Here is a 67,250-nt window from a genome sequence, read left to right on the forward strand (position 1 = left end):
GGGAAGGATTTATGATTGCCAAGCCAGGACCAAAGTGGACGAAGGGGTGGGGAACGATGGACATTACCGAACTGGTCAAAGTGTGAGGGTGCTGGGATGGGGGTGGTTGGGGGGGATGATGGGCTGTACCAAACCAGATGAATTGTGGCGATGGTGGAATTATAATAATCATTATTAGCGTCACAAGTAGGCTGACATTAACGCTGCAATGAAGTTACTGTGAAAAGCCCCCAGTCGCCACATTCCGGAGCCTGTCCGGGTCACAGAGGGAGAATTCAGAATGTCCAATTCACCCAACAGCACGTCTTTCGGGACTTGTGGGAGGAAACCGGAGCACCCGGAGGAAACCCACGCAGACACGGGGAGAACGTGCAGACTCCGCACAGACAGTGACCCAAGCCGGGAATCGGACCCGGGACCCTGGCGCTGTGAAGCAGCAGTGCTAACCACTGTGCTACTGTGCCTGATGGGCAGTACATTGTGGTTTGAGGTGTAGGGGACGGGAATGAGCTGGGTGGACCATACAGCATGTCAGCCGTTGAGTAAGAATCTGTTCTCTTCCCCCCCCCCCCCCTAACCTCAGGAACATGGCCCGGGCGCTGCTGGGCCACGTGTGCATCGTGACCGGTGCCTCCCGGGGCATCGGCAAAGGCATCGCGCTGCAGCTGGGGGAGGCCGGAGCCACTGTCTACATCACCGGACGCAACATGGACACGCTGCAGAAAGCGGCCAAGGAGGTGAAGCGGCAGCTGGGGTGCGATGGAGGCAGGGTGGGGCGCCTGCGGGTGGAGAAGCAGAGCGAGCGCCAGCCATGCGCGGCACGAATGATCTGACCAGTGTGAAGCGTTTCACGGCTAGTGGGAGGCCCTTTAGAAACGGTTGCGATGTGGGAAACGCCACAGCCATTTTGCACACAGCAAGATGCCACAATCAGCTGTGCTGTCATCGTATAATGGGCGCAGCACAGACGGGGGCCCATTGTGTTCAGCCCCGGCTCTGCGTAGGAACCATTTAATAATAATCGCTTATTGCCACAATGGCTTCAATGAAGTTACTGTGAGAAGACTCTAGTCGCCACATTCCGGCGCCTGTTCGGGGAGGCCGGTACGGGAATTGAACCTGCGCTGCTGGTCTTGTGCTAAACCAGCCCCATTTACCCCCACCCCATCTTCTCCCTGATAACAATCCAAGTCCCCTCCTGAAAGCCATGATGAAACTCGCCTCTGCCTGCGCTCTTGGGCAGCGCGTTCCCGATCCTAACCACTCGCTCCGAGGTGGGCGTTGCCGACAGGGTCCCGGCATTTGTTGCCCTTCCCTATTTGCCCCTTTGGACTGAACAGGTCTGCTTGGTCATTTTGGAGGGGGGCGGGGAAGTTAAGAGTCAGTCATATTGTTGTGGGGAAGGGAGAGTTAGAGTACCCAATTATTTTTTTTCCAATTAAAGGGGCAATTTAGTGTGGCCAATCCACCTACCCTGCACATCTTTTGGGTTGCGGGGGTGAGACCCACGCAGACACGGGGAGAATGTGCAAACTCCACACGGACCAGTGACCCAGAGCCGGGATCGAACCCGGGTCCTCGGCGCCGTGAGGCAGCAGGGCTGACCACTGTGCCGCCCCAGATGGATCTTTTTTACGGCAATCCATGATGGCTCTCACGGTCACCATTACTTTGGTGATGCAGCGGCTGACATGCACAAGCTTGACGGCCATTTTGTACTGCAGGAAATGTCACGCAGACAAATGTGGTGGCCATTTTGTAGGGCGACGCATTCCATGGAGACAAATACGGTGGCCATTTTACAATGCCCTATTCCTTTGATAAATGGGGAGGCTGGGCAGAAATGCTACAATTGCTGCTGCTGAACAGCCGTGGCTGCCATTTTATGTACAGTAAGATTCCGCGAAGAAAAGCAGTTTAACGCTGCTGTCAGTAGAGTAGGGGAAGGTACACATAGAAACCATACCCTTCTCCCCCAACAGGGTAGGTGGTGGGGCTCTAGGGGCCTGCAGGGAACGCAATGGTGCCTTCATGTAGATGGACTCGGAGAAGAAGGCATGCCCAGGCTGCAGAGGGCACCCAGGACGCAAATTGCCTCACTTTTCCCTTTGTCCTTTTCTTCACAGGTGGAGGCACGGGGAGGGAGCTGCGTGCCCGTGGTGTGCGACTCCTCCAGCGATGACCAGGTCCGCTCACTCTTCAACCAGGTCAAGCAGGAGCAGGAAGGCCGGCTAGACGTTTTGGTCAACAACGCGTATGCTGGAGTCCGGGTAGGGAGATTGCCACCAGCACGTCGGGGAGAAAATCACTGGGTGGGATGGGGGGGGCAGGATCCCTCCCCCATTAAAACCCTCCCGTTACCCCAGCAAAACATTCCGCCACCTCTGTGGTTATCCGCGGTCTTCGCTAGACTAAATTCATTTTTGTGGCGGGGAGTTGGGTTAGGGCTCCCCTAACGGGGGTGCCATTGAATGGTTTCCTCTGCCCTCTCCCTAAAAAAAAAGATTCCGCCCTCCCTGCGTCAAAACAATCCCCCCTCCCCCATCAAAAGAGTCCCCCTCCCCATCAAAACATTCCCCCCTCCCCATCAAAACATTCCCCCCTCCCCCATCAAAAGAGTCCCCCTCCCCCATCAAAACATTCCCCCTCCCCCATCAAAACACTCCCCCTCCCCCATCAAAACATTCCACCCTCCCCCATCAAAACACTCCCCCACCCCATCAAAACATTCCCGCCACCCCCATCAAAACACTCCCCCTCCCCTATCAAAACATTCCTCCCTCCCCCATCAAAACATTCCCCCTCCCATTCAAAACATTGCCCCTCCCATTCAAAACATTGCCCCTCCCATTCAAAACATTGCCCCTCCCAACAAAACATTCACCCCATCCTATCAAAACATTCCCCCCTCCCCCAACAAAACATTCCCCCCATCCCCATCAAAACATTCCCCCTCCCATTCAAAACATTGCCCCTCCCAACAAAACATTCACCCCACCAAAACATCCCCCCCTCCCCATCAAAACATTCCCGCCTCCCCCATCAAAACATTCCCCCTCCCCCATCAAAACATTCCCCCTCCCATTCAAAACATTGCCCCTCCCAACAAAACATTCACCCCACCCCATCAAAACATCCCCCCCTCCCCCATCAAAACATCCCCCCCCTCCCCCATCAAAACATTCCCGCCTCCCAATCAAAACATTTCCCCTCCCCATCAAAACATTCCCCATCCCCCCATCAAAACACTCATCCTCCACTTCAAAACATTCCCCACTCCCCCATCAAAACATTCCCCATCCCCCAACAAAACATTCTCCCCTCCCCCATCAAAACATTCCCCCTCCCCCAACAAAACATTCCCCCTTCACCATCAAAACATTCCCCCTCCCCAACAAAACATTCCCCCTCCCCAACAAAACATTCCCACCTCCCCCATCAAAACATTCCCCCTCCCATTCAAAACATTGCCCCTCCCAACAAAACATTCCCCCCATCCTATCAAAACATTCCCCCTCCACATCAAAACAACCCCACTCCCCATCAAAACATTCCCCCTCCCCATCAAAGCATTCCCCCCTCCCCATAAAAACATTCCCGCCGCCCCCATAAAAACATCCCCCTCCCCATCAAAACACTCCCCCTCCCCATCAAAACATTCCCCCCTCCCCATCAAAACCCTCCCCCTCCCCATCAAAACATTCCCCCCTCCCCATCAAAACATTCCCCCTCCACATCAAAACATTCCCCACTCCCCCATAAAAACATTCCCCCCCCTCCATCAAAACACTCCCCCTCCCCATCAAAACATCCCCCTCCCCCATCAAAACATTCCCCCTCCCCCATCAAAACATTCCCCCAGCCCCAACAAAACATTCCTGCCTCCCCATCATCAAAATATGCCCCCTCCCCCATCAAAACATTCCCACCTGCCCCATCAAAACATTCCCGCCTCCCCCATCAAAACACTCCCCCTCCCCATCAAAACATTCCCCCCTCCCCCATCAAACATTCCCCCCTCCCCCACCAAAACATTCCCCCTCCCCAACAAAACATTCCCACCTCCCCCATCAAAACATTCCCCCTCCCAACAAAACACCCCCTCATACCATCAAACATTCCCCCTCCCCATCAAAACAATCCCCCTCCCGTTCAAAACATTCCCCTCCCCATCAAAACATTCTCCCCTCCCCATCAAAACAATCCACCCTCCCCATCAAAAGATTCCCCCTCCCCATCAAAACATTCCCCCTCCCATTCAAAACATTGCCCCTCCCAACAAAACATTCACCCCACCCCATCAAAACATCCCCCCCTCCCCCATCAAAACATCCCCCCCTCACTCCCATCAAAACATCCCCCCCTCCCCCATCAAAACATCCCCCCCCTCCCCCATCAAAACATTCCCCGCCTCCCCATCAAAACATTTCCCCTCCCCATCAAAACATTCCCCATCCCCCCATCAAAACACTCATCCTCCACTTCAAAACATTCCCCACTCCCCCATCAAAACATTCCCCCTCCCCCAACAAAACATTCTCCCCTCCCCCATCAAAACATTCCCCCTCCCCCAACAAAACATTCCCCCCTTCACCATCAAAACATTCCCCCTCCCCAACAAAACATTCCCACCTCCCCCATCAAAACATTCCCCCTCCCATTCAAAACATTGCCCCTCCCAACAAATATTCCCCCCCATCCTATCAAAACATTCCCCCTCCACATCAAACAACCCCACTCCCATCAAAACATTCCCCCTCCCCATCAAAGCATTCCCCCCCTCTCCCATAAAAACATTCCCCGCCGCCCCCATAAAAACATCCCCCTCCCCATCAAAACACTCCCCCTCCCCATCAAAACATTCCCCCCTCCCATCAAAACCCTCCCCCTCCCATCAAAACATTCCCCCCTCCCCAGCAAAACATTCCCCCTCCACATCAAAACATTCCCCACTCCCCATAAAAACATTCCCCCCCTCACCCATCAAAACATTCCCCCCTCCATCAAAACACTCCCCTCCCCATCAAAACATTCCCCCTCCCCATCAAAACATTCCCCCTCCCCATCAAAACATTCCCCAGCCCCAACAAAACATTCCTGCCTCCCCCATCAAAATATGCCCCCTCCACCATCAAAACATTCCACCTGCCCATCAAAACATTCCCGCCTCCCCCATCAAAACACTCCCCCTCCCCATCAAAAACATTCCCCCCCTCCCCCATCAAAACATTCCCCCCTCCCCCACCAAAACATTCCCCCTCCCCAACAAAACATTCCCACCTCCCCCATCAAAACATTCCCCCTCCAACAAAACACCCCCTCATACCATCAAAACATTCCCCCTCCCCATCAAACAATCCCCCTCCCGTTCAAAACATTCCCCCTCCCCATCAAAACATTCTCCCCTCCCCATCAAAACAATCCCCCTCCCCATCAAAAGATTCCCCCCTCCCCATCAAAACATTCCCCCTCCCCATCAAAACATGCCCCTCCCCCATCAAAACATCCCCCTCCCCCATCAAAACATTCCCCCCTCACCATCAAAACATCCCCCCCCAGCAAAACATTCCCCCCTCCCCCATCAAAACATCCCCCCCATCAAAACATCCCCTCCCCCATCAAAACATTCCCCCTCCCCATCAAAACATTCCCCCTCCCCCATCAAAACATTCCCCCCTCCAATAAAACATTCCCCCTCCCAACAAAACATTCCCCCTCCCCAGCAAAACATTCCCATTCCCAACAAAACATTCCTCCCTCCCCTGTCAAAACATTCTCCCCCATCAAGACATTACCCCTCCCCATCAAAACACTCCCCCTCCCCATCAAAACATTCCCCCTCCCCACCAAAACATTCCCCCCTCCACCCATCAAAACATTCCCCCTTCCCATCAAAACATTCCCCCCGCCCCAACAAAACATTCGCCCCTCCCCCATCAAAACATTCCCCCTCCCCCATCAAAACATTCCCCCTCCCCATCAAAACACTCCCCCTCCCAACAAAACATTCCCCCTCCCCATCAAAACATTCCCACTCCCAACAAAACATTCCTCCCTCCCCTATCAAAACATTCTCCCCCATCAAGACATTACCCCTCCCCATCAAAACATTCCCCCCCATCAAGGCATTACCCCTCCCCATCAAAACATTCCCCCCTCCCCATCAAAACATTCCCCCCTCCCCATCAAAACACTCCCCCTTCCCCATCAAAACATTCCCCCTCCCCATCAAAACATTCCCCCAGCCCCAACAAAACATTCCTGCCTCCCCCATCAAAATATGCCCCCTCCCCCATCAAAACATTCCCACCTGCCCATCAAAACATTCCCACCTGCCCCATCAAAACATTCCCGCCTCCCCATCAAAACACTCCCCCTCCCCATCAAAACATTCCCCCCTCCCCCATCAAAACATTCCCCCCTCCCCCATCAAAACATTCCCCCTCCCCAACAAAACATTCCCACCTCCCCCATCAAAACATTCCCCCTCCCAACAAAACACCCCCTCATCCCATCAAAACATTCCCCCTCCCCATCAAAACAATCCCCCTCCCGTTCAAAACATTCCCCCTCCCCATCAAAACATTCTCCCCTCCCCATCAAAACAATCCCCCTCCCCATCAAAACATTCCCCCTCCCCATCAAAACATGCCCCCCTCCCCCATCAAAACATCCCCCTCCCCCATCAAAACATTCCCCCCTCACCATCAAAACATCCCCCCCTCCCCCATCAAAACATCCCCCCTCCCCATCAAAACAATCCCCCTCCCCATCAAAACATTCCCCCTCCCCATCAAAACATTCCCCCTCCCCATCAAAACATTCCCCCTCCCCATCAAAACATTCCCCCTCCCCCATCAAAACATTCCCCCCTCCCAATAAAACATTCCCCCTCCCAACAAAACATTCCCCCTCCCCAGCAAAACATTCCCATTCCCAACAAAACATTCCTCCCTCCCCTATCAAAACATTCTCCCCCATCAAGACATTACCCCTCCCCATCAAAACACTCCCCCTCCCCATCAAAACATTCCCCCTCCCCACCAAAACATTCCCCCCTCCACCCATCAAAACATTCCCCCTTCCCATCAAAACATTCCCCCCGCCCCAACAAAACATTCGCCCCTCCCCCATCAAAACATCCCCCTCCCCCATCAAAACATTCCACCTCCCCATCAAAACATTCCCCCTCCCCCGTCAAAACATCCCCCCTCCCGATCAAAACATTCCCCCTCCACCCATCAAAACATTCCCCCTTCCCATCAAAACATTCCCTCCGCCCCAACAAAACATTCCCCCTTCCCCCATCAAAACATCCCCCTCCCCATCAAAACATTCCACCTCCCCATCAAAACATTCCCCCTCCCCATCAAAACATTCCCCCTCCCCCATCAAAACACTCCCCCTCCCAACAAAACATTCCCCCTCCCCATCAAAACATTCCCACTCCCAACAAAACATCCTCCCTCCCTATCAAAACATTCTCCCCCATCAAGACATTACCCCTCCCCCATCAAAACATTCCCCCCCATCAAGGCATTACCCCTCCCCCATCAAAACATTCCCCCCTCCCCATCAAAACATTCCCCCCTCCCCATCAAAACACTCCCCCTCCCCCATCAAAACATTCCCCCTCCCCATCAAAACATTCCCCCTCCCCTATCAAAACATTTCCCCTCCCCATCAAAACATTTCCCCTCCCCATCAAAACATTCCCCCCTCCTCATCAAAACATTCCCCACCCCCCCATCGAAACACTTCCCCTCCCCCATCAAAACATTCCCACTCCCAACAAAACATTCCTGCCTCCCCCATCAAAATATGCCCCCTCCCCCATCAAAACATTCCCACCTGCCCCATCAAAACATTCCCGCCTCCCCCATCAAAACACTCCCCCTCCCCATCAAAACATTCCCCCCTCCCCCATCAAAACATTCCCCCCTCCCCCATCAAAACATTCCCCCTCCCCAACAAAACATTCCCACCTCCCCCATCAAAACATTCCCCCTCCCAACAAAACACCCCCTCATCCCATCAAAACATTCCCCCTCCCCATCAAAACAATCCCCCTCCCGTTCAAAACATTCCCCCTCCCCATCAAAACATTCTCCCCTCCCCATCAAAACAATCCCCCTCCCCATCAAAAGATTCCCCCCTCCCCATCAAAACATTCCCCCTCCCCATCAAAACATGCCCCCCTCCCCCATCAAAACATCCCCCTCCCCATCAAAACATTCCCCCCTCACCATCAAAACATCCCCCCCAGCAAAACATTCCCCCCTCCCCCATCAAAACATCCCCCCCCATCAAAACATTCCCCCTCCCCCATCAAAACATTCCCCCTCCCCATCAAAACATTCCCCCTCCCCCATCAAAACATTCCCCCCTCCCAATAAAACATTCCCCCTCCCAACAAAACATTCCCCCTCCCCAGCAAAACATTCCCATTCCCAACAAAACATTCCTCCCTCCCCTATCAAAACATTCTCCCCCATCAAGACATTACCCCTCCCCATCAAAACACTCCCCCTCCCCATCAAAACATTCCCCCTCCCCACCAAAACATTCCCCCCTCCACCCATCAAAACATTCCTCCTTCCCATCAAAACATTCCCCCCGCCCCAACAAAACATTCGCCCCTCCCCATCAAAACATCCCCCTCCCCCATCAAAACATTCCACCTCCCCATCAAAACATTCCCCCTCCCCCGTCAAAACATCCCCCCTCCCCATCAAAACATTCCCCCCTCCACCCATCAAAACATTCCCCCTTCCCATCAAAACATTCCCTCCGCCCCAACAAAACATTCCCCCCTCCCCCATCAAAACATCCCCCTCCCCCATCAAAACATTCCACCTCCCCATCAAAACATTCCCCCTCCCCCATCAAAACATTCCCCCTCCCCCATCAAAACACTCCCCCTCCCAACAAAACATTCCCCCTCCCCATCAAAACATTCCCACTCCCAACATAACATTCCTCCCTCCCCTATCAAAACATTCTCCCCCATCAAGACATTACCCCTCTCCATCAAAACATTCCCCCCCATCAAGGCATTACCCCTCCCCCATCAAAACATTCCCCCCTCCCCATCAAAACATTCCCCCCTCCCCATCAAAACACTCCCCCTCCCCATCAAAACATCCCCCCTCCCCATCAAAACATTCCCCCTCCCCTATCAAAACATTTCCCCTCCCCATCAAAACATTTCCCCTCCCCATCAAAACATTCCCCCCTCCTCATCAAAACATTCCCCACCCCCCCATCAAAACACTTCCCCTCCCCCAACAAAACATTCCCCCTCCCCATCAAAACATTCCCACTCCCAACAAAACATTCCTCCCTCCCCCATCAAAACATTCCCCCCATCAAGACATTACCCCGCCCCCATCAAAACATTCCCCCTCCCCCATCAAAACATTCCCCCTCCCCATCAAGACATTCCCCCTGCCCATCAAAACATTCCCCCTCCCCTATCAAAACATTTCCCCTCCCCCATCAAAGCATTCCCCCCATCTCATCAAAACATTCCCCCTCCCCATCAAAACATTCCCCCTCCACCCATCACAACATTTCCCCCTCCACCCATCAAAACATTCCCCCTTCCCATCAAAACATTCCCCCCGCCCCAACAAAACATTCCCCCCTCCCCCATCAAAACATTCCCCCTCCCCATCAAAACATTTCCCCTCCCCATCAAAACATTCCCCCTCCCCCATCAAAACATTCCCCCTCCCCATCAAAACATTCCCCCCTCCCCATCAAATCATTCCCCCGCCCCATCAAAACATTCCCCCGCCCCCATCAAAACATTCCCCCTCCCCCATCAAAACATTCCCACCTGCCCCATCAAAACATTCCCGCCTCCCCCATCAAAACACTCCCCCTCCCCATCAAAACATTCCCCCCTCCCCCATCAAAACATTCCCCCCTCCCCCACCAAAACATTCCCCCTCCCCAACAAAACATTCCCACCTCCCCCATCAAAACATTCCCCCTCCCAACAAAACACCCCCTCATACCATCAAAACATTCCCCCTCCCCATCAAAACAATCCCCCTCCCGTTCAAAACATTCCCCCTCCCCATCAAAACATTCTCCCCTCCCCATCAAAACAATCCCCCTCCCCATCAAAAGATTCCCCCCTCCCCATCAAAACATTCCCCCTCCCCATCAAAACATGCCCCCTCCCCCATCAAAACATCCCCCTCCCCCATCAAAACATTCCCCCCTCACCATCAAAACATCCCCCCCCAGCAAAACATTCCCCCCTCCCCCATCAAAACATCCCCCCCCATCAAAACATTCCCCCTCCCCCATCAAAACATTCCCCCTCCCCATCAAAACATTCCCCCTCCCCCATCAAAACATTCCCCCCCTCCCAATAAAACATTCCCCCTCCCAACAAAACATTCCCCCTCCCCAGCAAAACATTCCCATTCCCAACAAAACATTCCTCCCTCCCCTGTCAAAACATTCTCCCCCATCAAGACATTACCCCTCCCCATCAAAACACTCCCCCTCCCCATCAAAACATTCCCCCTCCCCACCAAAACATTCCCCCCTCCACCCATCAAAACATTCCCCCCTCCATCAAAACACTCCCCCTCCCCATCAAAACATTCCCCCTCCCCCATCAAAACATTCCCCCTCCCCATCAAAACATTCCCCCAGCCCCAACAAAACATTCCTGCCTCCCCCATCAAAATATGCCCCCTCCCCCATCAAAACATTCCCACCTGCCCCATCAAAACATTCCCGCCTCCCCCATCAAAACACTCCCCCTCCCCATCAAAACATTCCCCCCTCCCCCATCAAAACATTCCCCCCTCCCCCACCAAAACATTCCCCCTCCCCAACAAAACATTCCCACCTCCCCCATCAAAACATTCCCCCTCCCAACAAAACACCCCCTCATACCATCAAAACATTCCCCCTCCCCATCAAAACAATCCCCCTCCCGTTCAAAACATTCCCCCTCCCCATCAAAACATTCTCCCCTCCCCATCAAAACAATCCCCCTCCCCATCAAAAGATTCCCCCCTCCCCATCAAAACATTCCCCCTCCCCATCAAAACATGCCCCCTCCCCCATCAAAACATCCCCCTCCCCCATCAAAACATTCCCCCCTCACCATCAAAACATCCCCCCCCAGCAAAACATTCCCCCCTCCCCCATCAAAACATCCCCCCCCATCAAAACATTCCCCCTCCCCCATCAAAACATTCCCCCTCCCCATCAAAACATTCCCCCTCCCCCATCAAAACATTCCCCCCTCCCAATAAAACATTCCCCCTCCCAACAAAACATTCCCCCTCCCCAGCAAAACATTCCCATTCCCAACAAAACATTCCTCCCTCCCCTGTCAAAACATTCTCCCCCATCAAGACATTACCCCTCCCCATCAAAACACTCCCCCTCCCCATCAAAACATTCCCCCTCCCCACCAAAACATTCCCCCCTCCACCCATCAAAACATTCCCCCTTCCCATCAAAACATTCCCCCCGCCCCAACAAAACATTCGCCCCTCCCCCATCAAAACATTCCCCCTCCCCCATCAAAACATTCCCCCTCCCCATCAAAACACTCCCCCTCCCAACAAAACATTCCCCCTCCCCATCAAAACATTCCCACTCCCAACAAAACATTCCTCCCTCCCCTATCAAAACATTCTCCCCCATCAAGACATTACCCCTCCCCATCAAAACATTCCCCCCCATCAAGGCATTACCCCTCCCCATCAAAACATTCCCCCCTCCCCATCAAAACATTCCCCCCTCCCCATCAAAACACTCCCCCTTCCCCATCAAAACATTCCCCCTCCCCATCAAAACATTCCCCCAGCCCCAACAAAACATTCCTGCCTCCCCCATCAAAATATGCCCCCTCCCCCATCAAAACATTCCCACCTGCCCCATCAAAACATTCCCGCCTCCCCCATCAAAACACTCCCCCTCCCCATCAAAACATTCCCCCCTCCCCCATCAAAACATTCCCCCCTCCCCCATCAAAACATTCCCCCTCCCCAACAAAACATTCCCACCTCCCCCATCAAAACATTCCCCCTCCCAACAAAACACCCCCTCATCCCATCAAAACATTCCCCCTCCCCATCAAAACAATCCCCCTCCCGTTCAAAACATTCCCCCTCCCCATCAAAACATTCTCCCCTCCCCATCAAAACAATCCCCCTCCCCATCAAAACATTCCCCCTCCCCATCAAAACATGCCCCCCTCCCCCATCAAAACATCCCCCTCCCCCATCAAAACATTCCCCCCTCACCATCAAAACATCCCCCCCTCCCCCATCAAAACATCCCCCCTCCCCATCAAAACAATCCCCCTCCCCATCAAAACATTCCCCCTCCCCATCAAAACATTCCCCCTCCCCATCAAAACATTCCCCCTCCCCATCAAAACATTCCCCCTCCCCCATCAAAACATTCCCCCCTCCCAATAAAACATTCCCCCTCCCAACAAAACATTCCCCCTCCCCAGCAAAACATTCCCATTCCCAACAAAACATTCCTCCCTCCCCTATCAAAACATTCTCCCCCCATCAAGACATTACCCCTCCCCATCAAAACACTCCCCCTCCCCATCAAAACATTCCCCCTCCCCACCAAAACATTCCCCCCTCCACCCATCAAAACATTCCCCCTTCCCATCAAAACATTCCCCCCGCCCCAACAAAACATTCGCCCCTCCCCCATCAAAACATCCCCCTCCCCCATCAAAACATTCCACCTCCCCATCAAAACATTCCCCCTCCCCCGTCAAAACATCCCCCCTCCCGATCAAAACATTCCCCCCTCCACCCATCAAAACATTCCCCCTTCCCATCAAAACATTCCCTCCGCCCCAACAAAACATTCCCCCTTCCCCCATCAAAACATCCCCCTCCCCATCAAAACATTCCACCTCCCCATCAAAACATTCCCCCTCCCCATCAAAACATTCCCCCTCCCCCATCAAAACACTCCCCCTCCCAACAAAACATTCCCCCTCCCCATCAAAACATTCCCACTCCCAACAAAACATTCCTCCCTCCCCTATCAAAACATTCTCCCCCATCAAGACATTACCCCTCCCCCATCAAAACATTCCCCCCCATCAAGGCATTACCCCTCCCCCATCAAAACATTCCCCCCTCCCCATCAAAACATTCCCCCTCCCCATCAAAACACTCCCCCTCCCCATCAAAACATTCCCCTCCCCTATCAAAACATTTCCCCTCCCCCATCAAAACATTCCCCCCTCCTCATCAAAACATTCCCCACTCCCCCATCAAAACATTCCCCCTCCCCATCAAAACATTCCCACTCCCAACAAAACATTCCTCCCTCCCCCATCAAAACATTCCCCCCATGAAGACATTACCCCGCCCCATCAAAACATTCCCCCTCCCCATCAAAACATTCCCCCTCCCCTATCAAACATTTCCCCTCCCCCATCAAAACATTCCCCCCTCCTCATCAAAACATTCCCCACTCTCCCATCAAAACACTCCCCCTCCCCATCAAAACATTCCCCCTCCCCATCAAAACATTCCCCACACCCCCATCAAAACATCCCCCCTCCCCATCAAAACATTCCCCCTCCACCCATCAAAACATTCCCCCCTCCACCCATCAAAACATTCCCCCTTCCCATCAAAACATTCCCCCCGCCCCAACAAAACATTCCCCCCTCCCCCATCAAAACATTCCCCCTCCCCATCAAAACATTCCCCCTCCCCCATCAAAACATTCCCCCTCCCATCAAAACATTCCCCCCTCCCCATCAAATCATTCCCCGCCCATCAAAACATTCCCCCTCCCCCATCAAAACATTCCCCTCCCCTATCAAAACACTCCCCCTCCCCCATCAAAACATTCCCCCCCTCCCCATCAAAACAATCCCACTCCCCTCCCCATCAAAACATTCCCCCCTCCCCCATCAAAACAAACAAAGAACAAAGAAATGTACAGCACAGGAACAGGCCCTTCGGCCCTCCAAGCCCGTGCCGACCATGCTGCCCGACTAAACTACAATCTTCTACACTTCCTGGGTCCGTATCCTCTATTCCCATCCTATTCATGTATTTGTCAAGATGCCCTTAAATGTCACTATCGTCCCTGCTTCCACCACCTCCTCCGGTAGCGAGTTCCAGGCACCCACTACCCTCTGCGTAAAAAACTTGCCTCGTACATCTACTCTAAACCTTGCCCCTCTCACCTTAAACCTATGCCCCCTAGTAATTGACCCCTCTACCCTGGGGAAAAGCCTCTGACTATCCACTCTGTCTATGCCCCTCATAATTTTGTATACCTCTATCAGGTCGCCCCTCAACCTCCGTCGTTCCAGTGAGAACAAACCGAGTTTATTCAACCGCTCCTCATAGCTAATGCCCTCCATACCAGGCAACATTCTGGTAAATCTCTTCTGCATCCTCTCTAAAGCCTCCACATCCTTCTGGTAGTGTGGCGACCAGAATTGAACACTATACTCCAAGTGTGGCCTAACTAAGGTTCTATACAGCTGCAACATGACTTGCCAATTCTTATACTCAATGCCCCGGCCAATGAAGGCAAGCATGCCGTATGCCTTCTTGACTACCTTCTCCACCTGTGTTGCCCCTTTCAATGACCTGTGGACCTGTACTCCTAGATCTCTTTGACTTTCAATACTCTTGAGGGTTCTACCATTCACTGTATATTCCCTACCTGCATTAGACCTTCCAAAATGCATTACCTCACATTTGTCCGGATTAAACTCCATCTGCCATCTCTCCGCCCAAGTCTCCAAACAATCTAAATCCTGCTGTATCCTCTGACAGTCCTCATCGCTATCCGCAATTCCACCAACCTTTGTGTCGTCTGCAAACTTACTAATCAGACCAGTTACATTTTCCTCCAAATCATTTATATATACTACAAAGGGCAAAGGTCCCAGCACTGATCCCTGTGGAACACCACTGGTCACAGCCCTCCAATTAGAAAAGCATCCTTCCATTGCTACTCTCTGCCTTCTATGACCTAGCTAGTTCTGTATCCACCTTGCCAGCTCACCCCTGATCCCGTGTGACTTCACCTTTTGTACTAGTCTACCATGAGGGACCTTGTCAAAGGCCTTACTGAAGTCTATATAGACAACATCCACTGCCCTACCTGCATCAATCATCTTAGTGACCTCCTCGAAAAACTCTATCAAGTTAGTGAGACACGACCTCCCTTCACAAAACCATGCTGCCTCTCACTAATACGTCCATTTGCTTCCAAATGGGAATAGATCCTGTCTCGAAGAATTCTCTCCAGTAATTTCCCTACCACTGAAGTAAGGCTCACCGGCCTGTAGTTCCCGGGATTATCCTTGCTACCCTTCTTAAACAGAGGAACAACATTGGCTATTCTCCAGTCCTCCGGGACACCCCCTGAAGACAGTGAGGATCCAAAGATTTCTGTCAAGGCCTCAGCAATTTCCTCTCCAGCCTCCTTCAGTATTCTGGGGTAGATCCCATCAGGCCCTGGGGACGTATCTACCTTAATATTTTTTAAGACACCCAACACCTCGTCTTTTTGGATCACAATGTGACCCAGGCTATCTACACACCCTTCCCCATCAAAACATTCCCCCTCCCCCATCAAAACATTCCGCCCTCCCCATCAAAACATTCCCCCTCCCCCATCAAAACATTCCCCCTCCCTATCAAAACATTCCCCTCCCCATCAAAACATTCCCCTCCCCATCAAAACATTCCCCTCCCCATCAAGACATTCCCCCTCCCCATCAAAACATTCCCCCTCCCCTATTCAAAACATTTCCCCTCCCCCATCAAAACATTCCCCCTCCCCATCAAAACATTCCCCACTCTCCCATCAAAACACTCCCCTCCCCATCAAAACATTCCCCACACCCCCATCAAAACATCCCCCCTCCCCATCAAAACATTCCCCCTCCACCCATCAAAACATTCCCCCTCCCCCATCAAAACATTCCCCCGTATCCTTGCCGTGGGGCTCACTGTGAATTGCAGTCCCCCTCACTCCAGTTTGGGGCGAAGACCAAACTGACCCTGGAGCTGAATGTTTTAATTGATAAGGGCCCTTCATCTGTACGACCCGCGTTGTGAAGGTCCAGGGAGGAACTAATAGGTGCGATTAAGGATTCACTGGGGTAACAGAACAAGAAAGAGGGGGGGGGGATGAATGGATAGAATCCAGAGTGAGTGGAATGGACCTTCAAATGTAGCCTGTCCCATTCAGGGGGTTGGCGGACACTGGAGGTGGGCCGGGCGTCAGTCCTGCGGAGCGCTCCCGTCGTTTAAACCTCTCTTTTGCTCCCCAGGCAATATTTGATAGCCAGGGGAAGAAATTCTGGGAGACTCCGCCATTGCTGTGGGATGATATCAATAACGTTGGCCTGCGGTGAGTATAGTGTATAATGGATGGGATCCAGCTGCCCCCCCCCCAACCCCATTTTAACAGCCTTCCCGACGCTAAGCTTTCAAATTGAAGTGCCCAGATCTGGTTAGGGAGCCTAGCGGTGGCAAGCACTCATGTCCCTGCCGCTTTGACTTTCATCCCATCACCCTCCCCTCCCCCAATGTGACCTACCTCGAGTTGTACAGCACAGCAAGAGGCCCTTCAGCCCATCGTGTCTGTGCCGACCATCGAGCACCTATCCTAATCCCATTCTCCAGCACTTGGTCCATAGCCCTTGTACGCTGTGGCGTTTCAAGTGCTCATTTAAACGTTTCTTAAATGTCGAGAGGATTCCCGCCTCCACCACCCTTTCAGGCAGCGAGTTCCAGATTCCCACCACCCTCTGGGTGAAAAGGCTTTTCCTCAAATCCCTCTAAACCTGCTGCCCTTACCATACAATCGATGCATTCCTGGTTATTAACCCCCTCTACTATGGGAAAAGTTCTTTCCTATCCATCCTATCTATGCCACTCGTAATTTTATACACCTCAATCAGGTCCGTGTCCCCCCCCCCCCCCAAGAACCAAGCCAGGAATCGAACCTGGGACCCTGGAGCTGTGAAGCAATTGTGCTAACCACTATGCTACCGTGCTGACCCCCATGGATTTTTTTTTGAAGATATAAATTTAGAGTACCCAATTATTTTTTCCAATTAAGGGGCGATTTAGCGTGTCCGATCCACCTACCCTGCACATCTTTGGCTGTGGGGGTGAGGCCCGCGCAGGCACGGGGAGAATGGGCAAACTCCATAGTCACAGTGACCTAGAACGGGGATCGAACTTGGGACCTCGGCGCCGTGAGACTGCAGTGCTAACCCACTGCGCCACCGTGCTGCTCAACCCCGTGGATTTTAATCGCACTACCATTGGCGCCCGTTCCTTCAGCTGCCTGGGTCCCAAAGCCCCTGAACCTCTCTGCCTCTCTCTACCTCGCTTTCCAGAATGGCTCAAGAGGCCGTAACTTCCACTTTTGTCTTAGAAAACATGGAGGAACAGAGTAACATGACCGCTAATTAGTTTTAACAACAAGAAAGAATACATTTATTAAACATGAACAAGTTTTTTTGTTTTGTTTTAATAAATTTAGAGTACCCAATTCATTGTTTCCAATTAAGGAGCAATTTAGCGTGGCCAATCCACCCACCCTGCACATCTTTGGGTTGTGGGGGTGAGACCCACGCAGACACGGGGAGAATGTGCAAACTCCACACGGACAGTGACCCAGAGCCAGGATCGAACCTGGGACCGTGGCACCGTGAGGCAGCAGGGCTAACCACTGCGCCACCGTGCTGCCCTAACCATATCTTATTTCTAATGTTAAATATTCTAATATTTAACAATGCAAATCCCATAAAACTACCTTGGTTTTCAGGGCATTGCTGCCTCACGGTGCCGAGGTCCCAGGTTCGATCCATGCCCCGGGTCGCTGTCCGTGTGGAGTTTCCACATTCTCCCCGTGTCTGCGTGGGTTTTGCCCCCACAACCCAAAGATGTGCAGGGTAGGTGGATCGGCCACGGTAAATCGCCCCTTAATTGGAAAAAAGAATATTTGGGCAGTTTAATTTAAATTTTTTTTTAACTACCTTTGTTTTCCTGACTGCATTCCCTCCCACGTTATCTTGTGTGCTTTCACAGAAGAGGGGCAGTGTGCAGATGAGACATGGGTGGAGGATGGTGGTGGGGGAATCCCTGCCTTTTGGGTGGGGAAACACCAGAGGTAATGGGACCACGAAGAGAACCCATTGCAAATGATTCTCCGGCTACGATTGTATAAGGACGGAAGCAGGCGTGAGCACTCCACCCTGCTGGGCAGCAACGGAGAGACATTGGGGCGGGGGGGGGGGGGGGGGGAGCGGTGTGGTCAGCCGTGTCAAAGGCATCCGGCCTGCCCTTGTATCCATGCACGGTTTCCCCATGCAAAGTGCCCATGCCAACTTCACAAGCTGTAATGACATCCTCCTTTCCAATGACTAGAGCACTTAACCCAGGGACTGAGGGGGAACAGGCACTGACCTTTCACCTTCTCGACCCCAGGGTGAAATCCAGTCCCAACTGGTGTTTCTCTCTCTCTCTCTCTCTCTCTCTCTCTTCCCCCCCCCCCCCCCCCCTCCCCCTACCACCACCAAGATAACAGAGGAGATGGGAGATTGGGGATGTCATGAGGATTGTTGGATGGAGGGGTGTGGGTAGGGGAAGACTGTTGGTGGTCATAGAGTGTTGCAAAACACCTTGCTTTGTCCTGCAGGGGCCACTATATCTGCTCAGTATATGCGGCACAGATAATGGTCGAAGCAAAGCGGGGACTGATCGTCATCATCTCTTCAATAGGTGGCCTGCGCTACGTCTTCACGTGGCTTACGGAGTTGCAAGGCAGCGGTGAGTTGCATGCAGGGCAGTGTGGGTAAACGGGCCAAAGGTCAAACATTGTTTACTCACTTTGAGTCTCCATTTATCAGTCTCTCTGTCACGCTCCGTCTGCCTCTGATTCTCTCTCCCACACTGTCTCTATCTGTCTGCCTCTCTCTCTCACACTCTCTGATTCTCTGCTTCACACACTCTCTATCTGTCTGTCTCTCCCTCACTCATTCTATCTGTCTCTCTGATTCTCTCCCTCGTATTCTCTATCTGTCTCTCATACTGTCTCTGTCCATCTCTCTATCTATCCGTCTCTCTTTCACACTGTCTGTGTGTCTCGCTAATTCTCTGTCTCTAATACTGTCTATCTGTATGTTTCTTTCACACACTCTGAGCGTCATTATCCGACCCCCCGCCGGTTCGGAGAATCGGCGGGGGCTGGTGTGAATCTCACCCCCGCCGGTTGCCGAAGTCTCCGGCACCGGATATTAGGCGGGAATCGGGCCGCGCCGGTTGGCGGGCCCCCCCGCTGGATTCTCCGGCCCGGATGGGCCGAAGTCCCGCCGATAAATTGCCTGTCCCGCCGGCGTGGATTAAACCGCCTTTTGAACGGCGGGACAAGGCGGCGTGGGCGGGCTCCGGGTCCTGGGGGGGGCGCGGGGCAATCTGGCCCCGGGGGGTGCCCCCACGGTGGCCTGGCCCGCGATCGGGGCCCACCGATCCGCGGGCAGGCCTGTGCTGTGGGGGCACTCTTTCCCCTTCCACCTCCGCCACGGTCTCCACCATGGCGGAGGCGTAAGAGACTCCCTCCACTGTGCATGCGCGGGAATGCCGTCAGCGGCCGCTAACGCTCCCGCGCATTGCGCCGCCCGGGGATGTCATTTCCGCGCCAGCTGGCGGGGCAACAAAGGCAGTTTCCGCCAGCTGGCGGGGCGGAAATTCCTCCGGCGTCGGCCTAGCCCCTCAATGTTGGGGCTCGGCCCCCAAAGATGCGGAGTATTCCGCACCTTTGGGGCAGCCGATGCCCGTCTGATTGGCACCGTTTTGGGCACCCGTCGGCGGACATCGCGCCGTTTCGGGAGAATTTCGCCCACTGTCTCCCTTTGATTCTCTCCCTCATACTTTCTCCATCTATATTTCTCTCTGTCTGTCTGTTTCTCCTTCACACACTCTCTCTCTCTCTCACACTCCGTCTCTCTCTCTCTCTCACACCCTGGGCCAGATTCTCCGTTCCTGAGACTAAGTGTTGACGCCGGCGCAGGTTTCGTGGAGCTCCATGAAAACAAAACTGGTGCCGCACGTGGACCGATTCCGCTACCGTTGAGGGGCCAGGACTGGCGCCACCTGGAACACAATCCATTCCAGTGAGAAGCGGTGCCGGATTTGCCGGTTTCGCGATTGACACAGAGGAGGCTGACAAGCTGCAGCTACATATACACACTGCACTCCTCGCGCGCACCATCCCAGCCAACAAGATGGCAGCGAGGAGAGCAGCACCACCAATTACGGGATGCCGAGCTGGAGACCCGCCTCGAGGCTGTGGAGGAGAGGCGCGTGACCCTTTACCCCCTGCCCCGAAGAAGCATCCGAACCGGCGCCGTTCGCCGTGCCGGTGCCAGGGGCGGTCAGCGCCATGGGCAACACCATCCGGACCCGGCCTGCAGTAAGGGGCAATTTATCGTGGCCAATCCACCCACCCTGCACATCTTTGGGTTGTGGGGGCGAAACCCACGCAGACACGGGGAGAATGTGCAAACTCCACACGGACAGTGACCAGAGCTGGGATCGAACCTGGGACCTCGGCGCCGTGAGGCAGCAGGGCTAACCCACTGCGCCACCGGTGCTGCCCCCTGCACCACATGATGGCCCTCCGCCCGGCCACTGAAGCTACCAGTTAGCCAGCCCTGGGCTGAATGTGTCGGATTGTCTAAACACTCTCGTTTTCAGACCCGATCCACACACGCCCCCGCCCGCCCCCGGGGGCCGAGCAGCGACGAGGTCAGCAGCTCAGTCACCAGCCCTCGACCTGGGATTCAGGACACCCCAGAGCTCGGGTCAGAGGACGACATGTAATTCTCGTCACCCTCCGTCATCCCAGAGACACTCGCCTCGGTTGGGCACTTTAGTGAGGAGGCTCCTGGGACATTGTCCGTGCGCACCATGCGGCTGAGCTGGTACAGCAGGTGGAGGTAGGAGCACCCGTGGGCAGGCCGACCCCAGGGACTAGCTGCCGTCCAGGTGGGCTTCTGGAACGGACAGTCCCATCGATAGTGAGATGCAGCCGCGGAGCCAGGGACGACATGAGGGTTGTCGGCGAGCATCCTGCACCTGCAGGCGCAGTTGGAGGAGTCCAACCGCGTGCAGGAGTTGGTGCCGACCGTGTGTGCCACCCAGGCCAAGGTGGAGGCATTTGGGGCGACGGTTTTGGCTGTGGATCAGCATGTCCAAGGCCTGGGTTCTGTGCAGGCGGGGGCCGAGGCCCAGGCCGGGGCCTGCCCTCTCACAGACACCCATGTCCCAGAGCCACCTGGAAGTCGCAGCGGCGCTCCCCAGCCCGGCCCAGTCATAACAGGCCACGCCTGGGAACGTCTGCGGCATTGCCCAGGTGCTGGCCGACGTGGCACCCGTCCCCGGTGTGCCTGGAGGTGATCAGAGCGTTCCCTGGCGCACACATCATGCTGCCTCCCATGCCTGCCCGGGCCCCATGTCCTGCCCATCCTTGCCCTCCCCGGCAACCTCTCCATCGGCGGAGGCCTGGCTTTCCTTCTTCCCTTTCCTCCTCCCCCGCACTGCCTTTCTGCTGCGCAAAGTTGAGGACGCAGCAGGCCAGCACGATGCCGACGACCCCCGACATCATATTGGAGGGGCCCCCCCCAGAGCGGTCCAGCACCTGATCGCACCCTCCGGATGCCGAAGCACCGCTGGTCGCTGCACGGGCATTGTTGTAGCGTGTTGGTCTGTGGCCTCCGGCTAGGTGTCATCAGCAGTCAATAACGTCTGCCACCCAGGAGCCAACCCCCCCCCAGCTGGGGCGGGCGTCTCGTACAGGTCAGGAATTGTCGAGTGTGCCAGGATGAAGGTGTTGTGCAGATTACCCGGGTGAATGATGTGCATCTGATGGTCACGTATCAGCTGCACATTCATCGAGTAGACCCCTTTCGGTTTGTGTAGATCGGTCTGTCATCTGCACATGCTCCTAGGGAGGCATGCATCCTGTCCATCATGCCCTGGACCTATGCATCCCGTCAATGGCGGCGAACCCGGTTGCCTTGGCATCCTGGTGGGTTCGGTCCATATTGAAGTGATGTATTGTGCCAGCAGGGTGTACAGGGCCGCCGTGACGGCGCAGATGCACCTGTGCACCGCGATTTGAGATCCCGGACAGGTCCCCCCTTGGCACCTGGAAGGACCCCGTGGTGTTACGTTCGGGGCAATGGCCCCCTTGACGGGAGCGGGTGTCCCTCCCCATTCCCCGCGGTGCCAGATGCGCCATGATCTGGCAGATGTGTCGCACTGTCTCTGCTCAGCCGCAGTCTTTGGCGGCATGCCCAGTCCGGCAGGTCCTCTAGTGACAGGAACTGCCAGGACACGCGAGGCCCATGTGGCGCTGCCTTGGCACCTCCTCCTCCTCCTCGGTCTGTTAGGCGGCTGGCTCTCCATCCTGGGCGGCTGCCTCCTGTTCCTCAGGGGCAGGCTCCACTGCTACAGCTTCCTCCACCTCGGGCAGCTCCAGCTCGTACAGCCGCAGTGCATCCCCCATGCCTGCGCCGACCAGCAGGAAGGCCACCATTGCTGGTTGAAGTCCAATACCCATTGTCTGCAGGGGGTGAAAGGACGACATGTTCGCATGGTGCATATCCCCGTGCCCAACCAGGTGCAGTGTGCTACACAGTGGCCCTGGTTGGCACTGCGAACCCTGCTCCCACGTGCCCCCTAGCCCCGTCGGTGCCCAGCACCATGGGGGCCTCTGGCCCTGGCGCCCGTTCCTGATGCCTGGGGTACCATCAGCTGGCGCTGCCCTTGCCAGCGGTACACTGCGGCCCCCGCCCGGCACCTCCGTAGAGGCTACAGTGGGCGCTGTCCTTGAGTTGGCCGCGTAGCGCCCACTGGTAGGTGGTGGCCGTGTGGGTGGTGGTGGGTGTTTGGTGGAGGTTGTGTGTGGGGGGGGGGGGGGGGGAGGCACTCATACAGTTGTGTTACTCTCTGCAGAACCAGGGCTAAGGTGGGTGGTCAGTAGGCTCCGCAGCAAGACGGCTGCCTTGCAGGTCACAACAATGGCGGTCCATGCCTGCACACCGCCCCAGTCCCATGGCCCATTCCCCTGTCACCTCCCACCTGAGCCCAGTGCCAGGCAGCCCACAGCCGCGCCTCTCCCGTGTCCCACCTCCTCTCTCTCCCTCATTAGCCACAACGGCAGTTTCACAAATTCTAAGTTGGAGTTAGTCAGGCCTCTGGTATTCAGCCCATCGGAGGTGGAGAATCGCGGGGGCCTGGAGAATACCGGGTCAAGCCCGCTAATGTACGTAACGATGTTTCCTGTACGCGCGTGCTGGACCGCATTGACACCGCTGTCGTGGTGACGGAGAATTGCAATTTGCGTCACTCTGTCTCGCATGCTGGCTTCGCACTTTCTCGCTCTGTCTTTATCTCCTCAAACTCTGACACTATCTCACACTCTCACTACATAGAACCATAGAATCTCTACAGTGGCCCATCGAGTCCCTCTCTCTCTCTGCTTCCATCCATCTCCCTGCCTCCCGTGTCTCCCTCTCTGCCTCCCGACTCTCTCTCTCTGTCTCCCATCTCTCTCTCTCTCTCCTCTGCCTCCCGTCTCTCTCTCTCTGTCTCCCGTCTCGCTCTCTCTCTCTCGCTGCCTCCCAACTCTCTCTCTGTTTCCCTCTTACTCTGTCTCCTTCTTTCTTTGTCTCTATTGTATCCTCACACAACTCTCTCTCTCTCTGCAGTGTGATCGACTGGCAGCGGACTGTGCCCAGGAGTTGCGAGAGATGGTGTGACATATGTGTCTCTGTGGCCGGGAGCGGTTCGCACCGAGACCTTGACAGACATGATTATTAACAAGGAGGTCAAAAGCAAAGCAGAGCAACTGGGTAAGTGAGGCACCAAGAAGTACAGCTCCCAGGGGTTAGTGGGGGAAATAGAGGCTATTCAGCCCCTTCTCCAGCCTGTTACACAGGAACAGGAGGAGGCCCATTCAGCCCCTTCTCCAGCCAGTTGCACAGGAGCAGGAGGAGGCCCATTCAGCCCCTCTCCAGCCTGTTACACAGGAGCAGGAGGAGGCCCATTCAGCCCCTTCTCCAGCCTGTTACACAGGAACAGGAGGAGGCCCATTCAGCCCCTTCTCCAGCCTGTTACACAGGAGCAGGAGGAGGCCCATTCAGCCCCTTCTCCAGCCTGTTACACAGGAACAGGAGGAGGCCCATTCAGCCCCTTTTCCAGCCTGTTACACAGGAACAGGAGGAGGCCCATTCAGCCCCTTCTCCAGCCTGTTACACAGGAACAGGAGGAGGCCCATTCAGCCCCTTCTCCAGCCTGTTACACAGGAACAGGGGAGGCCCATTCAGCCCCTTCTCCAGCCCGTTACACAGGAACAGGAGGAGGCCCATTCAGCCCCTTCTCCACCCTGTTACACAGGAACAGGAGGAGGCCCATCCAGCCCCTTCTCCAGCCTGTTACACAGGAGATGGAGAGCGAGAGGAAGAAGATTGAGGGAGAGAGTTCGAGAGAGTGTACAGTGTGAAGAGGGAAGGAAAGGAGGGTGAGATGGTGTGGGAAGGGGGCGAGAGCAAGAGAGAGAAAGAGCAGGTGGGTGAGGGAATGATGGTGAGAGATAGAAAGGGGAAAGGGGTGGATGAGCAAACAGGAAAGCATGGGTCAGGTAGGAGAGAGAGACAGACAGACAGAACACGGTCTCCATTTTGTTGTGGCCGTTGTGTGTGACCCTGTCGGTGGAGGCGAGTTGCTGAACTCTCCGTATTGTCCCTTTGCAGATGGTGGACATATTTGCTAGCGGTGAGACCCTGAGATGAGCGGGAAAGTGCATCGTCGCCCTGGCTACAGGTGTGTGAATACTTCACCTTGCGGAGGTGCTCAAACGGACGCCGCGCTAGCGAGACGGTCCGGTGTCAACGTGCCTTTTTATTTTTATAAATTTTAGAGTACCCAATTCATGTTTTCCAATGAAGGGGCAATTTAGTGTGGCCCATCCACCTACCCTGCACATCTTTGGGTTGTGGGGGCGAAACCCACGCAGACACGGGGAGAATGTGCAAACTCCACACGGACAGTGACCCAGAGCCGGGATCGAACCCGGGACCTCGGCGCCGTGAGGCAGCAGGGCTAACCCGCTGTGCCACCGTGCTGCCCTGTCAAGCCGTGTAATCTTGGTGCCATATTTTGATGAGGGTAGATGGATTGGCCGCACCGAATTGTGCGAAGGTCAGGTGGGGTTCTGCGGTTGCAGGGATCGGACGGGGCAGCGGGGCATTCTTTTGGAGGGTTGGTGCAGACCCGATGGGCTGACAGGCCGCCTTCCGCACTGTCGGGGATTTATATTCCATGACTGACTGACCGCCCCCTGCATAAGACGAAAGCTCCAGGGTCCCAGGTTCGATTCCGGCTTGGGTCACTGTCTGTGCGGAGTCTGCACGTTCTCCCCGTGTCTGCGTGGGTTTCCTCCGGGTGCTCCGGTTTCCTCCCACAGTCCAAAGTCGTGCAGGTTAGGTGGATTGGGCATGCTAAATTGCCCTCAGTGACCAAAAAGGTTAGGAGTTATTGGGTTACGGGGATAGGGTGGAAGTGAGGGCTTAAGTGGGTCGGTGCAGACTCAATGGGCCGAATGGCCTCCTTCTGCACTGTCTGTAACGTTGGGTTCCCACTGCCCCACCCCGAGGCACATACCCCACGCGCCCTTTTGTTTTCTTTACCTCCCTCCTGTCTCTCTCTCTCTCGCTCTACTTTTCCATGAACATTTTTTCTAATCATCCATTCAGAGGGTGTGGGTTCGCTGGCCTTGCGCTCGCATTTATTCCCGTCCCTAATTGCCCCCATAAACTAAGTTGCTCGCTCGGTCTTTCAGAGGGCGTTTAAGAATTTTTTATTTTCTTTTAAATTTAGAGTACCCAATTATTTATTTCCAATTAAGGGGCGATTTAGCCTGCCAATCCACTTAGCCTGCACATCTTTGGGTTGTGGGGGTGAAACCCACGCAGACACGGGGAGAATGTGCAAACTCCACACGGACAGTGACCCAGAGCCAGGATCGAACCTGGGACCTTCGGCACCGTGAGGCAGCAGTGCTAACCCACTGCTCCACCGTGCTGCCTTGTTATTGTTATTGAATCCAAGTTTCACCATCTGCCGTTGGTGGATTCGAACACAGGTCCCTGGAGCATTACCCAGGGTGTCTGGATCACCAGTCACAGAATCCCTACGGTGCAGAAGGAGGTTTGGCCCATTGAGTCTGGACCGACCCCATCAAAAGCGCACTTTACCCATGTCTACTCCGCCCTATTCCCCATAGCCCACCGACTGGACACTGAAGGGGCAATTTATCACGTTTTAAAAAAACATTTAGAGTACCCAATTCATTTTTTCCAATTTATCGTGGCCAATCCACCGAAACCGTACATCTTTGAACTGAGAGGAAAACTGAGCACAGACGACCAAGCAGACACGGGGGGAACGTATAAACTCCACAGCAGACTTAGCCCTGCTGCCTCACGGCGCCGAGGTCCAGGTTCGATCCTGGCTCTGGTCACTGTCCGTGTGGAGTTTGCACATTCTCCCCGTGTCTGCGAGGGTTTCGCCCCCACAACCCAAAGATGTGCAGGGTAGGTGGATTGGCCACACTAAATTGCCCCTTAATTGGAACAAAATTAATTGGGTACTCTAAAAAGTCCCACACAGACAGTCACCCAAGACCAGAATTGAACCTGAGTCCTTGCATTGTGAGGCAGCAGTGCTAACCACTCTGCCACTGAGCCGCCGCAGTCCGGCGACAAATACCACTGCGCCTCAGCCGGGAGAAAGAACAGTACCGCCATCTTGTCTGCCCACCAACCATCTCTCTCTCTCTCCCCCCTTCCCCCTCACCCAACGTCCATTGTAAGGTGTGGAGGGGGAGCGGCACGGTCGCTCAGGGGTTAGCACTGCTGCCTCACGGCACTGAGGACCCGGGTTCGATTCCGGCTTGGGTCACTATCTGTGCGGAGTCTGCACGTTCTCCCCGTGTGTGTGCGTGGGTTTCCTCCGGGTGCTTCCGGTTTCCTCCCACAGTCCAAAGATGTGCAGCTTAGGGGGAATGGTCATGGTAAATTGCCTCTTAGTGTCCAAACTGCTGTGTGGGTATATAGAGATAGGGTGGGGAGTGGGCCTAGATAAGGTGCTCTTTCAGAGGTTCGGTGGCAGACGTGATGGGTCGAATGTCCTCCTTCTGGACAGTAGGGATTCTATGATTCTATGACCAGTTCTCAAACTTGACGCTGGAGGTCCGAGTGGATATGGGGATGGTTGGGTGCGGCTAAGGTGAATTGGGTAAATCGATGGAAAGGCACTGTCAGAGATATACAGCACTTAAAGTAACAATTTAGAACGTTCAACAAAAATGTGGAGGACACAGAGATAGCTGGAAGGTAAGCTGTGTGGAGGACACAGAGATGGGTGGGAAGGTAAGCTGTGTGGAGGACACACAGATGGGTGGGAAGGTAAGCTGTGTGGAGGACACAGAGATGGGTGGGAAGGTAAGATGTGTGGAGGACACAGATATGTGTGGAGGACACACAGATGGGTGGGAAGGTAAGTTGTGTGGAGGACACCGAGATAGGTGGAATGGTAAGCCCTGTGGAGGACACAGATAGGTGGATGGTAAGATGTGGGAAGGACACTGATAGGCAGTATGTAAGCTGTGTCGAGGACACTGATAGGTGGGAAGGTAGCTGTGTGGAGGACACAGAGATAGGTGGGAATGTAAGCTGTGTGGAGGACACAGATAGATGGAATGGTAAACTATGTGGAGGACACAGATAGGTGTGAAGGTAAGCTGTGTCGAGGACACTGATAGGTGGGAAGGTAGCTGTGTGGAGGACACAGAGATAGGTGGGAATGTAAGCTGTGTGGAGGACACAGATAGATGGAATGGTAAACTATGTGGAGGACACAGATAGGTGTGAAGGTAAGCTGTGTGGAGGACGCAGATAAGTGGGAAGGTAAGCTGTGTGGAGGACACAGAGATGGGTGGGAAGGTAAGATGTGTGGAGGACACAGATATGTGTGGAGGACACACAGATGGGTGGGAAGGTAAGTTGTGTGGAGGACACCGAGATAGGTGGAATGGTAAGCCCTGTGGAGGACACAGATAGGTGGGATGGTAAGATGTGGGAAGGACACTGATAGGCAGTATGTAAGCTGTGTCGAGGACACTGATAGGTGGGAAGGTAGCTGTGTGGAGGACACAGAGATAGGTGGGAATGTAAGCTGTGTGGAGGACACAGATAGATGGAATGGTAAACTATGTGGAGGACACAGATAGGTGTGAAGGTAAGCTGTGTGGAGGACGCAGATAAGTGGGAAGGTAAGCTGTGTGGGGGACACAGAGATAGGTGGGAATGTAAGCTGTGTGGAGGACACAGATAGATGGAATGGTAAACTATGTGGAGGACACAGAAATAGGTAGGAAGGTAAGCTGTGGGGAGAACACAGGTGGGAAGGCAAGCTGTGGAGGACACATATAGGTAGGAAAGTAAGCTGTGTGGAGGACACAGATAGGTGGGAAGGTAAGCTGTGTGGAGGACACTGATAGGTAGAATGGTAAGCTGTGTGGAGGACACAGATAGGTTTTGAAAGTAAGCTGTGTGGAGGACACAGATAGGTGGGAAGGTAAGCTGTGTGGAGGACACAGATAGGTAGGAAAGTAAGCTGTGTGGAGGACACAGATAGGTGGGAAGGTAAGCTGTGTGGAGGACACTGATAGGTGGAATGGTAAGCTGTGTGGAGGACACAGATAGGTGGGAAGGTAAGCTGTGTGGAGGATACTGATAGGTGGAATGGTAAGCTGTGTGGAGGACACAGATAGCTGGGAAGGTAAGCTGTGTGGAGGATACAGAGGCTGCAATGGGATAAGGACAGGTTAGGCAAGTGGGCAACAAGTTGGCAGATGTAGTGTAATGTAAGGAAGCATGAAGTTATCCACTTATGGTGGAATGAGGAACGCAGACAGTTAGCAAGCAGGTACAGCGAGCGATCAGGAAGGTTGGCTTTTACTGCCGGGGATCAGAGTCCAGGAATGAAATATGTCTTTGCCACAGGTGTACAGGGCTTTGGTGAGACCACATCTGGAATACTGCGCACGGTTTTTGGTCCCCACGTTTAAGGAAGGATGGACTTGCGTCGGAGGAGGTTGATCCACTAGATCGGACCCTGGGATGATAGGGGGGGGGGGTTGATTTATCCTGTGCTGAGTGGGTGAGTAAATTGGGGCTGATCATGTCCCCCCCTCAGCCTTCTCTGCTCAATTGAGAATAACCCCAGCCCTCGTCAGCCTCTCTTCGTTGAATTGAGAGATTTGGGGGGCCTGGCTTGATGCCCCCTGACCAGGCACTCCCTTTCTTTCTTCCAGTGAACCCTGGAAGGTATCCGATAAAGAGAAATAATCCGCAGGGAATTTTCCCCAGAATGAGGTGGATTGGCCGCGCTAATTTTGCCTCTCTGTATCCAAAGTTGTGCAGGTTAGGTGGGGTTGCAGGGATAGGGCGGGGGAGTGGGCCTGGGTTACGGTGCTTTTTCAGAGGGTCGGTGCAGGCTCAATGGGCCTCCTCTTGTTTCTCCTCTCTGTCCCCCCTTCTCTCTCTCTCTCTGTCCCTTCTCACCCTCCTCTTGTTTCTCCCTCTGCCCCCACCTCCCCTACCAGATAAGAACCTGATGAAGAAGACGGGCAAAGTGCTGATGACCTGCGACCTGTCCGCGGAGTACGGGATCAAGGACGTAGACGGTGAGTCTGCACAGGCCTGCTCCATCTCTCCGACATCTCTGTGGGTGAGGGGTGGGGGGAATCCCTGCGAGGGTTGCAATGGGAACGCTCTGTCAACGCCTGAGGGACAGCATGGCATCGAAGAGGAGGATCGGGACAACAAAGGAAAGCAGGGGGAGAGAAAGAAGGAGCAGAGAGAGCGATGTGGCAGAGAGAGAAGGGGGAGCAGAGAGCAAGAAGGGCACGGAGAGAGAGATGGGGCAGAGAGAGAGAAGGGGGGACAGAGAGAGAGAAGGGACAGAGAGAGAGAGAAGGGGGGACAGAGCGAGAGAGAAGGGGGACAGAGAGAGAGAAGGGACAGAGAGAGAGAAAAGGGGGGACAGAGAGAGAGAGAAGGGGGGACAGAGAGAGAGAGAAGGGGGGACAGAGAGAGAGAAGGGACAGAGAGAGAGAGAAGGGGGGACAGAGAGAGAGAAGGGACAGAGAGAGAGAGAAGGGAGAGAGAGAAGGAGGGACAGAGAGAGAGAAGGGGGGACAGAGAGAGAGAGAGAAGGGGGGACAGAGAGAGAGAGAAGGGGGGATAGAGAGAGAGAGAAGGGGCAGAGAGAGAGAAGGGGCAGAGAGAGAGAGAGAAGGGACAGAGAGAGAGAGAAGGAGGGACAGAGAGAGAGAGAAGGGACAGAGAGAGCGAGAGAAGGGACAGAGAGAGAGAGAAGGAGGGACAGAGAGAGAGAGAAGGGACAGAGAGAGAGAGAAGGGGGGACAGAGAGAGAGAAGGGGGGACAGAGAGAGAGAGAAGGGGGGACAGAGAGAGAGAGAAGGGACAGAGAGAGAGAGAAGGGACACAGAGAGAGAGAAGGGACACAGAGAGAGAGAAGGGGGGACAGAGAGAGAGAAGGGGGGACAGAGAGAGAGAAGGGGGGACAGAGAGAGAGAGAAGGGGGGACAGAGAGAGAGAGAAGGGACAGAGAGAGAGAGAAGGGACAGAGAGAGAGAGAGAAAGAAGGCAGAGAGAGGAAGAGAAGGGCGGGAGGAAGTGAAAGGGGAGCAAGAGTGGCAGTGACAATTGCCTGGTGAAGGGGGGGCGGGTGGGTCCAAAGGTCGTGGGGCAGGTCAGTAACCTGGGTTGGGAAAGGATCGGTATCGGGCATCGTTTATTGCGATCCCGACCTTGGGCTGGTGGTCACGGGTCAACCTCGGGGGGGGGAGGGGGGCTGAGTTTGTGGGGGAGGAAATCAGGGGTCAAGCGACTCTGTCCACTAGTGACAAGATCGGGATCTTTGTGGGGCGGGTGCGGAAAGAGGGAAGCTTGCAATGGTGATTCCGGGATTGAGGTGACTCTGACGTTGACCAATTCTCTCTTTCTCCCCCGCTCCTCAGGCCGTGCTCTGGTGCACTATCGGTCACTCAAGTTCCTCCTGCAGCAGCTGCCAAGCCTGGCCTGGCTCGCCACCTTCACGCCCAGCTTCCTTAAGATCCCCAAGTGGGTCTTAGCCCTGGCTGGCAATAAATTTTAAACACCTCCCCTTGAACGCTCCCAACCACCCCCACCATCCTACTCCGTTCCCCCCCCCCCCCCCCCCCCCCCCCCCCCCCCCCCCCATCTGTGCCGTCAATGCTAGAGGGAGAGGGGGGAGGGGGTTGCGATCGATGCTGTGGTCCGTTGGGTGTTCGCCGCAGGCCCTGCTGGCTTGCTGCCCCCCATTGAATGTTCCTCCTGTGCTCCCTGTCTGCCAGTTTGGAGGCCGTGGGGCTGGGTTTGAGGAGAGGGCGGGGGGGGGGTGTCACTTCAGGGTGGCACGGAGACGGGCAGACCCTGTTAGCCCCTCCCCAACAGCACACTGTCAAACCTTGCCTCCCTGACATGACTCTTGCAAAGCTGCCGCCGCCTTCGGGCCGCGACACGAAGGATCGCACGACTATGATCTCCCACTGGGGGGGGGGGGGGGGGGACACCCTGAAACTGCTGCGAACCCCCAGCATGGCGCACGGTCAAAAAATGAACAGTGCCCCGGGGCCTCCCCTGGTCCCGGCCAGACCCCGAGGGATCCATGGTCCACTCCGCAGGTACAAAGTTGCCACAAACGCCTCCTGGCACGCTTGTCGGGCATAACCGTCCAAATGGAAATTTGGGATGATTGCTAAAGTTCTCTTACAACTACCAGCACCCGCATCCCCACTTCCTTGTCGTGCTCTGAGAGTGGACCTCGGAAGCTCAAGACTGCCTTGCTTACCTGAGAATTATGAGATTTTCGATGCAATAAAACAGATCTTTTATAAACCCCCGCAGTTTGCTTCTGTCCATTGTTGTACCTGTAAAACCTCTGATACTTCCGACCAGTTTACTTACTCAAAAGGTTTTACCCAGGTGCCCTTATTTGCGTGATGAACAAAAGACGACACAGGTTCACGGTTTAACGCAATTTTATTCACAATTCTCTTATTCAACCAAATATGACTCAGACTCAATGCTGAGCTTTGGGTTTTACCCACACTTGGTAAAGGAGGCTGGCAGGCTTCGATCACTCGATCTTCTCTGGGTTCGAAACCCAGGGCCCTTCCTGCGATGGTTGTGCCTGGGGGACTCCCAGCTTATCCCCGAGGATCTGTTCGATGTTCCTTTCTTTAGACTGGTCTGCTAGAGTCATTGGTATACACCCACCACCGGCCATTGTCCCATCCAAACCCCAACTGGTTAATGGGAAAGACAGGATATCTCCTGTTTATTGATGGTGGTTCAATCAAGACCCATTGTCCTCTGAAACTCCCTTTGTCTGACCAGCCATCAGCTCATTGAGGAGTCTGATGACTTATTTTGTCTGTTCTTCGTCCTGCTGCAAAGTTGATCACCTGTGTCTGGAAGTTTGTTACATATTCATAGCACGGTCTTGTTCTTTGGAGTGGGTAATCACAAAGTCCATGTGGCGATAACATGTTTATTATGCATTGACTTGAGTGCTCTTGCAGAGGGCTTGTATCGCTTCCAGTAGGGCCTCATGAGACCGTTTCTGTTCAGGGCCAGTGTGTATCTTCTCAGCCTGTTTCCAGTACCACATTTCCCCCTGTGACCCCATAAGTGTAAAAGCATAGGATCATTAGTTTGCACAACCCTATTGCCCAGAGTGAATCAGAGATGCATACTTTCCTTACAATATTCAAAGTTTATTCAATTACATATTTAAACCTCATTACTAATTCCGCATTTAAACAAACTTCCATTTGCCTTTTTCCATTTTAAACATAATTGTCAGAAAAGCACAACATATGGTAATGAGAACAGTCGCAATAATAACAAAATGCAACATGACTTGTCCCAAGGGTGTATTTCCGCTTTAGATCCCAATCCAAATATTGTCCCACCAAGTTATTTCCTTTGAAGTTTTGATTCCCATTCCCTAATCCCAGGTTATTAAGTGACGGAAGAATCCCACCATCCGTTGCAACTTCATTGACACTCCCCAGATTTAACATTATCTCCCCACCTGTAGATCACCTCACTCAGGCTCACGTAACAGCCCTTATCCTTTTACAGAAAGTCATTCATTTGTAAACTATTTATCATAATCATAGAATTTACAGTGCAGAAGGAGGCCATTCGGCCCATCGAGTCTGCACCGGCTCTTGGAAAGAGCACCCTACCCAAGGTCAACACCTCCACCCTATCCCCATAACCCAGTAACCCCACCCAACACTGAGGGCAATTTTGGACACTAAGGGCAATTTATCACGGCCAATCCACCTAACCTGCACATCTTTGGACTGTGGGAGGAAACCGGAGCACCCGGAAGAAACCCACGCACACACGGGTGAGGATGTGCAGACTCCGCACAGACAGTGACCCAAGCCGGAATCGAACCTGGGACCCTGACTCCCACAGTCCAAAGACGTGCAGGTTAGGTGGGTTGGCCGTGATAAATTGCCCTTAGTGACCAAAAACATTAGGAGGGGTCATTGGGTTACAGGGATAAGGTGGACGTGAGGGCTTAAGTGGGTCGGTGTAGACTCGATGGGCCGAATGGCCTCCTTCTGCATTCTATGTTCTATTTTCACTTAATTGCTATTTAATCAATTAGATCTCGAGAACAATTATATCCCGGCTTGGTAATTTTAAGAGAACAGTCACATTATCAGACATTTGGTGTGGAAAGGCACTTAACACTTCACAAAAACTTGAATTCAAAAGACAACAGTGAAGTCTGAATGAGTTAACCCTTTCCACAAAAGGAAAAGCCTTTAGATCCCCATTGTCACTCTGATGTGACAGAGCAACCGTGGAAGTCTTGAAGCTGCGAGACCTGCTGGCTGTGACTCGTGATTCATCTGCATTTGAACAAAAGCACAAAGATACACTCGGCCTAGAGCCAAATTTGGATTAGATATTGTGGTGGTATGTATTAGGGGTAATGCGGTACCTGTGAAGCCGAGAGGCTATTGGCTGACAGGTCCCGGGTCCTGGTTGGATCTGCCGACTTCTGGCTCCGCCCTGAAGGCGGAGTATAAGAGCTCGAGCTTCTCCCCGCAGCCTCATTCTGTTGCTGAGCTGCTGGGGACAAGTCTCGCTTAATAAAGCCTAGATAGACTTCATCGCTTCTCGTCTCGTGTAAGTCATTGTGCGCTACAGATATATCCAGTCAATTTAAAAGAAAATTAAAACCCATAGTCTTCGCTACATGAAAATTCCCGATAGGTAAATTTGATGTACAATGAGTTTACAGAGAAAATAAATTAAATCTACCAATTTTCGAACAAAAAAAAGAACAAAAGTTTTCAAATGTAGGTACATCAAGCCTGCCTGTTAAGGAGCACACGGCTCATTGAACAAAGACCACTCGTCTTCACATTCCAATTTAGATTCCTTTAGGGTTTTTTTTCACCTTGAGCTAAGCGCACCCAAGATTATGCCAAGCTCAAACTAATCATTTCCAAATCCCAATTTATATACTTTTTTCATTTACTTCCTGAGAATTGTGTTCTAAGTAACTTCCACGATGTTGATCGTTACTGGGGTTTTTTTTTTTGGAAAAATATTTTATTGAGGCATTTCTATATTTACACATCAAACACAATCACAAAACAAAACTAGCCAACAGGGCTGCAAATAACCAATTCACCTAACGCCCTACCATTCCGCCCCACAGCTTGTCTACCTCCCCATTTTACCTCCCCCACTGCTGACATCTTAGCTATTCTCAAAGAAGTCGATGAATGGCTGCCATCTCTGGGCAAACCTCTCCACAGACCCTCTCAATGCAAACTTTATCTTTTCTAGCATGAGGGCAGCACGGTGGCGCAGTGGGTTAGCCCTGCTGCCTCACGGCGCCGAGGTCCCAGGTCCGATCCCGGCTCTGGGTCACTGTCCGTGTGGGGTTTGCATATTCTCCCCGTGTCTGCGTGGGTTTCACCCCCACAACCCAAAGATGTGCAGGGTAGGTGAATTGGCCACACTAAATTGCCCCTTAATTGGTAAAAATGAATTGGGTACTCTAAATTTATATATATATATTTTTGAATCTTTTCTAGCCTGAGGAACTCTGCCAGGTCACTCACCCACACCCACGTCTCTGAGCTACCAGGGAGGCAAAGGCCAAAACGACGGCTTCTCTCACTCCCTAGACTCCCGGGACATCTGACACCCCAAAGATCGGCACTTCTGAACTCGGGACCACCTTCACCTTCAGGACCTCCGACACAACGTCGACAAGCCCCTACCAGAATCCTGTAAGCTTCGGCCAAGCCCAAAACATGTGCAAACGAATCGCGAGGCCACCCGCACACCGCCCACACCTATCTTTTTTTAAATATAAATTTAGAGTACCCAATTCATTTTTTTCCAACGAAGGGGCAATTTCGCGTGGCCAGTCCACCTCGCCTGCACATCTTTGGGTTGTGGGGGCGAAACCCACGCAGACACGGGGAGAATGTGCAAACTCCACACGGACAGTGACCCGGGGCCGGGATCGAACCTGGGACCTCGGCGCCGTGAGGCAGCAGTGCTAATCCACTGCGCCACCGTGCTGCCCCCCACACCTATCTTCTACCCCTTCAAAAAACTTGCTCATCCTAGCCACCGTCATGTGCGCCCTGTGGACCATAAGGCTAAACCTAGCGCACGACGAGGATGCATTCACCCTCCTCAGAAACACCTCCCACAGCCCAGCCTCCAACTCCCTACCCAACTCTTCCTCCCACTTGCGCTTCACTACCCCTATCGGGGCTCTCTCCCAGTCCATCAACTCCTCGTAAATTTCTGACACTGTACCCTCCGCTACCCCAGCTCTTGACGCCACCTTGTCCTGTAGCCCCTGGGGAGGCGGGTAAGATTATTACTGTTTTATAAAGACATTTCAAATACTTACTCCATTTTAAATGACACTTTAAATCCAGTTTACAACTCCCAATTGATTTAAAACTCAGTTTTGCAAAATACAACATTCAAAAAAACTGGAAACACCAAAGGAAATTCACAAATTCTTTATTAAACACACCCGCCCTCATTCATCCACGGAGGAATTCAAAGCATTATATTTACATTCAATCTCAACAAACGGAAAAATAAATTTGAATTTGCAAAGAAAACAAATGAGGATTAAGACAATAATCTTCTTTCTTCAAAACTAAATAAAAAAAGATGAATTGGGGACTTCCGGTGACGGCGGGCGGGAGGCAGCCGCGCGTTGGAGGGCTCCCGTTCGGGAACGGCATTGTCGGGGAGTAACGCCCGGTCCTAGGGCCAGCAACAGCAGTAAAAGTCGGGAGACAGCGCACAGAGAAGAAGGATGTCAAAAAACAGCAAAACAACGGCCGTGAAAAAAGCGGCTGGAAGTCCGTTGGGGAGTGGAAAGGTCACCGCGGGGTCAGCAAAGAAAATGGAGGCTGGAGCACCAGGGGAGGCCGCAGTGCTTACGGCTAAAGAAATAACCAAGGTGATGGCTGCGGAATTCCAAAAGCAGTTGGCGCAGATTGCGAAATGCATGGAGACGATGAGGGAGGTTTTGAGTGCGCTGGTGGCAAAACTATTGGGGGAGGGGGAGGATTCCTCCCGATATGAACTGGATCGGGCTCATTGGTCGTGGAGGCCTGTACCAAAGGCGAGTGAGCCGCCAAGGACAGTGACCCTGTGCTTCCGTAGGTACAGTGTGAAGGAGAAGGTCCTGAGCTGGGCCAAGCAGAAGCGGGTGGTGCAGTGGGCTGGTATACGTGTATACCAGGACTTTACGGTGGAGCTGGCGAGGAGGCGGGCTGCCTTCAACCGGGTGAAGAGGGCACTGTACATTGGCAAGGTGCAGTGCGGCATTGTATATCCAGCGAAGCTGAGGGTGACTTACAAGCTCAGGGACTTTTATTTTGGAACGGCGGAAGCAGCGGAGGAGTTTGCGAAAGCAGAAGGACTGTGGCAGAACTGACAAATTGAGGAATGGCCATGTGCCGATGTAACCTCATGACTATTTTCTTCTTTTCTGTATCACTGCGTGCGGGTGTATGGGCTAAAGGAGCCAATGTTGTATATATTTGGACAAGGGAAGGGACGGGACTTTCAATCAAAATGAGGGCTCTTTGGGGTGTAGGTGGATATGCGGGGTTTGTGTGCTAAAAGGGGATCTTTGGGCTTTCCTAACCGGGCAAGTGGGAAAGGGACCTGGGCGGGGGCCTCCGCGCTGGCCGGTTTAAGCCGGCCAGTGAACGGGAGTGAGGTGGGGGGAGGGACTGCGGCCATCGGAGCCTGGCAGAACAGGGTCCGAGTGGTCTAGCCGGGGTGGAAAGTTGGGGGGAAGGAACCGAGGTTGGGAGGAGGAGTTTTACAAGAGGCAGTGGACGGGAGGAGCTGGAGACTTGCGGGGGGGGGGAGGGTATTTACAACTCTGGGGTATCATGTACGGTACTCTCTCAGAAGCTGGACGGCGTTGGTTGGGGGGGTGGGGAGCTGTGTAGATTAAGGGTGACTACGGGTAATCCCTGATTCCTTTTTGTCATTTGTTTATGTAAACATGCGGGCTAAGGTTTGGGGGTTGGTGGGCGGATGGGATCGTTGTTATTATGGGGATTGACATATCTTGCTGATTATTGTTTATTGTTGATGGATGTAAATGTGGGAGAAAATGTGAAAAAGGAGAATAAAAAAAAAATGTTTTTTAAAAAGATGAATTCTCTCGCAAATATACATAATAAGCTTAAAGTCTTCTGTAGCAACAGGGGCTTTCCATTGCCCCAGAATCACCACTCTCCCACTTGAACAATTACTCTCCTGCTCCTTAACCTAATTCAAAATACAACTACATATATACATACATTGAACAAGCAACTTTGAAATGACTACCAAAACCCAGACCACAGAGTGTTACCTCAGTGACACAGGCACTAGATGGACACACAGACAAGTAAAAATCACACTTAAAATCTGCAGACTATCTTTTAACCTTATATTCATTAAAACCAATAATTTCCCAATTTCTTTCACAAACATACAAAGTAGCAAAGATCAGTGGGAGACTAGAGGACTGGGAAATCTTTAGGGGGCAACAGAAAGCTACTAAAAAAGCTATAAAGAAGAGTAAGATAGATTATGAGAGTAAACTTGCTCAGAATATAAAAACAGATAGTAAAAGTTTCTACAAATACATAAAACAAAAAAGAGTGGCTAAGGTAAATATTGGTCCTTCAGAGGATGAGAAGGGAGATTTAATAATGGGAGATGAGGAAATGGCTGAGGAACTGAACAGGTATTTTGGGTCGGTCTTCACAGTGGAAGACACAAATAACATGCCAGTGACTGATGGAAATGAGGCTATGACAGGTGAGGACCTTGAGAGGATTGTTATTACCAAGGAGGTAGTGATGGGCAAGCTAATGGGGCTAAAGGTAGACAAGTCTCCTGGACCTGATGGAATGCATCCCAGAGTGCTAAAAGAGATGGCTAGGGAAATTGCAAATGCACTAGTGATAATTTACCAAAATTCACTAGACTCTGGGGTGGTCCCGGCGGATTGGAAATTAGCAAACGTGACACCACTGTTTAAAAAAGGAGGTAGGCAGAAAGCGGGTAATTATAGGCCAGTGAGCTTAACTTCGGTAGTAGGGAAGATGCTGGAATCTATCATCAAGGAAGAAATAGCTAGGCATCTGGATGGAAATTGTCCCATTGGGCAGACGCAGCATGGGTTCATAAAGGGCAGGTCGTGCCTAACTAATTTAGTGGAATTTTTTGAGGACATTAACAGTGCGGTAGATAACGGGGAGCCAATGGATGTGGTATATCTGGATTTCCAGAAAGCCTTTGACAAGGTGCCACACAAAAGGTTGTTGCATAAGATAAAGATGCATGGCATTAAGGGGAAAGTAGTAGCATGGATAGAGGATTGGTTAATTAATAGGAAGCAAAGAGTGGGGATTAATGGGTGTTTCTCTGGTTGGCAATCAGTAGCTAGTGGTGTCCCTCAGGGATCAGTGTTGGGCCCACAATTGTTCACAATTTACATAGACGATTTGGAGTTGGGGACCAAGGGCAATGTGTCCAAGTTTGCAGACGACACTAAGATAAGTGGTAAAGCAAAAAGTGCAGAGGATACTGGAAGTCTGCAGAGGGATTTGGATAGGCTAAGTGAATGGGCTAGGGTCTGGCAGATGGAATACAATGGTGACAAATGTGAGGTTATCCATTTTGGTAGGAATAACAGCAAAAGGGATTATTATTTAAATGATAAAATATTAAAACATGCTGCTGTGCAGAGAGACCTGGGTGTACTAGTGCATGAGTCGCAAAAAGTTGGTTTTCAGGTGCAGCAGGTGATTAAGAAGGCAAATGGAATTTTGTCCTTCATTGCTAGAGGGATGGAGTTTAAGACTAGGGAGGTTCTGCTGCAATTGTATAAGGTGTTAGTGAGGCCACACCTGGAGTATTGTGTTCAGTTTTGGTCTCCTTACTTGAGAAAGGACGTACTGGCACTGGAGGGTGTGCAGAGGAGATTCACTAGGTTAATCCCAGAGCTGAAGGGGTTGGATTACGAGGAGAGGTTGAGTAGGCTGGGACTGTACGCGTTGGAATTTAGAAGGATGAGGGGGGATCTTATAGAAACATATAAAGTTATGAAGGGAATAGATAGGATAGATGCGGGCAGGTTGTTTCCACTGGCGGGTGAAAGCAGAACTAGGGGGCATAGCCTCAAAATAAGGGGAAGTAGATTTAGGACTGAGTTTAGGAGGAACTTCTTCACCCAAAGGGTTGTGAATCTATGGAATTCCTTGCCCAGTGAAGCAGTTGAGGCTCCTTCATTAAATGTTTTTAAGATAAAGATAGATAGTTTTTTGAAGAATAAAGGGATTAAGGGTTATGGTGTTCGGGCCGGAAAGTGGAGCTGAGTCCACAAAACATCAGCCATGATCTCATTGAATGGTGGAGCAGGCTCGAGGGGCCAGATGGCCTACTCCTGCTCCTAGTTCTTATGTTCTTATGTGCATGCAGAATATAAATCAAACCCTTTCCAAATTGTTGATTTAGCTTTTTTTTTAATTCAAAAGACATACCTCCCCAATTTATATCTCCGTTGATTTTACTCATCGCTTGATCCCTAAAAGCACACATCATATCCCTTTGGAAGGAGACTGGAAACTCTCCAGACTGGAGACGCTAACCTCTTTTTCCTAACTTCTAACATTAAGGTGCTCCCAGAGCACCGATTTCCACACTGACCAAGACTCACTCGCCTTTTTGGGGGTGGGATAATCCCAGACTATGCAGAGCACATATTTTCACATTGACTTTTAAAACTCATATAACAAGAAGTACTCATGAGGACGTCACGGTGGTTAGCACTACTGCCTCACAGCGCTGAGGACCTGGGTTTGATCCTGGCCCCGGGTCACTGTCCGTGTGGAGTTTGCACATTCTCCCCCGGTCTGCGTGGGTCTCACCCCCGTAACCCAAAAGATGTGCAGGTTAGGTGGATTGGTTAAATTGCCCCTTAATTGGAAAAAAATAATTGGGTATTTTAAGATTTTTTTTAAAAACAAGACCGCCCCCCCCGGCTCCAACACACTGGCCACCTTCCACAAGGTGGTACGAATACCTTTCCCCTATTCCGTGACTTTGGGTCCGAGAACCTTGCTTTTTGTTCACTTCTTTTAACTGTATCTCTGCTAATTCTTCCACTCAGTACTCATCGGTACAGATACGGAAAGCGTGCCGGATTTACGTCAATACTAACGAACTTACAGACTACAGAACGGTTAACTCTACCAAACAGTACAGGAGGAGGTTGGTAACCCAGCCACCTCCCAGTGAGAGGAACGCTGATGCAACTGTGCTGCGCTTTTTAACCTCGAGGGTCCGTACTCTACTTATTGACCCTTTGGGTCCCAGACCCTTTGATTTACTGTAGTGGCTCACTTCTCACTCTGAGCACTCTGTCATTGCTCTCCTCTCCTTATTCTCTATCCCTCCCTAGTGTTTGTCAAGGGGTGTGTGGGAATCCTCTGGAGTAGCGGTCCGGCTTTCACTAAATTCCCTCCCACAGATTTTACCCAACTCTCTTGATTATCCGAGATCTAATTACGTAGATTGTTCACCTCGTGTTCACCTAGTTTATGAGCTAATTTTACTGGTCAAAATCTGTATTAGTCCTTCACTCACTTGAGACTGGTCATGCGTTCAAAAGGCATCTCGACAAACACATGGATAGGATGGGTATAAAGGGATACGGCACTCGGAAGTACTGAGGGTTTTGCCCGCGGGTGGTATCATAACTGGTACAGGCTTGGAGGGCCTAAGGGCCTGTTACTGTTGTTGCTCTTTTTAGCCTTAGTTTTATTGGCTCTGATTATGTCACCTTTGCTCACGAGTCGCCAGGTATCTTTCTGATACCGCCGCGTGGTTCAAGCTCGAGTTATGATTAATAAGTCAGCACACCGCTTAGTAAGATTGAAATCAACGGTCATTTATTATGTACAGCAATCAATACTTATACAATAATCCTACTATCTATATCAAAACCTACCACTACTGGCCAATACTTAACTTTAGGAGATGGCCCACCAGGTCAGGGAAGCGAATGGTTTATCGAATCTGATCTGGCCCGCGGGATTCAAAAGGCTGATACAGGTCGATGTCTAGGAGTCTCTATCGGGTAGCGATCGCTGGAGTCAAACTTACAGTTTCTGGTCGATGTTCTTGCGAAGGTTGCGAGCAGGAGAAGAAGGGAGAGAGAGAGAGATCTGAACTTGGCCCCTCACTTTATAGGGTCCCGGGGCTTCCCGCCTCTCGGGGCGGCCCTTGACCCTGAGTCCCAAGTGATTGGACTTGTTCCCAATCACTGGGTTCGATATATCCAATAACGGGGCGATTCCTTGATTGGGGGGTGGTCGTTCACCTGTCTTTGTTTCGGCCACTGCAGGCGCCGACAGGTCTGGCCCGGCATTCAATTGCTAATATGTTGCAATTGTTCCCGGGGATAGCCGATTAAACTGCAGATGTCTGGGTTGATGTGCTGCTAATAGTTTTGAGTATCGATCTGGGCCGACTTCCCCAGAGCCGAATACGCTATTCTGTCTGCAGCTGTCCGTTTGTGTCCTGTTGGCTGCTTTTCCCATCAGCCTTTTCGGTTAGCCATTTTAAATCGGGTTTTGGCCAAATTAATAGGGAATCAGCCATTTTAGGTGGCTACACTATGCTGTATTGTTCTTTGTCACATGGGGCTTTTGCCCTCTTAATTTAGGCTCAGACAGAGTGTTGAAGAATACTGGGGTTGAAGGTTCGACTTCAGAGTCACGTATCACTTCTTATCGAAGGACTGTCTGGGGTGCCAATTGTTGTACCTTTAAACCTCTGATGAGTTCGACCAGTTTACTTACTCAAATGTTTTACCCAGGTGCCCTTATTTGGGCTGGTTTAGCACACTGGGCTAAAGAGCTGGCTTTTAAAGCAGACCAAGGCAGGCCAGCAGCACGATTCAATTCCCATACCAGCCTCCCCGAACAGGCGCCGGAATGTGGCGACTAGGGGCTTTTCACAGTAACTTCATTTGAAGCCTAGGCAGACTCGAACGTGGGAATCGAACCTGGGTCTCTGGCGCTGTGTGGTAGCAGTGCTAACCACCATGCCGCCCCAGACAGGGAGTTGGGAGGATGTTTCCACTCGGGGAGAGTGTCGGACCAGAGGGCGTAATCGCAGAATGGAATTCCTACAGTGTTGAAGAAGGCCATTCGGCCCAACGAGTCTGCACTGACCCTCTGAAAGAGCAAAATACCTAGGCCCACTATCCCACCCTATCCCCATAACCTCACCTAACCTGCCCATCTTTGGACACTAAGGGGCAATTTATCACGGCCAATCCACCTAACCTGCACATCTTTGGACTGTGGGAGGAAACCGGAGCACCCGGGGGGAACCCACGCACACACGGGGTGACAGTCACCCAAGGCTGGAATTGAACCTGGGTCCCTGGCACTGTGAGGCAGCAGTGCTAACCACTGTGCCACCCCTAAGGGGATGCTCATTTAAGACGGATTTGAAGAAGAACTTCTTCTCAGGGAGCGATGAATCTTTGGAATTCTTTATCCCAGGAAGACGGCGAGTCCTTGAACATTGTCCAAGGCCGCGATCGACAGGTTTTTAATCAGTTGGAGAATTGAGGGTTAAGGAGATAACACAGGCAAGTGGACCAGTCGAGCATTCAGATCAGCCATGATCCTATAAAATGACGGAGGAAGATCAAAGGGACGACTCCCGTTCCTATATTTTATAGGCTGAAGAGAGATCACACAAACTAAGATCATATTCCCTGGAATTGAGAAGGCTAAGGGTTGATTTGATTAAAATTTACAAGCTATTAAGGGGAACTGATTGAGTCGATAGAGAAAATCTGTTTCCGCCATTTGGTGATCGAAGGCTGGGCTCAGGTGGGCAGAGTCTAAATGTTCGGGAAAGAGATTGGGAAATGCTTGGTCGCACAAACAAACAATCGGTGCTGGATCAATTATTAATTTTAAATCTGGAATGGTGAGATTGTGGTTATCCAAAGATACTAAGTTATATGGGGCGAAGGTGGGAATGGGACGTTAGGTCATGGATCAGCTGTGAGCTCACCGACTGCAGGAAACAAGCTTGAGAAAGGGCTGTACGGCCCTCCTGTTCCTGAGTAACAGGCTGGAGAAGGGGCTGAATGGGCCTCATCCTGTTCCCTGTGTAACAGGCTGGAGAAGGGGCTGAATGGGCCTCCTCCTGTTCCCTGTGTAACAGGGTGGGGAAGGGGCTGAATGGGCCTCCTCCTGTTCCGGTGTAACAGGCTGGAGAAGGGGCTGAATGGGCCTCCTCCTGTTCCTGTGTAACAGGCTGGAGAAGGGGCTGAATGGGCCTCCTCCTGTTCCTGTGTAACAGGCTGGAGAAGGGGCTGAATGGGCCTCCTCCTGTTCCGGTGTAACAGGCTGGAGAAGGGGCTGAATGGGCCTCCTCCTGTTCCCTGTGTAACAGGGTGGGGAAGGGGCTGAATGGGCCTCCTCCTGTTTCATAGATTTCATAGAATTTACAGTGCAGAAGGAGGCCATTCGGCCCATCGAGTCTGCACCGGCTCTTGGAAAGAGCACCCTATCCGAGGTCCACACCTCTACCCTATCCCCATAACCCAGTAACCCCATCCAACACTACTGGCAATTTTGGACACTAAGGGCAATTTATCATGGCCAATCCACCTAACCTGCACATCTTTGGACTGTGGGAGGAAACCGGAGCACCCGGAGGAAACCCACGCACACACGGGGAGGATGTGCAGACTCCGCACAGACAGTGACCCAAGCCGGAATCGAACCTGGGACCCTGGAGCTGTGAAGCAATTGTGCTATCCACAAGGCTACCGTGCTGCCCCAACCGTGCTGTGTAACAGGCTGGAGAAGGGGCTGAATGGGCCTCCTCCTGTTCCTGTGTAACAGGCTGGAGAAGGGGCTGAATGGGCCTCCTCCTGTTCCTGAGTAACAGGCTGGAGAAGGGGCTGAATGGGCCTCCTCCTGTTCCTGTGTAACAGGGTGGGGAAGGGGCTGAATGGGCCTCCTCCTGTTCCTGTGTAACAGGCTGGAGAAGTGGCTGAATGGGCCTCCTCCTGTTCCTGAGTAACAGGCTGGAGAAGGGGCTGAATGGGCCTCCTCCTGTTCCTGTGTAACAGGGTGGGGAAGGGGCTGAATGGGCCTCTTCCTGTTCCTGAGTAACAGGCTGGAGAAGGGGCTGAATGGGCCTCCTCCTGTTCCCTGTGTAACAGGCTGGAGAAGGGCTGAATGGGCTCCTCCTGTTCCTGTGTAACAGGCTGGAGAAGGGGCTGAATGGGCCTCCTCCTGTTCCTGTGTAACAGGCTGGGGAAGGGGCTGAATGGGCCTCCTCCTGTTCCCTGTGTAACAGGCTGGAGAATGGGCTGAATGGGCCTCCTCCTGTTCCCGTGTAATAGGCTGGAGAAGGGGCTGAATGGGCCTCCTCCTGTTCCTGTGTAACGGGCCGGAGAAGGGGCTGAATGGGCCTCCTCCTGTTCTTGTGTAACAGGCTGGAGAAGGGGCTGAATGGGCCTCCTCCTGTTCCTGTGTAACAGGCTGGGGAAGGGGCTGAATGGGCCTCCTCCTGTTCCTGTGTAACAGGCTGGAGAAGGGGCTGAATGGGCCTCCTCCTGTTGCTGTGTAACTAGCTTGAGATGGGGCTGAATGGACCTCCTCCTGTTCCTGTGTGACAGGCTGGAGAAGGGGCTGAATGGGCCTCCTCATGTTCCTGTGTAACAGGCTGGAGAAGGAGCTGAATGGGCCTCCTCCTGTTCCTGTGTAACAGGCTGGAGAAGGGGCTGAATGGGCCTCCTCCTGTTCCTGTGTAACAGGCTGGGGAAGGGGCTGAATGGGCCTCCTCCTGTTCCTGTGTAACAGGCTGGAGAAGGGGCTGAATGGGCCTCCTCCTGTTCCTGTGTAACAGGCTGGAGAAGGGGCTGAATGGGCCTCCTCCTGTTCCTGTGTAACAGGCTGGATAAGGGGCTGAATGGGCCTCCTCCTGTTCCTGTGTAACAGGCTGGATAAGGGGCTGAATGGGCCTCCTCCTGTTCCTGTGTAACAGGCTGGAAAAGGGGCTGAATGGGCCTCCTCCTGTTCCCTGTGTAACAGGCTGGAGAAGGGGCTGAATGGGCCTCCTCCTGTTCCTGTGTAACAGGCTGGAGAAGGGGCTGAATGGGCCTCCTCCTGTTCCTGTGTAACAGGCTGGAGAAGGGGCTGAATGGGCCCCCACCTGTTCCTGTGTAACAGGCTGGAGAAGGGGCTGAATGGGCCTCCTCCTGTTCCTGTGTAACAGGCTGGAGAAGGGGCTGAATGGGCCTCCTCCTGTTCCTGTGTAACAGGCTGGAGAAGGGGCTGAATGGGCCTCCACCTGTTCCTGTATAACAGACTGGAGAAGGGGCTAAGTGGGCCTCCTCCTGTTCCCTGTGTAACAGGCTGGAGAAGGGGCTGAATGGGCCTCCTCCTGTTCCTGTGTAACAGGCTGGAGAAGGGGCTGAATGGGCCTCCTCCTGTTGCTGTGTAACTAGCTTGAGAAGGGGCTGAATGGGCCTCCACCTGTTCCTGTATAACAGACTGGAGAATGGGCTAAGTGGGCCTCCTCCTGTTCCCTGTGTAACAGGCTGGAGGAGGGGCTGAATGGGCCTCCTCCTGTTCCTGCGTAACTAGCTTGAGAAGGGGCTGAATGGGCCTCCTCCTGATCCTGTGTAACAGGCTGGAGAAGGGGCTGAATGGGCCTCCTCCTGCTCCTGTTTAACAGGCTGGAGAAGGGGCTGAATGGGCCTCCTCCTGTTCCTGTGTAACAGGCTGGAGCAGGGGCTGAATGGTTCTCCTCCTGTTCCTGTGTAACAGGCTGGAGAAGGGGCTGAATGGGCCTCCTCCTGTTCCTGTGTAACAGGCTGGAGAAGGGGCTAAATGGGCCTCCTCCTGTTGCTGTGTAACTAGCTTGAGATGGGGCTGAATGGACCTCCTCCTGTTCCTGTGTAACAGGCTGGAGAAGGGGCTGAATGGGCCTCCTCCTGTTCATGTGTAACAGGCTGGAGAAGGGGCTGAATGGGCCTCCTCCTGTTCCCGTGTAATAGGCTGGAGAAGGGGCTGAATGGGCCTCCTCCTGTTCCTGTGTAACGGGCCGGAGAAGGGGCTGAATGGGCCTCCTCCTGTTCCCGTGTAATAGGCTGGAGAAGGGGCTGAATGGGCCTCCTCCTGTTCCTGTGTAACGGGCCGGAGAAGGGGCTGAATGGGCCTCCTCCTGTTCTTGTGTAACAGGCTGGAGAAGGGGCTGAATGGGCCTCCTCCTGTTCCTGTGTAACAGGCTGGAGAAGGGGCTGAATGGGCCTCCTCCTGTTCCTGTGTAACAGGCTGGGGAAGGGGCTGAATGGGCCTCCTCCTGTTCCTGTGTAACAGGCTGGAGAAGGGGCTGAATGGGCCTCCTCCTGTTCCTGTGTAACAGGCTGGAGAAGGGGCTGAATGGGCCTCCTCCTGTTGCTGTGTAACTAGCTTGAGATGGGGCTGAATGGGCCTCCTCCTATTCCTGTGTAACAGGCTGGAGAAGGGGCTGAATGGGCCTCCTCCTGTTGCTGTGTAACTAGCTTGAGATGGGGCTGAATGGGCCTCCTCCTATTCCTGCGTAACTGGCTGGAGAAGGGGCTGAATGGGCCTCCACCTGTTCATGTGTAACAGGCTGGAGAAGGGGCTGAATGGGCATCCTCCTGTTCCTGCGTAACTGGCTGGAGAAGGGGCTGAATGGGCCTCCACCTGTTTCTGTATAACAGACTGGAGAATGGGCTAAGTGGGCCTCCTCCTGTTCCCGTGCAACTGGCTGGAGAAGGGGCTGAATGGGCCTCCTCCTGTTCCTGTGTAACAGGCTGGAGCAGGGGCTGAATGGTTCTCCTCCTGTTCCTGTGTAACAGGCTCGAGAAGGGGCTGAATGGGCCTCCTCCTGCTCCTGTGTAACAGGCTGGAGAAGGGGCTGAATGGGCCTCCTCCTGTTCCTGTGTAACAGGCTGGAGAAGGGGCTGAATGGGCCTCCTCCTGTTCCTGTGTAACAGGCTGGAGCAGGGGCTGAATGGGCCTCCTCCTGTTCCTGTGTAACAGGCTGGAGAAGGGGCTGAATGGGCCTCCTCCTGTTCCTGTGAAACAGGCTGGAGAAGGGGCTGAATGGGCCTCCTCCTGTTCTTGTGTAACAGGCTGGAGAAGGGGCTGAATGGGCCTCCTCTTGTTCTTGTGTGACAGGCTGGAGAAGGGGCTGAATTGGCCTCCTGTTCCCGATCGAGGGTATAAAATATTAACTGGGACAGAGAGGGGGTTAAGGAGGGTCCTGATTGAGGGTACAAAATATTAACTGGGACAGAGAGAGAGGGTTAAGGAGGGTCCCGATCGAGGATATAAAATATTAACTGGGACAGAGAGGGGGTTAAGGAGGGTCCTGATCGAGGGTATAAAATATTAACTGGGACAAGAGGGAGTTAAGGAGGGTCCCGATCGAGGGTGTAAAATATTAACTGGGACAGAGACGGGTTAAGGAGGGTCCCGATCGAGGGTATAAAATATTAACTGGGACAGTGAGGGGGTTAAGGAGGGTCCCGAATGAGGGTATAAAATATTAATTGGGACAGAGACGGGTTAAGGAGGGTCCTGATCGAGGGTATAAAATATTAACTGGGACAAGAGGGAGTTAAGGAGGGTCCCGATCGAGGGTGTAAAATATTAACTGGGACAGAGACGGGTTAAGGAGGGTCCCGATCGAGGGTATAAAATATTAACTGGGACAGTGAGGGGGTTAAGGAGGGTCCCGAATGAGGGTATAAAATATTAATTGGGACAGAGACGGGTTAAGGAGGGTCCCGATCGTGGGTAGAAAATATTAACCGGGACAGAGACGGGGTTAAGGAGGTTCCCGATCGAGGGTATAAAATATTAACTGGGACAGAGACAGGTTAAGGAGGTTCCCGATTGAGGGTATAAAATATTAATTGGGACAGAGACGGGTTAAGGAGGGTCCCGATCGAGGGTATAAAATATTAACCAGGACAGAGACAGGGTTAAGGAGGTTCCCGATCGAGGGTATAAAATATTAACTGGGACAGAGAGGGGGTTAAGGAGGGTCCCGATTGAGGGTATAAAATATTAACTGGGACAGAGACGGGGTTAAGGAGGGTCCTGATCGAGGGTATAAAATATTAACTGGGACAGAGAGGGGGTTAAGGAGGGACCCGATCGAGGGTATAAAATATTAACTGGGACAGAGAGGGGGTTAAGGAGGGACCCGATCGAGGGTATAAAATATTAACTGGGACAGAGAGGGGGTTAAGGAGGGTCCCGATCGAGGGTATAAAATATTAACTGGGACAGAGAGGGGGTTAAGGAGTGTCCCGATCAAGGGTATAAAATATTAACCGGAACAGAGACGGGGTTAAGAAGGGTCGTGATCGAGACTTCCGGTTGTGGCGATGACCAGCTAAGCCGCACGTTTCGGCACCTCCCGTTTCAACGGACTTTTGGGCTCTTATCGGCAGCCTCAACGGAAATTTCTGACAGCCAAACCCAGTGTGAGGCGACAAAGGAAGGAGTCCCCCCGGGTGTGGATGGAAAGAAGCGATAGTAGTGGCCAGATTGCGGAGGATCCTCTGGAGCAGCGGCAGAGAAGGGAAGGGAGAAGCAAGATGGCGGCTGAGGGAGCCCAGATTGTATGGGGCCCGGAACAGCAGGAGTTCCTCCGACGATGTGTGGAGGAGCTCAAGAAGGAGGTGTTGGCGCCGATGTTGCTGGCGATTGAGGGATTGAAGGAGACGCAAAAGACCCAGACGATGGAGCTCCGTGGAGTGAAGGCAAAGGCTGCCGAGAATGAGGATGAGATACAGGGCTTGGTGGTGAAGACGGAGACGCACGAGGCACTTCATAAGAGGTGCATGGAAAGGCTGGAAGCCCTGGAAAATAGCTCGAGGAGGAAGAATCTAAGGATTTTGGGTCTTCCCGAAGGGGCAGAGGGAGCGGACGTTGGGGCGTATGTGAGTACGATGCTCCATACTTTAATGGGAGCTGAGGCCCCAACGGGCCCTCTGGAAGTGGAGGGAGCGTACCGGGTCCTCGTGAGAAGACCAAAGGCAGGTGAAACACCGCGAGCAATAGTGGTGAAGTTCCATCGCTACAAGGACAGGGAGATGGTCCTGAGATGGGCTAAGAAGACACGGAGCAGCAGATGGGAGAACGCGGTGATCCGCGTGTATCAAGACTGGAGTGCGGAGGTGGCGAGGAGGAGGGCGAGTTTCAACCGGGCCAAGGCGGTGCTCCACAGGAAGAAAGTAAAATTTGGAATGCTGCAGCCGGCAAGACTGTGGGTTACACACCAGGGCAAACACCACTACTTCGAGACGGCAGAGGAGGCGTGGACATTTATTCAAGAAGAGAAGTTGGACTAGATTTGAGGAATTGATGTTTGGAAAGAAGTAGCGAGGTGGTGGCAAAGAAATGCAAAGGGGGAGAGGAGGAGGGTTTATCTGTAAAAATGTTAGACGGGAGAATTTTTATCCCCCCCCCCCCCTCCCCCCCCCCGAGGGGGGGGGGAACACGAAGAAATGGGGGCGCCGGTGGGGAAGGGGACAGGGAAGGGGAGAGGGAACTGCGCCACTAGGTGCGGGGCCGAGAGGGAAGCGCGGGTTTTTTTCCCGCGCTATGGAAATTGCGGCGGGAAAAGTGGGCGCAGGAAGGAAGGGGGCCTCACACGCAGGGAGGCCAAGGGTAAACGGGGGAAGCCGAGGTCAGCCAGAGTTTGCTGACTCCCGGAAGCAATATGGGGGGAGCAATCAAGCTAGAAGGGAATCTAGCCGGGGGGAGGGGGAGATTAACTGGGTTGCTGCTGCTGAGGGTAAGGGGGAGCTGATATGGGATGGGATGGTCAGGACGGGAGGGCGCCGCCTGGGGGACAAACGGGTGCATGGGGCCCGGGTGAGGAGCTGGTTTAAAAAAGGGGATGGCTAGTCGACGATGGGGGAGGGGGGTAATGGGCCCCCCAACCCGGCTGATCACGTGGAACGTGAGAGGGCTGAATGGGCCGATTAAGAGGGCAAGGGTATTTGCGCACCTAAAGAGGCTGAAGGCGGATGTGGTTATGCTTCAGGAGACGCACCTGAAATTGGCGGATCAGGTCAGATTAAGGAAAGGATGGGTGGGACAGGTATTCCACTCAGGGTTAGATGCGAAAAACAGAGGGGTGGCAATACTGGTGGGGAAACGGGTATCGTTTGAGGCTAAGACCATAGTGGTGGACAGTGGGGGCAGGTACGTGATGGTGAGTGGCAGATTGCAGGGTGAGGCGGTGGTGCTGGTGAACATATACGCCCCGAACTGGGATGACGCGGGTTTTATGAAGCGTGTGTTGGGGCGCATCCCAGACCTAGAGATGGGAAATTTGGCAATGGGGGGGGACTTCAGCACGGTGCTGGATCGGTCCAGATCTAGGACCGGGAGGAGGCCGGCAGCGGCCAAGGTGCTTAAGGGGTTTATGGAGCAGATGGGAGGAGTAAATCCCTGGAGATTTGCTAGACCGAGGAGTAAAGAGTTTTCCTTCTTCTCCCACGTCCATAGAGTGTACTCCCGGATAGACTTTTTTGTCCTAGGAAGAGCGCTGATCCCGAAAGTGGTAGGAACGGAATATTCGGCTATAGCCATTTCAGATCACGCCCCACATTGTGTGGCTCTGGATCTAGGAGAGGAGAAGGAGCAGCGCCCACTTTGGAGATTAGACATGGGACTGTTGGCGGACGAGGGGGTATGTGGAAGGGTGAGGGGATGTATTGAAAGGTACCTAGAGGTCAATGATGATGGAGCGGTCCAGGTGGGAGTAGTATGGGAGGCGCTGAAGGCGGTGGTTAGGGGGGAGCTGATTTCCGTAAGAGCCCACAGGGGGAAACAAGAGGGTAAAGAAAGAGAGAGACTGATCGGGGAGATTCTGAGGGTGGATAGGCAATATGCGGAGGCCCCGGATGAAGGGCTATACAGGGAAAGACGGAGAATACAGACGGAGTTTGACCTGCTGACCACGGGTAAGACGGCGACGCAGTGGAGGAAGGCACAGGGAATACAATACGAGTATGGGGAAAAGGCGAGCCGATTGCTGGCCCAACAACTTAGGAAGAGGGGGGCGGCGAGAGAGATCGGAGGAGTTAGGGACGGGGAGGGAAGGATGGAGCAGAAAGCGGGGAGGGTGAACGGGGTGTTTAAGTCATTTTATGAGAGGCTGTATAAGTCCCAACCCCCGGAGGGGAAAGAGGGAATGATACACTTCCTGGACCAGCTGGAGTTCCCGAGGGTTGAGGAGCAGGAGGTGGCAGGTTTGGGAGTGCAGATTGAGGTGAAGGAGGTGATTAAAGGAATTGGGAACATGCAGGCAGGAAAGGCCCCGGGACCAGATGGGTTCCCGGTGGAATTTTACAGGAAATATGTGGACCTACTGGCCCCACTCCTGACGAGAACCTTCAATGAGGCTAAGGAAAGGGGGACACTACCCCCGACAATGTCGGAGGCGACGATATCGTTGATCCTGAAACGAGACAAAGTCCCGCTGCAGTGCGGGTCATACAGGCCCATCTCCCTCCTAAATGTAGACGCCAAGTTGCTGGCCAAAGTGATGGCGACAAGGATAGAGGACTGTGTCCCAGGGGTGGTACATGACGACCAGACAGGGTTTGTTAAAGGGAGGCAATTGAATGCCAATATACGAAGGTTGCTGGGGGTGATGATGATGCCCCCACCGGAGGGGGAGGCGGAGATAGTGGTGGCGATGGATGCAGAGAAGGCATTTGATAGAGTGGAGTGGGACTATCTGTGGGAGGTACTGAAGAGATTTGGATTTGGAGAGGGGTTCATCAGATGGGTTCAGCTCCTGTACGGGGCCCCGGTGGGAAGCGTGGTTACAAACAGGCAACGATCCGACTATTTCCGATTACATAGAGGCACAAGACAGGGGTGCCCCCTGTCCCCGTTACTGTTCGCGTTGGCAATCGAGCCATTGGCCATAGCGCTGAGGGGGTCTAAGAAGTGGAGGGGGGTGCTCAGAGGAGGAGAGGAACATCGGGTGTCATTATATGCGGATGATTTGCTGCTATATGTGTCGGACCCAGTGGAGGGGATGCCAGAGATAATGCGGACACTCGGAGTTTGGAGAGTTCTCGGGATATAAATTGAATATGGGAAAGAGTGAACTTTTTGTGATGCACCTCGGGGAACAGGGCAGGGGGACAGACGATCTGCCGCTGAGGAGAGCAGCAAGGGATTTTCGATATCGAGGGATCCAGGTGGCCAGGAACTGGGGAACCTTGCATATACTTAACTTAACGCGACTGGTAGAGCAGATGGAGGAGGACTTTAAGAGGTGGGACATGGTGCCCCCGTCATTGGCGGGCAGAGTACAGGCGGTTAAAATGGTGGTCCTCCCGAGGTTTCTTTTCGTGTTTCAGTGCCTCCCCATACTGATTACAAAGGCCTTTTTCAAGAAAGTGGACAGGAGTATTATGAGCTTTGTGTGGGCTGGAAAGACCCCAAGGATAAAGAGGGCGTTCCTGCAGCGCAGTAGGGACAGAGGGAGACTGGCACTGCCGAGCCTGAGTAATTACTATTGGGCCGCCAACGTGTCTATGATATGTAAGTGGATGAGGGAAGAAGAAGGGGCGGCGTGGAAAAGGCAGGAGATGGCGTCCTGTAAGGGAAAAAGTTTAAAAGCACTGGCGACGGCGCCGTTACCGTTCCCCCCCGAAAAAATACACCACAACCCCAGTAGTGGTGGCGACTTTGAAGATTTGGGGGCAGTGGAGACGACATAGGGGAGTGATGGGTGCCTCGGTGTGGTCCCCGATAAGGAACAATCACAGGTTCGTCCCGGGGAGGATAGATGGGGGATTCCAATCTTGGCAGCGAGCAGGAATTGGGAAGTTGAAGGACTTGTTCTTGGACGGGACATTCGCGAATTTGGGAGTTTGGGATATTAACTGGGACAGAGAGGGGGTTGAGGAGGGTCCCGATCAAGGGTATAAAATATTAACTGGGACAGAGAGGGGGTTAAGGAGGGTCCCGATCGAGGGTATAAAATATTAACTGGGACAGAGACGGGGTTAAGGAGGGTCCCGATCGGGGGTATAAAATATTAACTGGGACCGAGAGGGTGTTACGGAGGATCCCGATCGAGGATATAAAATATTAACTGGGACAGAGAGGGGGTTAAGGAGGGTCCCGATCGAGGGTATAAAATATTAACTGGGACAGAGAGGGGGTTAAGGAGGGTCCCGATCGAGGATATAAAATATTAACTGGGACAGAGAGGGGGTTAAGGAGGGTCTCGATCGAGGGTATAAAATATTAACTGGGACATAGAGGGGGTTAAGAAGGGTCCCGATCGGGGGTATAAAATATTAACTGGGACCGAGAGGGTGTTACGGAGGATCCCGATCGAGGATATAAAATATTAACTGGGACAGAGAGGGGGTTAAGGAGGGTCCCGATCGAGGGTATAAAATATTAACTGGGACAGAGAGGGGGTTAAGGAGGGTCCCGATCGAGGATATAAAATATTAACTGGGACAGAGAGGGGGTTAAGGAGGGTCTCGATCGAGGGTATAAAATATTAACTGGGACATAGAGGGGGTTAAGAAGGGTCCCGATCGAGGGTATAAAATATTAACTGGGACAGAGAGGGGGTTAAGGAGGGTCCCGATCGAGGATATAAAATATTAACTGGGACAGAGAGGGGGTTAAGGAGGGTCCCGATTGAGGATATAAAATATTAACTGGGACAGAGAGGGGGTTAAGGAGGGTCTCGATCGAGGGTATAAAATATTAACTGGGACAGAGAGGGGGTTAAGAAGGGTCCCGATCGAGGGTATAAAATATTAACTGGGACAGAGATCGAGGGTATAAAATATTAACTGGGACAGAGAGGGGGTTAAGGAGGGTCCCGATCGAGGGTATAAAATATTAACTGGGACAGAGAGGGGGTTAAGAAGGGTCCCGATCGAGGGTATAAAATATTAACTGGGACAGAGATCGAGGGTATAAAATATTAACTGGGACAGAGAGGGGGTTAAGGAGGGTCCCGATTGAGGGTATAAAATATTAACTGGGACAGAGAGGGGGTTAAGGAGGGTCCTGATCGAGGGTATAAAATATTAACTGGGACAGAGAGGGGGTTAAGAAGGGTCCCGATCGAGGGTATAAAATATTAACTGGGACAGAGAGGGGGTTAAGGAGGGTCAAGATCGAGGGTATAAAATATTAACTGGGACAGAGAGGTGGTTAAGGAGGGTCCCGATCGAGGGTATTAAATATTAACTGGGACAGAGAGGTGATTAAGGAGGGTCTCGATCGAGGATATAAAATATTAACTGGGACAGCGAGGGGGTTAAAGAGGGTCCCGATCGAGGGTATAAAATATTCACTGGGATAGAGAGGGGGTTAAGGTGGGTCCCGATCGAGGGTATAAAATATTAACTGGGACAGGGAAGGGGTTAAGGAGGGTCCTGATCGAGGGTAGAAAATATTAACTGGGACAGAGAGGGGGTTAAGTAGGGTCCCGATCGAGGATATAAAATATTAACTGGGACAGAGAGGGGGTTAAGGAGGGTCCCGATCCAGGGTATAAAATATTAACTGGGACAGAGAGGGGGTTAAGGAGGGTCCCGATCGAGGATACAAAATATTAACTGGGACAGAGAGGGGGCTAAGGAGGGTCCCGATCGGGGGTATAAAATATTAACTGGGACAGAGAGGGGGTTGAGGAGGGTCTCGATCGAGGGTATAAAATATTAACTGGGACAGAGAGGGGGTTAAGGAGGGTCCCGATCGAGGATATAAAATATTAACTGAGAAAGAGAGGGGGTTAAGCAGGGTCCCGATCGAGGGTATAAAATATTAACTAGGACAGAGAGGGGGTTAAGGAGGGTCCCGATCGAGGGTATAAAATATTAACTGGGACAGAGACGGTGTTAAGGAGGGTCCCGATCGAGGGTATAAAATATTAACTGGGACAGAGAGGGGGTTAAGGAGGGTCTCAATCGAGGGTAGAAAATATTAACTGGGACAGAGAGGGGGTTAAGGAGGGTCCCGATCGAGGATATAAAATATTAACTGGGACAGAGAGGGGTTAAGGAGGGTCCCGCTCGAGAGTATAAAATATTAACCGGGACAGAGAGGTGTTAAGGAGGGTCCCGATCGAGGGTATAAAATATTATCTGGGACAGAGACGGGGTTAAGGAGGGTCCTGATCGAGGGTATAAAATATTAACTGGGACAGAGAGGGGTTAAGGAGGGTCCCGATCGAGGATATAAAATATTATCTGGGACAGAGAGGGGGTTAAGGAGGGTCCCGATCGAGGGTATAAAATATTAACCGGGACAGAGAGGTGTTAAGGAGGGTCCCGATCGAGGGTATAAAATATTATCTGGGACAGAGACGGGGTTAAGGAGGGTCCTGATCGAGGGTATAAAATATTAACTGGGACAGAGAGGGGTTAAGGAGGGTCCCGATCGAGGATATAAAATATTATCTGGGACAGAGAGGGGGTTAAGGAGGGTCCCGATCGAGGGTATAAAATATTAACTGTGACAGAGAGGGGGTTAAGGAGGGTCCCGATCGAGGGTATAAAATATTAACTGGGACAGAGAGGGAGTTAAGGAGGGTCCCGATCGAGGGTATAAAATATTAACTGTGACAGAGAGGGGGTTAAGGAGGGTCCCAATCGAGGGTATAAAATATTAACGGGGACAGAGAGGGGGTTGAGGAGGGTCCCGATCGAGGGTATAAAATATTAACTGTGACAGAGAGGGGGTTAAGGAGGGTCCCTATCGAGGGTATAAAATATTAACTGGGACAGAGAGGGGGTTAAGGAGGGTCCAGATCGAGTTATAAAATGTTAATTGGGACTGAGAGGGGGTTAAGGAGGGTCCCGATCGAGGGTATAAAATACTGGGACAGAGAGGGGGTTAAGGAGGGTCCCGATCGAGGGTATAAAATATTCACTGGGACAGAGATCGAGGGTATAAAATATTAACGGGGACAGAGAGGGGGTTGAGGAGGGTCCCGATCGAGGGTATAAAATATTAACTGGGACAGAGATCGAGGGTATAAAATATTAACTGGGACAGAGAGGGGGTTAAGGAGGGTCCCGATTGAGGGTATAAAATATTAACTGGGACAGAGAGGGGGTTAAGGAGGGTCCTGATCGAGGGTATAAAATATTAACTGGGACAGAGAGGGGGTTAAGAAGGGTCCCGATCGAGGGTATAAAATATTAACTGGGACAGAGAGGGGGTTAAGGAGGGTCAAGATCGAGGGTATAAAATATTAACTGGGACAGAGAGGTGGTTAAGGAGGGTCCCGATCGAGGGTATTAAATATTAACTGGGACAGAGAGGTGATTAAGGAGGGTCTCGATCGAGGATATAAAATATTAACTGGGACAGCGAGGGGGTTAAAGAGGGTCCCGATCGAGGGTATAAAATATTCACTGGGATAGAGAGGGGGTTAAGGTGGGTCCCGATCGAGGGTATAAAATATTAACTGGGACAGAGAGGGGGTTAAGGAGGGTCCAGATCGAGGGTATAAAATGTTAATTGGGACTGAGAGGGGGTTAAGGAGGGTCCCGATCGAGGGTATAAAATACTGGGACAGAGAGGGGGTTAAGGAGGGTCCCGATCGAGGGTACAAAATATTCACTGGGACAGAGAGGGGGTTAAGGTGGGTCCCGATCGAGGATATAAAATATTAACTGGGACAGAGAGGGGGTTAAGGAGGGTCCCGATCGAGGGTATAAAATATTAACTTGGACAGAGAGGGGGTTAAGGAGGGTCCCGATAGAGGGTATAAAATATTAACTGGGACAGAGAGGGGGTTAAGGAGGGTCCCGATCGGGGGTATAAAATATTAACTGGGACAGAGAGGGTGTTAAGGAGGGTCCCGGTCGGGGGTATAAAATATTAACTGGGACAGAGAGGGGGTTAAGGAGGGTCCCGATCGAGGGTATAAAATATTAACTGGGACAGAGAGGGGGTTCAGGAGGGTCCCGGTCGGGGATATAAAATATTAACTGGGATAGAGAGTGGGGTTAAGGAGGGTCCCGATCGAGGGTATAAAATATTAACTGGGACAGAGAGGGGGTTAAGGAGGGTCCCGATCGAGGGTATAAAATGTTAACTGGGACAGAGAGGGGGTTAAGGAGGGTCCCGATCGAGGGTATGAAATATTAACTGGGACAGAGAGGGGGTTAAGGAGGGTCCCCATTGTGGGTATAAAATATTAACTGGGACAGAGAGGGGGGTTAAGGAGGGTCCCATTCGAGGGTATAAAATATTAACTGGGACAGAGAGGGGGTTAAGGAGGGTCCCGATCGAGGGTATAAAATATTAACTGGGACAGAGAGGGGGTTAAGGGGGGTCCCGATCGGGGTATAAAATATTAACTGGGACAGAGAGGGGGTTAAGGAGGGTCCCGATCGAGGATATAAAATATTAACTGGGACAGAGAGGTGGTTAAGCAGGGTCCCGATCGAGGGTATAAAATATTAACTGGGACAGAGAGGGGGTTAAGGAGGGTCCCGATCGGGGGTATAAAATATTAACTGGGACAGAGAGGGGGTTAAGGAGGGTCTCGATCGAGGGTAGAAAATATTAACTGGGACAGAGAGGGGGTTAAGGAGGGTCCCGATCGAGGATATAAAATATTAACTGGGACAGAGAGGGGGTTAAGGAAGGTCCCGATCGAGGATATGAAATATTAACTGGGACAGAGAGGGGTTAAGGAGGGTCCCGATCGAGGGTATAAAATATTAACTGGGACAGAGACGGGGTTAAGGAGGGTCCCGATCGGGGGTATAAAATATTAACTGGGACAGAGACGGGGTTAAGGAGGGTCCCCATTGTGGGTATAAAATATTAACTGGGACAGAGAGGGGGGTTAAGGAGGGTCCCATTCGAGGGTATAAAATATTAACTGGGACAGAGAGGGGGTTAAGGAGGGTCCCGATCGAGGGTATAAAATATTAACTGGGACAGAGAGGGGGTTAAGGGGGGTCCCGATCGGGGTATAAAATATTAACTGGGACAGAGAGGGGGTTAAGGAGGGTCCCGATCGAGGATATAAAATATTAACTGGGACAGAGAGGTGGTTAAGCAGGGTCCCGATCGAGGGTATAAAATATTAACTGGGACAGAGAGGGGGTTAAGGAGGGTCCCGATCGGGGGTATAAAATATTAACTGGGACAGAGAGGGGGTTAAGGAGGGTCTCGATCGAGGGTAGAAAATATTAACTGGGACAGAGAGGGGGTTAAGGAGGGTCCCGATCGAGGATATAAAATATTAACTGGGACAGAGAGGGGGTTAAGGAAGGTCCCGATCGAGGATATGAAATATTAACTGGGACAGAGAGGGGTTAAGGAGGGTCCCGATCGAGGGTATAAAATATTAACTGGGACAGAGACGGGGTTAAGGAGGGTCCCGATCGGGGGTATAAAATATTAACTGGGACAGAGACGGGGTTAAGGAGGGTCCCGATCGAGGGTATAAAATATTAACTGGGACCGAGACGGGGTTAAGGAGGGTCCCGATCGAGGGTATAAAATATTAACTGGGACAGAGAGGGGGTTAAGGAAGGTCCCGATCGGGGGTATAAAGTATTATCTGGGACAGAGACGGGGTTAAGGAGGGTCCCGATCGAGGGTATAAAATATTATCTGGGACAGAGACGGGGTTAAGGAGGGTCCCGATCGAGGGTATAAAATATTAACTGGGACAGAGAGGGGTTAAGGAGGGTCCAGATTGAGGGTATAAAATATTATCTGGGACAGAGAGGGGGTTAAGGAGGGTCCCGATCGAGGGTATAAAATATTAACTGTGACAGAGAGGGGGTTAAGGAGGGTCCCGATCGAGGGTATATAATATTAACTGGGACAGAGAGGGAGTTAAGGAGGGTCCAGATCGAGGGTATAAAATATTAACTGTGACAGAGAGGGGGTTAAGGAGGGTCCCGATCGAGGGTATAAAATATTAACTGGGACAGAGAGGGGGTTAAGGAGGGTCCCAATCGAGGGTATAAAATATTAACGGGGACAGAGAGGGGGTTAAGGAGGGTCCCGATCGAGGATATAAAATACTAACTGGGACAGAGATGGGGTTAAGGAGGGTCCCGATCGAGGGTATAAAATATTAACTGGGACAGAGAGGGGGTTAAGGAGAATCCCGATCGGGGGTATAAAATATTAACTGGGACAGAGAGGGGGTTAAGGAGGGTCCCGATCGGGGGTATAAAATATTAACTGGGACAGAGAGGGGGTTAAGGAGGGTCCCGATCAAGGGTATAAAATATTAACTGGGACAGAGACGGGGTTAAGGAGGGTCCCGATCGAGGATATGAAATATGAACTGGGACAGAGAGGGGGTTAAGGAGAATCCCGATCGGGGGTATAAAATATTAACTGGGACAGAGAGGGGGTTAAGGAGGGTCTCGATCGAGGGTATAAAATATTAACTGGGACAGAGAGGGGGTTAAGGAGGGTCCCGATCGAGGGTATAAAATATTAACTGGGACAGAGAGGGGGTTTAGGAGGGTCCTGATCGAGTGTATGAAATATTAACTGGGACAGAGAGGGGGTTAAGGAGGGTCCCCATTGTGGGTATAAAATATTAACTAGGACAGAGAGGGTGTTAAAGAGGGTCCCATTCGAGGGTATAAAATATTAACTGGGACAGAGAGGGGGTTAAGGAGGGTCACGATCGAGGGTATAAAATATTAACTGGGACAGAGAGGGGGGTTAAGGAGGGTCCCGATCGAGGGTATAAAATATTAACTGGGACAGAGACGGGGTTAAGGAGGGTCCCGATCGAGGATATAAAATATTAACTGGGACAGAGAGGGGGTTAAGGAAGGTCCCGATCGAGGATATAAAATATTAACTGTGACAGAGAGGGGGTTAAGGAGGGTCCCGATCGAGGGTATAAAATATTAACTGGGACAGAGAGGGAGTTAAGGAGGGTCCCGATCGAGGGTATAAAATATTAACTGGGACAGAGAGGGGGTTAAGGAGGGTCCCGATCGAGGATATAAAATATTAACTGGGGCAGAGAGGGGGTTATGGAGGGTCCAGATCGAGGGTATAAAATATTAACTGGGACTGAGAGGGGGTTAAGGAGGGTCCCGACGAGGGTACAAAATATTAACTGGGACAGAGAGGGGGTTACGGAGGGCCCCGATCGAGGGTATAAAATATTAACTGGGACAGAGAGGGGGGTTAAGGAGGGTTCAGATAGAGGGTATAAAATATTAACTGGGACAGGGAGGAGGTTAAGGTGGGTCCCGATCGAGGGTAAAAAATATTAACTGGGACAGAGAGAAGGGGTTAAGGTGGGTCCCGATCGAGGGTATAAAATATTAACTGGGACAGAGATCGAGGGTATAAAATATTAACTGGGACAGAGAGGGGGTTAAGGAGGGTCCCGATTGAGGGTATAAAATATTAACTGGGACAGAGAGGGGGTTAAGGAGGGTCCTGATCGAGGGTATAAAATATTAACTGGGACAGAGAGGGGGTTAAGAAGGGTCCCGATCGAGGGTATAAAATATTAACTGGGACAGAGAGGGGGTTAAGGAGGGTCAAGATCGAGGGTATAAAATATTAACTGGGACAGAGAGGTGGTTAAGGAGGGTCCCGATCGAGGGTATTAAATATTAACTGGGACAGAGAGGTGATTAAGGAGGGTCTCGATCGAGGATATAAAATATTAACTGGGACAGCGAGGGGGTTAAAGAGGGTCCCGATCGAGGGTATAAAATATTCACTGGGATAGAGAGGGGGTTAAGGTGGGTCCCGATCGAGGGTATAAAATATTAACTGGGACAGAGAGGGGGTTAAGGAGGGTCCAGATCGAGGGTATAAAATGTTAATTGGGACTGAGAGGGGGTTAAGGAGGGTCCCGATCGAGGGTATAAAATACTGGGACAGAGAGGGGGTTAAGGAGGGTCCCGATCGAGGGTACAAAATATTCACTGGGACAGAGAGGGGGTTAAGGTGGGTCCCGATCGAGGATATAAAATATTAACTGGGACAGAGAGGGGGTTAAGGAGGGTCCCGATCGAGGGTATAAAATATTAACTTGGACAGAGAGGGGGTTAAGGAGGGTCCCGATAGAGGGTATAAAATATTAACTGGGACAGAGAGGGGGTTAAGGAGGGTCCCGATCGGGGGTATAAAATATTAACTGGGACAGAGAGGGTGTTAAGGAGGGTCCCGGTCGGGGGTATAAAATATTAACTGGGACAGAGAGGGGGTTAAGGAGGGTCCCGATCGAGGGTATAAAATATTAACTGGGACAGAGAGGGGGTTCAGGAGGGTCCCGGTCGGGGATATAAAATATTAACTGGGATAGAGAGTGGGGTTAAGGAGGGTCCCGATCGAGGGTATAAAATATTAACTGGGACAGAGAGGGGGTTAAGGAGGGTCCCGATCGAGGGTATAAAATGTTAACTGGGACAGAGAGGGGGTTAAGGAGGGTCCCGATCGAGGGTATGAAATATTAACTGGGACAGAGAGGGGGTTAAGGAGGGTCCCCATTGTGGGTATAAAATATTAACTGGGACAGAGAGGGGGGTTAAGGAGGGTCCCATTCGAGGGTATAAAATATTAACTGGGACAGAGAGGGGGTTAAGGAGGGTCCCGATCGAGGGTATAAAATATTAACTGGGACAGAGAGGGGGTTAAGGGGGGTCCCGATCGGGGTATAAAATATTAACTGGGACAGAGAGGGGGTTAAGGAGGGTCCCGATCGAGGATATAAAATATTAACTGGGACAGAGAGGTGGTTAAGCAGGGTCCCGATCGAGGGTATAAAATATTAACTGGGACAGAGAGGGGGTTAAGGAGGGTCCCGATCGGGGGTATAAAATATTAACTGGGACAGAGAGGGGGTTAAGGAGGGTCTCGATCGAGGGTAGAAAATATTAACTGGGACAGAGAGGGGGTTAAGGAGGGTCCCGATCGAGGATATAAAATATTAACTGGGACAGAGAGGGGGTTAAGGAAGGTCCCGATCGAGGATATGAAATATTAACTGGGACAGAGAGGGGTTAAGGAGGGTCCCGATCGAGGGTATAAAATATTAACTGGGACAGAGACGGGGTTAAGGAGGGTCCCGATCGGGGGTATAAAATATTAACTGGGACAGAGACGGGGTTAAGGAGGGTCCCCATTGTGGGTATAAAATATTAACTGGGACAGAGAGGGGGGTTAAGGAGGGTCCCATTCGAGGGTATAAAATATTAACTGGGACAGAGAGGGGGTTAAGGAGGGTCCCGATCGAGGGTATAAAATATTAACTGGGACAGAGAGGGGGTTAAGGGGGGTCCCGATCGGGGTATAAAATATTAACTGGGACAGAGAGGGGGTTAAGGAGGGTCCCGATCGAGGATATAAAATATTAACTGGGACAGAGAGGTGGTTAAGCAGGGTCCCGATCGAGGGTATAAAATATTAACTGGGACAGAGAGGGGGTTAAGGAGGGTCCCGATCGGGGGTATAAAATATTAACTGGGACAGAGAGGGGGTTAAGGAGGGTCTCGATCGAGGGTAGAAAATATTAACTGGGACAGAGAGGGGGTTAAGGAGGGTCCCGATCGAGGATATAAAATATTAACTGGGACAGAGAGGGGGTTAAGGAAGGTCCCGATCGAGGATATGAAATATTAACTGGGACAGAGAGGGGTTAAGGAGGGTCCCGATCGAGGGTATAAAATATTAACTGGGACAGAGACGGGGTTAAGGAGGGTCCCGATCGGGGGTATAAAATATTAACTGGGACAGAGACGGGGTTAAGGAGGGTCCCGATCGAGGGTATAAAATATTAACTGGGACCGAGACGGGGTTAAGGAGGGTCCCGATCGAGGGTATAAAATATTAACTGGGACAGAGAGGGGGTTAAGGAAGGTCCCGATCGGGGGTATAAAGTATTATCTGGGACAGAGACGGGGTTAAGGAGGGTCCCGATCGAGGGTATAAAATATTATCTGGGACAGAGACGGGGTTAAGGAGGGTCCCGATCGAGGGTATAAAATATTAACTGGGACAGAGAGGGGTTAAGGAGGGTCCAGATTGAGGGTATAAAATATTATCTGGGACAGAGAGGGGGTTAAGGAGGGTCCCGATCGAGGGTATAAAATATTAACTGTGACAGAGAGGGGGTTAAGGAGGGTCCCGATCGAGGGTATATAATATTAACTGGGACAGAGAGGGAGTTAAGGAGGGTCCAGATCGAGGGTATAAAATATTAACTGTGACAGAGAGGGGGTTAAGGAGGGTCCCGATCGAGGGTATAAAATATTAACTGGGACAGAGAGGGGGTTAAGGAGGGTCCCAATCGAGGGTATAAAATATTAACGGGGACAGAGAGGGGGTTAAGGAGGGTCCCGATCGAGGATATAAAATACTAACTGGGACAGAGATGGGGTTAAGGAGGGTCCCGATCGAGGGTATAAAATATTAACTGGGACAGAGAGGGGGTTAAGGAGAATCCCGATCGGGGGTATAAAATATTAACTGGGACAGAGAGGGGGTTAAGGAGGGTCCCGATCGGGGGTATAAAATATTAACTGGGACAGAGAGGGGGTTAAGGAGGGTCCCGATCAAGGGTATAAAATATTAACTGGGACAGAGACGGGGTTAAGGAGGGTCCCGATCGAGGATATGAAATATGAACTGGGACAGAGAGGGGGTTAAGGAGAATCCCGATCGGGGGTATAAAATATTAACTGGGACAGAGAGGGGGTTAAGGAGGGTCTCGATCGAGGGTATAAAATATTAACTGGGACAGAGAGGGGGTTAAGGAGGGTCCCGATCGAGGGTATAAAATATTAACTGGGACAGAGAGGGGGTTTAGGAGGGTCCTGATCGAGTGTATGAAATATTAACTGGGACAGAGAGGGGGTTAAGGAGGGTCCCCATTGTGGGTATAAAATATTAACTAGGACAGAGAGGGTGTTAAAGAGGGTCCCATTCGAGGGTATAAAATATTAACTGGGACAGAGAGGGGGTTAAGGAGGGTCACGATCGAGGGTATAAAATATTAACTGGGACAGAGAGGGGGGTTAAGGAGGGTCCCGATCGAGGGTATAAAATATTAACTGGGACAGAGACGGGGTTAAGGAGGGTCCCGATCGAGGATATAAAATATTAACTGGGACAGAGAGGGGGTTAAGGAAGGTCCCGATCGAGGATATAAAATATTAACTGTGACAGAGAGGGGGTTAAGGAGGGTCCCGATCGAGGGTATAAAATATTAACTGGGACAGAGAGGGAGTTAAGGAGGGTCCCGATCGAGGGTATAAAATATTAACTGGGACAGAGAGGGGGTTAAGGAGGGTCCCGATCGAGGATATAAAATATTAACTGGGGCAGAGAGGGGGTTATGGAGGGTCCAGATCGAGGGTATAAAATATTAACTGGGACTGAGAGGGGGTTAAGGAGGGTCCCGACGAGGGTACAAAATATTAACTGGGACAGAGAGGGGGTTACGGAGGGCCCCGATCGAGGGTATAAAATATTAACTGGGACAGAGAGGGGGGTTAAGGAGGGTTCAGATAGAGGGTATAAAATATTAACTGGGACAGGGAGGAGGTTAAGGTGGGTCCCGATCGAGGGTAAAAAATATTAACTGGGACAGAGAGAAGGGGTTAAGGTGGGTCCCGATCGAGGGTATAAAATTTTAACTGGGACAGAGAGGGGGTTAAGGAGGGTCCCGATTGAGGGTATAAAATATTAACTGGGACAGAGAGGGGGTTAAGGAGGATCTCAATCGAGGATGCAAAATATTAACTGGGATCTTTAGTTAACCCAAACCATTAGATTCCATCAGTAGGGGGCAAGTTGGATCCAAAGTTTGGTTCAGAGTCTAAAACTGGGAGATGGGGATAAAAACCTGGTCCTCAACGGCCAATCCACTGGGAATGTGCCTGGCCATCCTTCATTGTGCCGGCCATTGCTGGGAGCTTGGGGTGAGGGGAATTGTTGCGGGTGGGGGAAGGGCGCAGTGTTGGGGTGGGGGGCTGAAGAGTACGGGTTAGAATTGGTGCTGAGCTGTGTGGCACGGTGGTTAGCACTGCTGCCTCACGGTCCCGAGGTCCCAGGTTCGACCCTGGCTCTGGGTCACTGTCCGTGTGGAGTTTGCACATTCTCCCCGTGTTTGCGTGGGTTTCGCCCCCACAACCCAAAGATGTGCAGGGTGGGTGGATTGGCCATGATAAATTGCCCCTTAATTGGAAAACATGAATTGGCTACTTTAAATTTATGGGGTGGGCGGGGGGGAATTGTTGCTGAACACACAGGCACAGACACAGACATAGATCGCGAAGATCCCACGTTCCCCCTGGCCCTGGGTTCTGTACTGACGGAGCTGATCCCATGGTTTGGGGGCCCAGTGGGGATTGTGTGGGGTGAAGGGGAATTCTTGGAAAACCTGGGCGGGTTTGTGTGGAGAGAGTATGATTGTCTGGTATACATTTGAATATGTGTGTATAAATTTGTGTGTCTGCATTAACCCATGTGTGTATGTACATCTGAGTGTGTGCCCTGTGTGTGTATTTGAGAGTATCTGCATTAGCCTGTGTTTGAAAGTGTACATCTATCTGAGTGTATACCCTGTGTGTGTATTTGTGTATATTTGAGTGTATCTGCATTAGCCTGAGTCTGAGAGTGTACATCTATCTGAGTGTATACCCTGTGTGTGTGTATGTGTGGGTATATATATATTTGAGTGTGTCTGCGTTAGCCTGTGTCTGGCAGTGTATCTAAGTGTATTCCCCGTGTGTGCGTATATATTTGAGTGTGTGTGCAATAGTCTGTATGTGAGAGTGTACACCTATCTGAGAGTGCATAGCCCACATGTGAGTGAGAGAGAATGTACGTCCAAGAGTGTATTCGTATGTGCACGGCTGTATGTGTGTGAGGTCAGAGGTGAGGTCCCTTGTGAACTTTATGATGACCTCAGCAAACACTTTGATCTGTCCAAACCAAAATCCTTTTATTGTGACTCGTGCGGTAGGATGACAATCGGGCAGCACGGTAGCATTGTGGATAGCACAATTGCTTCACAGCTCCAGGGTCCCAGGTTCGATTCCGGCTTGAGTCACTGTCTGTGCGGAGTCTGCACATCCTCCCCGTGTGTGCGTGGGTTTCCTCCGGGTGCTCCGGTTTCCTCCCACAGTCCAAAGATGTGCAGGTTAGGTGGATTGGCCGTGATAAATTGCCCTTAGTGTCCAAAATTGCCCTTAGTGTTGGGTGGGGTTACTGGGTTATGGGGATGGAGTGGAGGTGTTGACCTTGGGTAGGGTGCTCTTTCCAAGAGCCGGTGCAGACTCGATGAGCCGAATGGCCTCCTTCTGCACTGTAAATTCTATGAAATCTATGATACAGAGCACGTTGTCATGGAG

The 67,250-nt window shown here is 52.1% G+C and overlaps 1 protein-coding gene across 1 annotated transcript; it reads left to right on the top strand.

Annotated features, from left to right (window-relative positions):
- Window positions 1-583: 583 nt before the first annotated feature.
- On the top strand, window positions 584-32,083 carry dhrs1 (dehydrogenase/reductase (SDR family) member 1). Its single transcript, XM_072501365.1, is given in 10 exon segments — window positions 584-737; window positions 2,127-2,270; window positions 16,328-16,407; window positions 18,709-18,839; window positions 20,766-20,872; window positions 23,783-23,822; window positions 23,825-23,921; window positions 24,823-24,896; window positions 29,743-29,823; window positions 31,183-32,083. Coding segments are annotated over 10 exon segments (1,041 nt in total). The 5' UTR covers window positions 584-587; the 3' UTR covers window positions 31,320-32,083.
- Window positions 32,084-67,250: the final 35,167 nt, after the last annotated feature.

This window comes from Scyliorhinus torazame, chromosome 5 (genome assembly GCF_047496885.1).
Source record: "Scyliorhinus torazame isolate Kashiwa2021f chromosome 5, sScyTor2.1, whole genome shotgun sequence".
Classification (NCBI taxonomy): domain Eukaryota; kingdom Metazoa; phylum Chordata; class Chondrichthyes; order Carcharhiniformes; family Scyliorhinidae; genus Scyliorhinus; species Scyliorhinus torazame.